At 43.3% G+C, this 71,626-nt stretch overlaps 3 protein-coding genes across 3 annotated transcripts; 2 read left to right on the top strand and 1 right to left on the bottom strand.

Annotated features, from left to right (window-relative positions):
- Positions 1–48,536: 48,536 nt before the first annotated feature.
- prdx6 (peroxiredoxin 6) lies at positions 48,537–54,947 on the bottom strand. Its single transcript, XM_030433356.1, has 5 exons — positions 54,728–54,947; positions 52,461–52,617; positions 50,885–51,028; positions 50,490–50,636; positions 48,537–48,886 (listed from the first exon to the last, which is right to left on the bottom strand). Exons 1-5 carry the CDS (start codon positions 54,817–54,819, stop codon positions 48,761–48,763), a joined length of 666 nt encoding a protein of 221 aa, XP_030289216.1. The 5' UTR covers positions 54,820–54,947; the 3' UTR covers positions 48,537–48,760.
- A 969-nt stretch (positions 54,948–55,916) lies between these two features.
- plpp6 (phospholipid phosphatase 6) lies at positions 55,917–64,898 on the top strand. Its single transcript, XM_030433355.1, has 2 exons — positions 55,917–56,858; positions 60,444–64,898. The coding sequence occupies exons 1-2, from the start codon at positions 56,366–56,368 to the stop codon at positions 60,809–60,811; spliced, it is 861 nt and encodes a 286-aa protein (XP_030289215.1). The 5' UTR covers positions 55,917–56,365; the 3' UTR covers positions 60,812–64,898.
- A 128-nt stretch (positions 64,899–65,026) lies between these two features.
- Positions 65,027–71,160, top strand: LOC115590948 (dimethylaniline monooxygenase [N-oxide-forming] 5-like). Its single transcript, XM_030432445.1, has 11 exons — positions 65,027–65,237; positions 67,706–67,844; positions 67,958–68,146; positions 68,243–68,408; positions 68,552–68,694; positions 68,797–68,996; positions 69,195–69,330; positions 69,430–69,649; positions 69,737–69,809; positions 70,291–70,543; positions 70,648–71,160. Exons 2-11 carry the CDS (start codon positions 67,713–67,715, stop codon positions 70,795–70,797), a joined length of 1,662 nt encoding a protein of 553 aa, XP_030288305.1. The 5' UTR covers positions 65,027–65,237; positions 67,706–67,712; the 3' UTR covers positions 70,798–71,160.
- Positions 71,161–71,626: the final 466 nt, after the last annotated feature.

Genomic DNA, 71,626 nt, shown 5'->3' with positions numbered 1-71,626 from the left:
AAATACATTAATAGTCAAATGTTTTGTATCCCATTAAACAATTGTCCTTGGATTTTCAAACTGGACAGGATATTTGAGCCAAATGATTTGACATTTGAGGAGAAAACTCATGAGTATCAGTCAGTAGGTATGATCAGTAGGTAGGACATGAGGATAACGGAGGACACAAAACTATCTAAGAAAGATTCCTGTTACTGGCTTCATGGCCGTGTGTCAAAGGATCACGCTGCATAGCTGCTAAATTTACATGATGTGAGTCGGCTGCTGGCCTGCGTGCCCGTCTTTTTTAATCATCGGGCAACAGGAGAAAGGACGGAAATAAGCCTGAAAACATAATATTCTGTAAACATCTGAGAAAATGAGTCAACCCTTGTCGTTTAGGCAGCGGCAGCTCACACTGTCGCGGTGACAGACAACAAGCGCTCACAAAGTGCAGTGTGAGCTCGTATTTGGTGAAGCCGCGGTGTGAATTATGTCATTTAATTTGAAACACGAGAGGCTCAACGAGAGATGTGAGAAGAGAAAAGAAGTGCAGACGCGAACCGTAAACAACAGAAATTGGACACATCATCGAGGGCAGCTGATTGTGGCCCCCCCCCCCCAGTCCCCCATGGGCCCCGCCCACTCCCTGCAGAGAGCCCCCCAGACATTCACTGAAGGACTAAACAGGAATCCCCCATAGCCGCGCTGCAGACTGACTGACTCTGCATGGTCTGTATCACACACGCAAACGCAAACACACACACACACACGCTCAACACTCAAATACACACATGCATTCACACGCAGGTTTACAGACAGTACAGAAATAGCACGCGTCTGGGGTATTACCACACACACTCTATGTCATCCACTTATATCACACTGCTGCAGCACTGTATAGCTTTACCACGTGCAGTCATTTATAAAGAAAGATGAGCGCTTGTTGCTTCTCTCTGACTTTTCCCTCTGATATATTTACCGCCATCATCTTCATTTCAACCTATTCCACCTCGACTCATTGCGCTCATCTGCAACCTTCTCTCCTTTTCTTTGATTTCCTTTACACCTCTCTTCCTTAGTTTTTAATTTCTCTTTCACTCTCTCTCACACACACAAACACACACACACACACACATTTACATACAAATCAAAACGGTAATCTGTGTTTCCTGAAAGCACTTCTCTGACTGTTTAGTATAGTATACATTCTCCCAGCCCTCCCACATTTCACGTCGATGGCGGGTGATGCACAGATGTGCCAGAAAGTGCAGATGAGAGGAAAGGTCAGGAGTTCCTCAGCCTCGAATTTCTGACACTGCACCACCTCCCACAGCATCGCCAGTGGGCTTTAAGGTTCCCCCTCGGTGTTCAGTGAGGCGACACAGCAGCAAGGAGGGGCTTTCTTACACCCGTTCCCCTCAACATTTGCATGGCACTCACTTGTAGGGTTTTCCCTCAAACACAGAACACTACATGCATTGACACAAATGAAATGCATGGCCTCTCAGAGACAGAGATGGGAGTGATACACCTTGACTGTCAAAGATGATGAAGTCCGTGGTGTCTTCACGGACGCTGAGCAGGGGGAGGTGGTACAGGTCATGTGGGAAAACACCTTTGTGAATTTCCTGGTTTAGGATCGACACTTCAGCAGAATGAGGATGACAAGAAGGTACCCTAGTTCCCTAAGAATCCCCCTGATAATTCATAACTCTGATGCATCCAAGTGGCCCCTGCTGCCATCAAGATCCCACCCGGCACTCTTTTCTATCACGTTTTAACAAGTCATGTAGAGATGTTATACTGAATTCTGAAAACATTTCAGATTTTGGCTTTAATTTACAGTAAATTGACTAAAGATCGTGTTTGGACCAGAATATCTAATCTGAATATCTGCTTCTAGTTCTGCAGCCTTCAGTATTGTGTAAAGTCATCTCATGCCTCCACAGCAAACTGAGACGTCGTCACGTCGTCACTTGAGGATGATTCAGTGGTTTCGATCAGTACGCGGTTACTCAAGCACTAAAGATGTAAGCACAGTATTATGGCTGCAGCAGTGAAACTGCTGTGTTGAGGAGATACTGAATGGCGCTAACGAAACACATGGGGGTTTCATCAGAGACACAGAAAAGATAAAGAAAACGGGTAGATTTAAAGCTTTGATATGACATTTTGGAAACACGCTATTTTGCTTTCTTGCTGAGGGTTAAATGAGGAGTTCAGTTCCACTCACATGTTTGTATGATAAGTATGTAGCCTGAGCAAGTAGCTTGTTACATAAACACTGGAAACAAGGAGAAACAGCTAGCCTGGCTCTCTCCAAAGGTCACAGAATCAGCCTCCCAGCACCTCTAAAGCTCAATAATTAATACATTGTCGTTTGTTCAAGTGTGAAAAGGAAAGTTTGCTCTTTTACGCAGGGTTATGTGCCAAATTATTTCTTGGCTGGTAGCGCGACTTGACTTATGAAACAGCTGATTGTCGTTTTCTACACTTCAGTTTTGGTGTAAATTTGGTTAAAGGTCCAGTGTGTAGGCTAGGGCAAACGCACCGCAGCTTAAGGAAACACATGCAAACAGACAAAACACGTGCAAAAATATGAAAACGTACGGGTGTGTCATTTAGGAAACGTGCATGCAACACATCCAAATACAGGATCGTCCTTAATTGGCCCAAAACACACAAACCCCGCAAAGCGCGGCATATTAAGTCGCGCAAGAGAAGTTCTCCAGGCCTCTAGGGGGAGCTGTATTTGCAAGTTTTTTTCCTAAGGGTGTTTTGGGCCACTACAGCGTATTCACGTATTCGATTGTGTTGTGTGTATTTGCAGTGCATTTCCCAAATGCTGCGTCTGGATTTTCAAATAGATGAAGATGTTTTCTTTATTTGCTCATGTTTGGGAAGTAATACGTTTTCAATGTCATGGTTTTATTGGCGTATATTCGCTTGAAGCTAAGAGGTGGTGTTTTCATATCCTTAGACTGAGCCTTTTATAGCTATAGAGGGAGTGGGGCCTCTTCCAAGTCAAACCTAACACTGACTCTAGAGAGGACCTTTCTCGCTTTTCATGTTTTTAGCGAGTATCATAGAGGAGGGTGAGGCAAGGGGTGTAACCATACTGCAAGCTGCTACTAAATTCTACATATTGGATCTTTAAACCAACGACAAGGCAAGTATTCTTACCATTGTACAGAGCCAGGCTAGCTGTTTCCCCTTTTTTTCAGCCTTTGTGCTGAGCTAAGCTAACTCTCTCCATCCTCATTCACCTTACAGATCTAAGAGTGGTCACGTCGTTCTCGACTAACCTCGGCGAGAACTTGAACGCTCACGCGTCACAAAAAGTTCCAGGACCAGAGTATAACTTCGATGACATGAGTGGTGTGTCCCTTTTATTTTCAGCCCAGACTGATGTTCAGTTCAGCACAAGGCTGTGGGCAGTTTTTTGCTATGTCATGATGGCCGCCCTGGACACACGATCCTCCTCACAGCATGCACCCTGCTGGTTTCTGTATCAGGTCACGCTCGCCGCCAAGAATGCCGTCTATTTCCAGTTGACCTGCCGTGACAGCTAGTTATATACCCGGGTTATGCGATTAGGGCTGCCAGAGCTGAGGGAGAGGAGGATGAGGAAGATGAGTGTGGGGTTTCCTGGGAAGCTCCCAGTCAGACATCTGCTGCCATCACTCCATCACCCTCCCTCCCTCCCGCTCTGCCACCACGCCGTCTATCTGCTTATTCGCTCTCTTTCGGTCTCAGAGATGGCTCTTTGTGGGCGAGCAGCAGCGCTCCACTGAATAATTCAAAGAGACAGCAGGGACAGACAGTGGATTAAGTCCCAAAAGAGGAGGAGGAGAAGGGAGAGGGGTGAAGAGGGTGGACAGAGGGGGATTTTACCCCATTAGACACGAGGAGCTGAGGGGGAATTCATCGACCAGGCAGCGGGGTGGGCAGCAGTGTTAAATCAGCAGGGATGCTGTCAGAAGTGAAAAAAGAGAGGCGGGGGGGAGGAGAGGGAGCGAGCGAGCGGGCAGCGCATCACGTGACCATCGGGAGATCCCTGAGCAGAGCCGGTCACATGACTGACTGGAAACGCAGCCTGCTGCCTGAGAACGATTCCCAGAAGTTACGTCTGCGAGTGTGAAACCATCCTGTCCTTGTCCTTAATACAGATTACGGTATATCAGCTGAGAAGTGGGCAACAGGATAACATCACATTGTGCAGTTTTTGCATAAAAAAACAAAAACAAAAAAAAAACTGTTTTATACAGAGTAATGAAGTGAAAAATAAATACATTCATCCAACCATGACAGTAGAAACAAAGAGCAAGGTGCCTTTCAGATGTCTGTCTGTGTTTAAGTGTCAGCAGCTGGGATTAAAAGAGGATTTTGCTGAAACAAAACAGTGTGTTTAAACATCAGAGGTGCAGGGAGCGTTGAGTTTGTGTGACTGATCACAGTCTAAACCAGGGTAATTCTCTTTCTGCTCCTGCTGCTGCTGCTGGACTTTTGGGCCAGCTGTCACACGCCCACTCGGTCACACACAAATGCACACACCAAAACATCCGCAACGTCACTTACGGTTCAGCATGTTCATCATTCAGAAAGTCAGGGGGATTTGATCATTTTTGACTGTTAGTAAACCTTGTTTGTAATTTCTTACTGATTTAAAAATTAAATTAGGTAAGAGTCGGAGCTTGTCAAGTTAGTCTCAAAAGTTAGTGTAGAAATGTCTGGCTTTTGATTCTGATGGTTTGAGAGTTCAGGCTCTTTTCATTCCAATATTTTAATTTAAAAAAAGGAAAAAACTCAAATATTCATAAAATAGAACATAAATAAGATTCATAGTGGGATTAGAATATCTTTATCGGACAAAACTATCTGTATGTACTGTAAATGTAAAGGTAAAGGAAAGACAGGGCTTTTACAGGCGATTGCAAGTAGCATCAAAAGACCAGAGGTTTAAAATCATTTATTCTTCTTCTAATTCCACTGAAAGGTTTTATCAGGTGCTTTCAACCAAACCTCCTGGTCTTCCTCAGCAGGTGGCGTTTGCTCATCTGTCATCATGTGACCAAAGTATCGATATTCAGTAACGAGACTGACGCTGTTGTTGAAGTGCTACTTGTTAAAGCTACAATCTCACAGGATCTGGTGTAATTACCAGGCTTGTACAGACTTTTTCAAAATACCTCGATGAATAAAATCACAGTTCTGAAACCTTTTCATTGTAACACTTCTTCACATTAATGATGAGTAATGTGTTAGTAATAGGGGACGCAGGTTGTACGGATGTAAACTTTACTCATGCTTCGTGGGACTTTTCGTGCTCATACCAAGCCGACACAGTTCATGGCCAAGGCTGGTCGAGCAGCATTCAAAGCCCTGTGCATTCTGGGAGTGTGACTAAATAAACACATTGCAACCATAACTGCACAGTTCATTGATGGACTTTATGGCCCTTGTCTGAGCGCAGCGCCTTCAGGCTTTGTAGCGGGAATGAAAAATGCACTCGGCATGAAGAGACGTTAAATACTTTCCAGGCGCACACGTCGGTTTGTGTTCCCTGGAGGACGTCCGCACGTTGGTTTATACGTCCCTGGTGGGAATCTGGTGTTTGCTTTAGTTCCGGGTGGGTTGCGCTCTGGGTTTGTGGGTCGTGCTTTCGGGCCAGGAGCTGCAGAGACGGGGGCCGGGCAGGACTTCTGTGTTTACAAAAGGAAGCCATGAAGCCGTTGTTGCTCTCATCTCTGAAATGTATTTTGAGCATTATGAAAGAAAAAAAAAATATCCCCTGCTTCTAGGTAAATGTAGGTGATAAATAGTAAATAGTAAAGCTTACTGAAATACACGTAACCAGTGTTGGTTTCAGAGCACCCACTCTTGTTTCAGAGCATCAATAATAAAGAGTCACTCCACAGACAGACAAAGCTAAACACTGGCCTGCTGTGAACAAATGTGGGCCAACATCACTGCAATGAGCATAATAAAAACCAGAGCAGCTCTGTCGTGGCTGCGCCATCAATCAGACAGACATCTGGCTGCGATTCATTTTATTAAACTGCAGCGTATTTCAGTTTTCTTCTTGCCTCCCTCTGTCTCCTTCTCCATCTTCCTTCATCTCTACCCCTCTTTCTTTCCCCTCTAACATAATTGAAGGGAGCTTCTCCTCTCCTATGTAACCCAATGCTCGGCCCACAGCACTAAAGTGTCGTTCGGGCCGCAGCTTAAGTACTCGGCGTGCTCTGCGCTGCGCTCTCACTCTTACAGATCAGCAGAAACCCAGATTAGGCGAATGAATTATTCAGCTTATTGCCTTAAATGCAGTTTGTGGTAAAAGATGGTCATAAATCCTATTAGACTTCTGACCCTGTTTGTTCGCTGTTATGACCTGAGGCTCCTGCTCTGACCAACATGATGCTTGAGAGCCGGTCATTCGCCTCTGCTTTTCATTTCTTATCTCCCTCTCCCACTTTCCCTTTTGAGGTTGATCTTTCAGTCCAAATCAGGTTGACCACGCTTCATTATATCTTTGAGGACTCGAGGAGGAGCGAGCACATCTGGAGCTGAACAGCGGGGTTTATACAAACACGGGCGTGCGTGTCTTATATCCATAATATTGACAGTCACGTATATAAAAAATGGTGGAAAACAGAATGGAGTTTGGCAGAGCAGCTTCTCTCGAAGCCAAGACAAATAAGAAGATCTTCTCCCTCTAAACGAAATATAGAATAATGGATGTCAACATACTGGAGTGAATTTTAAGGTGAGGCTGGTGTTAGCTATCATCATCAATAACTGATCGTTAATAATTGATGCAGGTGATGTTTAGTGTGGCTGATAATATGATAATGGGTTGATGCTGCCCAAGTGGATCAGCATGTTAAGACGGTAATGCTTTTCCTGAGTGTGTGTGTGTTGTTTTCACTCTGTCTGTCTGTCGGTCCTGCTCGTGCTGCTGCGTCTGTCGGGGGTGAGATTAACCTGATGATCTCATACTGTGGGTGATGCAGTCTTACGGCAGGTGAGTCACCGGGCGATGCTGTGAGCCTCTTACGGGAACAAAGACGTGCTCAGATCATCTCCCCTGCAGCTTTCATCTACTGCTCTACTTACTGCTGCATCATCATCACCCCATCCTCCCTCCCCCCCTCCCTCCCTCCACCTCATCGCGCAGCCTCGTCTCACTTTCCTCCCTCACTCTCACTACGTTCCTCTCGGTCTCTTGTCTCTTTTTCAGTTCCCAATCTCGCAGAAGTTGTTTCTGTTCTCCATCCACACCATGGTCCCCTTCTGCATCTTTCTAGCCTTTGTCGACAGAGGCTGCCGTGTCGCAATCTGAGTCATATATTGAGAAAATAAGTGGCACTTAGATAAGAGCATTTAATGAACACACACACACAAAAAAAATGACTTTGTGACTCACTGACACGCGAGCAAGATGTCCTTTGATCAAAGAAAAGGTTGCGATCATGTGATTTTCGTGATTCAGTTGAAGTTTTTACTGATAAAAGATCAAATTTGAATGCGTTAACAGAATATCGGCTTTTTGGGAAATACGCCTACTCGTTTTTTTTTTGGCTGAGTTTTAGATGATAAGATCAATATCACTGAGCTATGAAGCTGGTACCAGCAGGCAGTTAGCTTAACTTAACATAAAGACACATAACAGGTGGGAAAAAAACAACAAAACTTAAATGTAACTTTTTGCTTTTACACTTAATTAGACAGACAAGATATCATGCGCTAGCTTTAGAGTTGCTCATAGCCATATTTTGTGACCTTTTTATGCTAAGCTAAGGAAACAAATCGCCACCTCCAGCTTTGTATTTACCTTTCAGACACGAGCATTAAATCAACATTCCTTCATTTGATTGAAACAGCTGAATAGAGACAGAAGACAGAGGGAGATTTGAACCCTGGGCGTCTGTACTCGAGGCACGTGCTCAACCAATTGAGCAACTAGGGGCGCCTCACGAACATAACATTTTTTGCTTTCTAGTGTGTTTTATTGTTTGGACATGGACAAGCAATAGCTCTCAGTAATGTGTTGGTGTTAGAAATGCCTAGTGGGAGTGGGAGGCAACCACACCCACATAAGACGGGCGGCCGTGGATCTTTGTCGAAGAGAATCTTTGGTTTGGTTTCTTGGTTTCAATAGCTGGCTCCTCTGTCATCCATCCATGTTTGTCTTTGTCCTCTGTTCCTCCAGCGTCTCTGTGTCATCCTGCCGTCTATTTGAATTCCCCCTGCTGCTCGTGTTTTATGCCCTCCATCGCACCGCAGTAAACACAAGAGTCACAGAGGCCGGAGCTGGTTTGTTGTTTTAATTAGGTAAATGCACTCGAGTCTGCTGGACCAGACAGAAAAGAAACCACTCTCTGGACTCCAGCGCTGTCATAAGGATTTCTTAAAATGAATGAGTCCAACTAAATGTTATTAAAAATCGTGCCATGCAGAGGGTTGTGCACACCTCTACCCACTGCTGTTTTTGTTTTCGGGGTTTCCTAGGTTTGCAGTCGGGTTCTGACAAGGTGAATGCGCTCCACAGTTTCCAGAGAGCAGACTCGACACGCCGAAAGGGGAATTCGCAGCGGGAGACCTTAAAACCTCAGCCTTTACCTGGTCCTAACAGTCTGCAACCCGACTCTCCCACACCCACCCAGAAAGGTGAGGCCCGGCTGGGCTCGGCGGTTGGAGGAGTGGCACCGCCCCGTCTTTTCCAGGGAGGATCCTTTCCGACACGACAACAAAAACAAGCGCTCAGACGGAGGGGTATTATCTGCTATTATTATTGGAGATAATTATGTTGGATAATTATATCTATTTAGCTGTGTCGTGTCTTTTCAGCAACTCCAGTGTCAATATTGTTTTATTCAAAGTCCTGAGAGCTCCGGACCGCATAAGAAAACACTGAGGGTTGGGTAAAGAGGGCGCGTGAGGAGTATGGATTTGATCTTTTTCTGTGATAAAGCTCTAAAAGTAATAATTAGAAACACAACTATTGTATATGTGCAATAAATGTAAGGTTCTTGAGGAACATAAAAGAAGTCTAGTCTAGTTTAAAGCAAGGAGGTTAAAAAAAAACAATAATTAGTATCAATTAATTGTCAGAGAAAATACATCAGTAAAGCCATGACTGACTTAAGTTCTACGCCAGTCTTTGGGCTTTAATCCACCGCAGCATCAAAGAAAATCACATCTGTGTTTTTTCTTATTACCGCCGACACACTGTTACCCAACGTGCCCCGTTTCCTTGTCGTACATGAGCGTTTCTGACTTTTGAGGGACTGTTCTTCTCACAGAGGGCTTTTGTGTGCTGCAGGTGTTGAGGTATATGAGGCCGTGCTAAGGAGTGTTTTATTCCTATCGGCCCCCTGAGGCCCCCGAGGCCTGGTCCAAGAGAAAGACCAGAAGCTGCTTCGACTTCCTCCGCTGTTGTTTTGTATGGAACACAACTTCAAACCCTGTACGTCAGAGCGCACAGCCAACCGCAGCGACAGCACACACACACACACACACACACATACACATACAGTATGTATCTCTCTTTTTTTATCACACAAACTAGACCGCGAAGAAAAAGGCTGGATTTTCTAGAAAGGCTTGAATATGTATTGTTATGGAGGGAGAGGACTTCCCATGAAAGTTTGTTAATGTCTAATATGGTTTGAATGTGTAATTAAAGTGTTTGTGATAATCTAGTCGGTTTCTTGAGTTAGTGCATGTATACGTTTATTAGTGCCTGTGTGTCGGGTGGGGATACTGTCTCCCATTATGTTGGCAGTGTCTCATACTTCTACTTTATACCAACAATCCTTTTGTTGGTAGAATATAGAGGTGAGAGAAATACCAAAATGTTTTTGCTTTTAGTAAATCTTTAGAAACATATACAGTGTATGCTATGCAGATGTATCGAGTTAGTGTATTCATGATGCAGACAGGGCCTTTCAAAAGCATTTTATTACTATGATGTGTTATTGGATAAAGATAATTTAATGTATTATGCCGTTGGAAAGTCGGGTGACGTTTTGTCGTCAACAAAACATTTCTGGAGCTAATAGCAAAACAGTGTTGTAGCATTCTGCTTATCAACTGAAGCTGCTGGGGATCCTTCTTCAAATGTAAAGGAAAGAAAAAAGCTCCATCCTTAATGTCTGAAGTAATCCAAGGACCCCAAAGCTCTAAGAAAACATAGATTAGATAAAAATAGATATTTTTTTTGGGGGGGGGGGAATTACAGCCTTTTTATAGACCAATCTTCACTTCATGCTAAGCTAAAAGTATTAGCATGCATCCTGTTGGAATTGGGTGCGCAAGCTCAGCCACACATCAGGGGTGTAAAAAATCGATTTTGGATTTCAAGGCTTCTGTAGACTTAGATTAAACCAGACGAGCTACATGGAGCCATTGAATTTTTTTTTTGTGTGTAGTTTTTAAAAGTTCAGTTGTATAGGAGAATAATACAACGCTGTTTAGTTTAATCTATAAAAATGTATCATGTTTTATCTGCAAAGTAACAAGTAACTGAACAGGGTAGTGTAGTAAATAGTAAAGTTTGGAAAAACCATATTAAAATGTGTAAGTAACTAAAGTACATGTATTCAAGTACAGCTGTAAGAAGTTGTATCAGTTCCTCACATATGTACATTGTAGTGAGGTCACTGATTTATCTTATAAACCATTTAATCCTTCAGTTAATTTTGAAGTCCAACTTGAGAACAGAACTCTTGGAAGACAAAATCCCCAAAGAACACTTTGTGCTATATTTAATCCATCAGAAACGAGTCCCACCTCCAGTGTGTAATATTAGACTTTAGCACCAAATGGAGTCCAGTCAACAGGTAAAGAAGCCGAGCCGAGTGCTCCCAGAATGGATTGTGTTAGCGTCTCCAAAGCCCCTGGAGCCACAACACTGACCTTTCCTGTTATGGAAATGTAGCGCTGGCTGTTCTAGGCCCACAGCCACATGCTGCTTGTTTGAATGGCCACGCAGGCCCCCTTCTGCTGCACGCCTCTTTCCTGAAGACTGCTTTGACTGTTTGTGCTGCGTGGCGAGCACACATTTGCGGAGCATTGTTCAACAGAGCGGGCACAGCTTGTTCTCTCTTAATGTTATTCTCTGTCTTTATTTTGGCAACCTTTTGCTCCACTGTGCGGTAGAATTCTGCGGAAATTGACTCTGAACTCCTCATAATACCCAATAAATTATGTGTGCTTCTATCTGTGTGTGTTGGATGCAAACCAGTTGATTCAGGATCCCAAACCCAGGAACATAAGAGGGTGCAGGGAGTTTAGTTTTCGTGCAGCTCGCCGTCACAGAGCCTCCCTCTCTCCTGTCCGTCACTGTGATTACAGCTTAAACTGGGGCCAAATGAAGTGACATGTTTTGCTTTGCAATGAAAACAGAGCTGTGTTAATACTCGCATGTGCAGTTGTGCGAGCGTCGGAGCGGGGGGCTTGTGCAGTGCACTGGGTCAGCAGTGATGCAGCGCCGAGCTCTGTCCGCCGTCATCTGGACTTTCGATGTGTGATGTGATTAGAGAGCAATTTGCTCCTTGACAATCTGACCCAAGAAAAACACCCGCTTTATTAAAACAAAACAAATTACTCCATTTAGCCCCAAAGACACGGAGCTGAAGGGTTTAGCGGGCCTGGATACCAGAACCCTCCTGTATTTTTGTTTGACCAACAATCTGGACTGGAAGGCTTAACGGAACAGAGCTGAACATGGCTGTTTGGATTATCAGACGTATTGTAATTGCAGAGCAAGTAATCCACTTTAGATATACTTTGTGTGTTTCGGAGCTTAGTGCGGTATCTACATGTTCTACTATGTGGCCTCTTAATCCCAGATTTTAATTTAGAAAATTTTAAAGGTCCCATTTGTAAGAAAAGTAGATTCTTTTTAGGCTCATCAAAAACTGACGCTCTGGGATGGCAGGACGGGTCGGCTGCCGTCCCAAAGCGTCGCGTTGGGACTGAGACTCAATAATCTACTTTTCTTTCAAATGGCATCTTTAAAGGTACACTATGTAGCTTTGGGGAAGAGGAAAATCCTAAATGACTAAATGTAGGGAATAAACAAACTGACCTTGAAGAAGATCACAAGTTCATACTGTTTTACTGTGTTTATATTTGGCGGACCCTGCCACCTTTCTAGCTTCAAACAGTTTTCTGGGGAACTTAGTTTGAATTTCTTCTGAAGAACTCCTTAGAGCCCCTTTAAAGTAAAACACAGAACTCAAATATCAGAGGCAGCCTGGGCTCTGAGTTTGCTCGTCTGCTCCTGTAGATATAAGCTCTCTGGATAGTATATTATTGTGGCCGTATATTTCACATCGTTTAGAAGTGAAACAGGGAATTACACTGTGCTGGGTTTCATGAAAAAAAAAAACAGGCTACCCTGTAAAATAAACACATTTGGATTGATGTGGCTGAAGCGTCAGAGGAACTGAAAGATCTACAGCCGTTCTGCCGACATGTTCTGTATAACTGGGAGGTTTTAAAGACGACAGTTGTGGCAGGAGAGCTTTTGTCCACAAGAAAGCCCCCCGAAAGCAGGGAGTGGGGATTATGCAGAGTGACGTAAACAAAGATCAGTCCCCTCGGTGCTGGTAAAAATAGATTGAACAAACAACTTGCCAACAGGAATTTGCATTAAATTTGACTTGAAATATCTGAGAAAATGCCATGTGGCTTAGCTCTGCTTAGGCCTGTGACGTGTCCCCATTGTGAGGCCGCTTGTCCCCCTCAGAGAACGATAATCGCCTTGCCAGCGTTTTGTGGGATGTTAGCCTAGCATAGAGTTCCTTAGCATTAGACCAGTCAGCCGTAAGCCCAGATTGTTTATGAATTATCAGAGAAACTAAGCACGGCATTATAATCGCTAAGCTGTCGGGATGTGCCCTTTCAGTTTTGGCATTTTGTACAGTTTTGGATGTTGCTGATGTTACAATGAGGCCTTTTCATGCGATTGTTATGCCAGTAAATCTCAGTTGAATGTGTGTTCTTCTCAGAAATCTGCGTGCCATTTCCCTCGTGGGCTTCGACAGGAATCTGTGTGAGAACCGGTCATCTTTCAGGGGTTGCATGTCTGTGGTCTCTGCAGTAGAAACCAGAAGAGGCAGCAGCAGCGTTATCTCCCCTCCCCACACTATATCTCTCTATCAGACAGGGTTAGCCCCTTCTGTCTATCTTCATCTGCTCATAAATACAGTGGGCTCTCAAAAAGGAAGGAACAGCAGCGCCTGCAGCGCTACATGCACCATTTTCCGGTTCCTCAGCGTTTGAGTTTTTTCACTTCCATATGTAAAAATCAGCCACATTCGTCTTGGTTTTGTATGCTTCACTGGACATTTGCTTTCTGCCTGGCTCCTCTCGCTGTAAAAAAAAAGTTTCTCCTCCATTCACTCTCTCTTCCTCAAAGCTGCCGTTGCTTTATTCAGCCTCAGACGTCCCCGCCGCCCCGGCCTGTCTCTGTCTGAATGTGCTGGGATTTCTCTATTTTCTTTTTTTTGTTTTCTGTGTGCGCAGACTGTTTGCCCTGCGTAGGATGCAACGGGAGAGCGGCCAAAAGCAGCAGCCCCGACACATGAAAAACAAAAGTGTTCTGCTCTCCGGCCAATATTGTTCCAGCACTATCGCACTTTTGTATGAGATTGGTTTGTTGTTGTTTTTTTTTTTCAGCTGGACAAGAATCACCACAAGTCACTCTCGCCATATCTGAAGTATTGTGTTCGAAAAAAATAACCACTGCAACCATGTTCAGCAACGATAATAGAGAAAAACTGCAAATGAAGTATTTAATCTTAACACAGTCTTTGCAAAACAAGCAATTCCCAATGAAGTAAGTGTAATTTGGCATTTTGAAGACGAAGCAATTCTCGTCTGGACAATAAAATTGTAGCTTCAATCTAATGCTGAAAAGGGAAAAAACAGTCCATGAGAATAATCAAATTTTGTGACGGGTAAACACAATGATCTGATCTGATCGGCAATAAACTGAGTGTTGAATGTGTTTAAACCGAACTTCATTTTGTCTCTTTTTTGTCAGCGGTGTTGGTGTATTACTATAAGGACTGTCAGTTTGCTGGACACACGAAATCTAAGCCATGCGAGGGGCTCTGGCTGAGACCGCACTGGTAGCCACTAAATGCTAACATCAGCATGTTAACATATTCACAGTGAATGTTAGCATGCTGGTGTTTACCATCTTGGATTTGCTTGTAAGCATGCCAACAATTGAAAATGAGCTGTACACACACAACACAGCTGAGGCTAATAGAAATGTAATTAGCTCAGCAGCTGTTTGCTCATGCCAGAGTTTAAAGTTCGACCCAATACAACAGCTCACATGGTTTTCCTGTGACATGTTGTACACGCTTGCTAATGTTAGCATTCGCTTTCGTGTAACAGAATGGGGTATGGCAGAAAAACAGAAAAACATCATCATATATCTTGGAAACATTTATTTAAGACTAGTTAGAAAAACAGAGTGGATGTAGGCTAGACAAGCGCTAATGTTGGCTAAGAACTGGTTGTTTTACCTTATAATGTGTCCTGATGTCAGTCCAGACTTTTCAGTATCCATCAACTTTTCAGTTGCAAATTAATTAGGAATTATTATTTTTAATTATCAATGCTGTGAATTGCTAATTATTTGTCGGTTTATATAAGTTTTTTCGACTTTAAACCAAGAACACTGCAGCGTAACGCAATCCCTGCATTTCAGAAGAAAATGGCTGCCATTTGAATATGGTCTATGGTGACAACAAAGGAAAAGAAAACGTCAGGGGATCACCAGAATCATTAAGATTCATCCTCTGATATTTTTTGAACGGCCGACGAACAACCAGTCAGAGAGCCCTGACTGCTAGCATCGCTAAAAGGAGGAAGATTAAATTCCCTTCCACAACGGTAGCATGTCTGTAAAAGCAAGATAAACTTCTGTCTCCCTGCTTTTAAATTACAGACTCCACCAAATATAGCACACATCTGCTGCCAACAGTCACATCTTAATGTCTGTTTAGAGTCTCAGCCGTATATATCAATGTTTGACACAATTTGTTTGGGTTGAATTTAGCAGGCGCTCGGGATTATTTGAAAAACGACCCGTGGCGTTCTGCGGAGACAGCAGGACAAGTGGACTGGCTATACAAGGGGTTCCAAGCAGATGATAGTCAGAACCCCTCCTTCCCAGGCTCTGTTTTCCAGCATTTATTCGCTCCACGGTGACAACTCCAGGCCAACGGTAAGCAGGGATTTGTCTTTCGAAGAGTTGGCCTACTTCTGCCAAGAACACAAAAGTCTAAATCTGTTCTTTCAGCGCTTCTCTGTGCGCTTCTCACCATCTCAGACAGACAAGATTCCAGCACTGGTGCCAGCCCCAATAACGAGTGTGTGTGTGTGTGTGTGTGTGTGTGTGTTTAACGGCCGTGTGCACGTGCATGTGTGTGTGAGCGTCTGTGTCAGCATGTGTGTATTTTGGACAAGACGTGGAGTGTGTTAGAGAGTTTGGAGGAGTGGTGCGGTTGGTTGAAAAGAGAGATGAAGCAGATGCCATTTCTCAGTTGGGGCAACGTTAAGCCTGGGTTGTGCCAGCAGGCAGCAGCCGGTAGCACGGGACTAGTGTGTGTGTACGTGTATACGTGTGTGTTTATATGTGTGTGTGAAGTGTGAGTGTAATTGCAAAGGGAGGGGGGGGGGGGGGGGGTTGGGCGAGGTTGTTTCAGTACTGCATTAGCTGTGCCCTTATAAAGACGGGAGCAGGATATACTGTTCTCATACTGAAATGCCATATTAAACAAACACCAAGCAGTGGGTGGTGAGACCGAGTATAAGTGTGTGTGTGTGTGTGTGTGCGTGCGTGTGTGTGTGTGCGTGTGGAGGAAGATGGTGTCTTTCTCTGTGTGAGGCCTTTATGGGCTTTAGGAGCTGGAATACCGCAGTCTTCTTGATGTAAAAATAGACTGTATAGACTTACGCTCTCTATACGCAAGCAGGCAAGAGATTCAAGCCCAATTACCTTCCATGTGTACAACAGAGGACAGTCCATCTTCGTGCTACATGGGACAACACAAACAGCTGAAGAGGAACAATGGAGGCATCAGCATCACTCTGTCAAGCAAATCTTGTCATTTTGATAAAGAATATGGGCAATTATTGGACTTTTTCTCGTCATGCAATGACAGACCGCAATCTGATTCCATACTACACATGCTGCAAGTAGTTTTACCACAAAACAGCAGGACACAGTAACGAGTTTGTTAGCTCGCTACCACTTGAGGTGTTTCATCCTCCTGGTTCCATGAGCCACTGTAAAAAAAAAAAAATCATGAAGAAGAAAAAGATCAATATCTTGTTTTAACATGTAATGATAAATGAGTTGTGCTTGAGAGTGCTGAAACCGGAAATCAGTTATCATTTTTGCACTTCTGGTTCCATCCTCTTGAAGTCTATGGGGTTTTTGTTTTGAATGGGCATCGATCAATTTTCATTTGTATAGTGCCAGGTCACAACACAAGCCATCTCATGACACTTTCCAAATTGAGCAGATCTAGGTCGATAATCTTTCATTCATATAAAGGTCTAACTTTTCCCCCAGTGAGCAAGCGCTTGGCAACAGTGGCGGGAGAAAACTGCCTTTGAACAAGCAGAAACCTCGGAGCAGAACCGGACTCAGAGGCGGGCAGCCATCTGCAGAGGTTAAATGAAATAAGGTCTGTGGTTACCACAAGCCCAAGATACTTTCATGTTTCATTCTATGACATGCGATACGCTAGTAAGTACCCCACGTTTTAATTATAAAGCATTAATATAAAGACTTTAGTTACAAACTATTCTAACGATTCTATCAATTTACAGCAAAGGGTGTGTGCTATAGCATAGTAAGACGTGTATGTCATGCGACCGCAGTGTAGTTTGTTTATAGACTGACATTTATTTTTTTTACTTCTGGCGATCGCATTTACACTTCAAAAATCATGTGTCAAGTGTTGTTAATCATTTTATCTTGATTATCTCCCAGAAGCTTTTAGCCGAAGGGAACCAGGGCGATGCTAACGTCTGGATTAGCCTCCAAAAATACATCATGCATGTGGAAGCGAATCTAAATCAGCGCTAGAGTGACGGACCCTATAGCGAGATAATTACTGACGTGTAAAGTGGAAATGCAATGTGAATGATAAATATCCCATGATTATAACTTCAAAGATTGTGCAGGTAATGTTGAAGGCTGCAGTGACAGTGAGAGGTAAGAAACGTCACGTATGTTCAGCAGCGATGATGATTATTTTATTTTTTGTTTGTTTACCTGGTGATCCGTATCCTCTTCCAGTGGGAAACAAACATAAAGTTCAGGTGAAAAGGTGATAAACATTTAAAACAAACTATATTTGTTGAAAGTCTGTAAAAAACAAAACTGAACAGTGAGCCTCAGATGTAATATAGTAGCGCTCAGTCTGAAACGTTGTGGGCGGTTTGATGTGTTTCAGCCTCTGCATCAGTGTAAGATCACGCTGACCTTTACGAGGGGAGGGCTGCCGCGCTCCTCCTCCTTTCTCCTCGTCCCGTCTCGTCTCGTCTCCTCTCCCTTAAGGTCAAGGATCAGCATGTGTGTGGCTCAGTCCATCAGCTCTGAGCAGCTGGCACAGGTTGACCCGGCTGGTATGGTCAGCTCACACCAGCAGCAACACACTCGTGCACATGCATGAACAAACTGACATACAGTTAGCCAAAGGTGCACGCTCAGCAGCAGCAGTTTAAAACAGAAAACACACACGAGACACACACAAGCCTTAATGTTTGTTATGTCTGGGTGCGCCGTATTGTGCAAATCAGGCCCCATGCCGAGCGTCTGATACACTTCCACTGTGTGTGTGTGTGTGAACCTTAAATGGTTCACGGCTCCTTTTTGTAGATGAAGAACACATGAACACCAAGTGACTGTGTGGGAACTGGGAAGACTTTCTTCAAATAAGCAGGAGACATACGCCTGTAAAACATCAGGACAGAGTGTGAACTGTCAGCATCAGACTCCCATTCTGTTCCACACCGCTGGAAACTGACTGAAACTTTAGTTTTTGTCGAATATTTAAGACCTCATTGATCACTGTTGTGAGAGCTGCTGGCCTTTAAGACAGGAATTAAAAACTGATTTTTGGAAGCACGTCACATTTTAACACCTTGGACTGGATTATGGCAGCAAACCTCATCGTCAAACACTTTGGCCTCAAACCTCTATTGTTCTTGTCTATTGTTCAGATGGAGTCAGACTTAACAACTTTTTAATGCTGTTTAATTAGTTGTTTATGTTAATTAGATTATTAACATGTTATGTATAGCTTGTCGGTGTTATGCCAGACTTTTTCTTGGCCCGAAGCAGTCAGTTTCTTTTGGTTGCCTGACGACTTAACGGTGACGACAAGACCCTCGTTAAACCGCAACGTGTCTTTTTTTTTGTTTTTTTCAGGTTAAAAAAATGATACATGATGTGTTAATTGGTGTGCTTCAGATGTGCAGGTAGGTTGATATTGTTCTCCTGGGATAGAGCAAGGCTAGCTAATGAGTTACACTCTCAAATGGACATGGAGAAGTGCAGATGGTCCTTCTTTCTGAAGTCCGTTTGCAGGACGCGTTCAACACCAATGCAGTAAATTGCTGCAGCCCAGTTGCCAGGTTATATCATTTTAAGCCAAGCTACAGTCTTGTCCTAACCATAACCAAGTGTTCTTTTGTGTGTAAAGCTAAGCAGAGCAAAAGGGATAAGAGAAAGTATAATTTAAGCTTAAGATCTTGTCATTCACATGGATTCATACCTTTCCTTTGTTGACATGTGTTGTTGTCATCTCCTGTGCACCGTGGGCTCACCACACCGGGAGGCAAGCAGAGGCAGGTCATCAAAGTCGTGCTTGTAGCCAAATGAAGAACAAAAAAACATTTCTCTCCCAGTTGCACAGTGTTGTGAGCTTGTTGCTCGTAATGAGGCTGCGGTTGAGTCCACGTGAGAGTGTTGAGTGAGATAATAACTTTATTTGAGGCCCGAAGGTCTTCACTTCTTTTCACAAAGCTCCGGCTGAGCATCCACTTGTTTTCTGCGGCTGGAACCACCTTCAGTTCATTCTCACAATGCAAGAGAGTGTGCGAAAAAGTGATTGGCCGCTGTGCATGCATCTGTGCGTCTGTGAGTGCGGGGCTCTCTCTGCAGATGTAGGGCTGGCCGGGTGCCAGCAGCAGGGATCTCTGGGAGCAGACCCAGGCATGATGTCATTACCAGCCAGACCAAGGAGCCGCAGTAATCTGTGACACTGTGTCTTTCGAAAGGGAGAGCCGTGCTCCCACCGTGTGTGTGTGTGTTGTGTTAACATTGTTTTTGAAGGGTTTATGTGTGTGTGCGTGTGTGTGTGTGTGTGTGTGTGTGTGTGGTATAGGACATGGTTATTGTCAGTTTGCTGCCTGGTGTCTGTCAGTCACACTCCTCCTTCATACTCCTCTCCCTCTGGTTATCAAAAGACGACCCTCGGCGGACCTTTTTCTTCGGCGTGTCTGAGCATTTGTGTTTTTTCTCCATTCTATTTTAGTTTCATGACTTTATAGGGGCTGATAGACGTCTGGCAGGATGACATTTCTTGCTCACCGCTCGGGTTTACTGCTGATGTGATTTGGATGTCGGAGGAGAGGCAGTGACAGTCTGCCGGTCTCATCCAATTGGCCTTTTTATAGGATGGAAACGACAAAAACGCGCCATGACAATTTTCCCTTTTCTCATTCACTTCAGACTGCCGTTCCTCTGAGACGTATTGGGGCCCGTCTGATGCTTTCCATGTTATATTTGTTTATGCTTGGCTAGTGAAGGAGGGGAGGAGGGGGGAGGCAGAGAGAGGAATCATTGAAGTGCGAGCCAGTGTTTATGTTTGTGTCTGGGTTTCCATCTCTACCCACAACAGCAAGCAGCTTCAGCTTCTTCACCACACCCCTCTCTCTCTCTCTCTCCATCTTTTCCTCTCCCTCGCTACCTGTCTTGCCCCGGCCCACACTTAAGTACAATTCAAGTCAGCCCCAACTTTCCCTTCACCCGGCCGTCTCTCTATACACCTGCCAACCGTTACTCTCCCGCCTGTGTTTGTGCTCCAGTCTGGCTCTCGGCGTGGTCCGTCTGGACGCTGAGGAGAAGGAAAACCCGTCAGGTAGAGCGCAGCTGGGTGGAGCTCGGAGGTCCGGGGAAGAAAGAGAGCCTGTGGTAGAGGAAGGGCTTCAGGATTTTCCATCGGAACGCCACAACCCAGACGTCTGAGCAAGCTTTATCAGGAAGGAGTCCGCTCCAAATGGACATGCTGTGCAACAACACGCGGAATATTAAAGGTGCACTCTGTAGTTTTGAGGGATAAAAAGAAAGATCTTCATTGACAGATATTTTCATGCCTAAACAAACTGAATAAACTCATTCAATTCGCCGCCGAATAAACAAACTGACCTTAAAGGACAAACACGATTTCAAACTGTTCTACTCTGTTTATATTTGGCGGACCCCGCCACCTTTCTAGCTTCCTGTAATTTTCAGGTAGACCAGTCACCATCACCACCCTTAGACACTTTCAAATAATGAGTGTTTGTCGATGTGTGTTGATACAAACTTGATATGTAAAGGTGCACTGTGTAGTTTTGGGGAAGACATTTTAATCAGAACAGAAAGATCTTCGTTGGCTGATTTTTTTTAATGCTTAAACAAACTAAATAAACACTCTCTCCTTGTTTTCATGGCTGAATAAATTGATTGAACAAACTGACCTTAAGGGGCAACACAATTTCATACTGTTTAACTTTGTTTATATTTGGCGGACCCTGCCACCTTTCTCGCTTCAAACAGTGTTCTGGGGACCTTATTTTCCTCTGAGAACAGCTTGTTTCCGAGTTTGTTCTATTACTATTACTTTCACTATTACCTTTGATTCACATTGTAAATATTACAATTCTGACTTTGAATTTATTCTCCAAAACTACATAGTGCCCCTTTAAACTGGAGGAGGTTGCAGATGTGGAAATGTAAACAGCCTGGTGGACTCATGCTAACTCTCCTTTCTTTTTTCTTTCTTTCTCTCCGTCTGTCTGGTCCATAATCGAATCTGCACTTGAGGTTTCACATGTCGGCATTGAGCTCTGTTTTCAGAAGGTAGGTTTCAGATAACCATCCAGTCTCTTTCTACCCAAACACATTAGCACTCACACTGCTGCTCCAATCCGCCCTCTCACCTTGGAATATGAGGTTCACCCCCAACCTGCCTTTAAGTAATTTCACCTCATTTTAGAGGTTCTGAAGTTCCCCGAGGCCATAACACTGAGACATACGACACCAATAACCTGCCTGTCACCACTCACGCTGGGAGAAAAAGCAAACTTCCCCACCAGCCAACCTCTGCAGAGTGAAGAGAAAATGTGATATGTTGGAAAATATCATGCAATATATAAAGATTCCACAAAAATATGGTAGGACTCGTATTTAGCATGCATATCTTCTGCAATATGTGCAATATCAAGATGAATGAAATATCCGTTTGAAGCGGACGTACAGCTATGTGTTTTCCGGATGTGCGGGTTTTTCGTTCTGAGTTTACACAAACAATCGCAGTGTCATTTACAAATCTGCTCAAGATAATGTCGTGAGTTACTGCCTACGCATTCAGTAAGGGAAGAGCTCTGTGTTCCCAGAAGACAGCAAGCAAAACAGTCAAAAAGGCGGGAGGGGCCCGCCAAGCTCGTTAGGTCGGTGGCGTTTTACTGGAAGTTAAAGGGGCAGATTTGTGTTTTCAGTATGACTCCTGCTAATAAAACTGCCAAGCCCACCTTAACAGGTATTGTTTACACGGTGTTTGTTTTTATTTGATTAATTGTGAAATGGATTAGCGAGAAATATGTTTACAGATATCGGTTGCAGAGTTAGTGCATTTTTAAAGGGGCACTATGTAGTTTTAGAGAGGACATTCAAGCTCAGGATTTGAATATTTATAATATTAATGAGGTAATAATACAAAATCCGTAGGTGAATAAACAAGCTGTTCTTAATGGAGCACAAGGTCCCCAACAACACTGTTTGAACCTAGAAATGTGGCAGGGTCCGCCACATATAAGGAAAGAAAAACTGTATGAAACTGTGCCGTCAGTTTGTTTATTCAATCATGAAACGAAGAGAGTTTGATTATTTTGTTTGGGGGCATTAAAAGAATCAGTCAGTGAAGATCTTTCTCTTCTGATTAAAATGTCTTCCCCAAAACTACACAGTGCACTTTTAAATATCATATATGTATCAACACACATCGACATTATCATTTTAAAGCGTCTTGGGGCAGTTATGGCGACTGGTTTACCCGATATTACAGGAACTGCTGTATTCAAAAAATGAAAAATTCCACTAACCCTTTTCTTGCTGGGAATTTTGCTGTAGTTTTACCTCTGAGAAAGTGTAAACATGTGGAGAAACCTTTGACCTTTGGGCTAGCACTTTCTGTCTACCTCTGCACCAGCTGTGGAGCTCTCGATCTCTGTTCCGCTGAAGCTCACCTTGTGCACTCATCTGTATCCACTCGAACTCACCACACCTCTTCAGTTCAGACTGAGAGGGATTCCCGGCCTGTTCACGGTTAGTTTACCCCCCCATTTCTGCTTCGCTGTCACCTCCCACCTCCCCTGTGGTGTCTCCTGCCTACACTGTGGTGAGCCTGTCACTGGTGGTGAGTCAGCTCAGCCTCATGGAGGAGACATGCTGTGGTTAACTGATCTTTATTGTCTACCTGATGAGAATCCATGAGAAGAGACCCCCATGATGCCGCACCGGTAACCACGCAGGGACACACTAATCAATGCAAAATGTGTGTGTGTGTGTGTGTGTGTGCACTCCCATTTATGCAGAAATGAAACTCAGGGAAATGACTGATTCATTTTGTTTTCAGTCAGTAAAAAATTGCATTTCCAATAAGAAGTGCTGATAATATTGACCTCACCAAAATTTCTGACATCTGGGAACTTGCAAACGTGGCGTTATAGGGCAAGAATGTTTGCAGTTGTACAGACTGTAAACAAGTCAACAGCTTAGTCAGAGCCCAGCGGCTTCAAACTGCGTACAAACAACACACGCAATACAAACTGCATGCAGCACAAGAGAGCACATCTAACCAACTAGGTTAGAAAAAGATGCTTCTAAATGCAGTCGCACTGTGAAGGTTACACTAAATTAACAAACATGACGTAGTTAAGTTATGTCGGTAATGTAATGTCATCTTTTTCTAAACCTAACCAAGAAGTTATGTTGCTTAAGCAAAGTGTAGCTATGTGAAGTTTTCACCTGTGTCCATGTGTTTGTTGGTTTGTCAGCAGGATTACTCAAAAACAACTGAAGGGATTTCCACAGAACCTGGATGGAAGATGGGTCTCAGCCCAGAATGGAGCCTATTAACTTTTGGTGAGGGTCCAGATAAAAGTTCAGGAAGATTTAGGAATATTATTTTCACTTTCTTTAACATTGTGAGACTGGGCATTTTTCAATATTTTCATTAGTTTCTCATGGAATAATGCATCTTTATGGAAAAAAAAATCTCATATTCAGGTGGCTGGTATATGAGGGAGTACAATTTGATGCAGGTCCTTGTAAAAATCTGGATCTTGTGGTTTTAAATGTGTTTTATTTGACTTTAGCGTTAAAGCTGACGGTTTGCAGTTTTATTACCTAAACCTTATCTTTTTGTTACCACAACAACGAAAGTCACCTGAACAGACATGAATGAGAAAGACTGGCACATCACCTGCACACACAACTGGACTTTGGCGTATGCACTGCACGCTATTGAAAATGTAAAGTCATGTTTTTTGTGCTCAGATTGATGTGACCAAGTTGTGATCTATTATCTGCAGGTAAAAAAACAAAGGTGGAAAATATAGCTAAGTTCGGTCAAAGTAGGACCCACAGATTGTTCTGTGAACTGTTGAAGTGTTTATAATGAACAGATATTTGTATAAAAGGAACCTGTTGGATGGTGCTATGAGCTAAATGCTAACACCCCCATGCTAACATGCTCACAATGACACTAAAAACATGCTGATGTCAATATAATGGTATAATGTTGACCACGGTCTCCATCTTAGCATCATAGCAATTAGCACTAAACAGAAAGTAAAGCGGAGGCTGATTGGAGTGTGGATAGTTTTGTAGGCATTGGGTCATAAAAAGAGAAAAACAAGTATTGTGCAAATGTAAAATGTGACTTCATGATGGTTCTGTATGGAAAGTTATCTAGTCACAGTTCATTCTGAGGAGAAGATGAGTATCTGTTCCAGTTTCATGGCAATCCACCCAAGAGTTGTTGAGATATTTCCGTCTAGATCAAACTCCGATCGTGTGACAGCTTGTGTTTGTTACCCTTTCTACCCTTTGCTGTCAGACCTCAGCAATTAAAGTTGATAAAGGATCTGTTATATGGTGAGAGTGTTTCCTCTTTTCATCAGATCGGAACATTGATTTGGCCTAATTTTATACTTCGCTAAGGTCCACTGTTCTTCGACAGCTGAGAGCTCGCTGCGGGAGAGATTTGATCGAAACCCCTTCTAACGTTTTCATGAGACCACAGGTCGTATTTGAATGTCATGACGTGCAGCATTAACTTCTCTCTTAAGGTCATGAGCCATGTGGGAGAGGGGATCCCTTAGCTGAGACACAAACCAGCAGAGCGTCACGGGTGCACAGCGGAGTGCTAACATGGACCCCACGCAGCGTGTGGGCGGCCTGTTGCTCGTCACCGTCTCAGCTGTGGGGGGCTTATGAAACTGCAAGGGGGGGAAGGAGAGCCCTCATTTCAAAGAGACTGTGAGTTTGTCTGTGTGTGTGTTTTAGTGCGCAGCGGCAGACGACTCCAGGGTTGAGGTTGCAGGTACACGGCACACCGGGGCGGGTTACAGGTTGGTGGTCTGTATTACGCCCACGCATCCTCTCCCCGCAGGCATTATCTCCGTCTCTGTAATGTCACACACTCTTGATCTCCCCCCACTGCCTCTGACACACTCTTTACGCTCATTTAAATATGCTATTCATCCATCAAACATGATCTTTTATGTAAAGAATGATTACGCTATGAATATGATCCAATCACTGGCTTCCCACTGGCATACAAAGCCAACCGTGCCACCCCAGATGCACTGTCGAACCCGAGATATTCCGGTTAATTAAAACAAAAGGGGGATCTCACTCTTACGCGACCATATAGCCCGGGCTGGAAGTTACAGCTTCCTATGAATGACCATGACTTCAGGCTAGCACAATAGGATACGGCCCCACTTAGTGAGGTGGTGACATGGTGCCGTACATTAGCCAGCGAAGGATCTGTGAGCCTTAGCATGGAGCTGTGAAGGTGCTGTTGTTCTCGGCGAGCGGGTGTCCTGGCGGATAATTAGGTCAGCACAGCCCTCCTGGGAGTAGAGGGCAGAGGGGACACTGTAGAAAGCCCTCAGCCCCCATCACAGCCAGATGAAAAGAAAACACTCCCTGTACAGGTTCCACATGTCGGGGGCGAAGGGTGAAAATGTGTTTTAGATTTATCCTCCTTCCCTCTCCTCTCTGGTCCTGTTTGATTCCGAGCTGGAAGGGAGTAACCTCCTAAGAGCTCTTATAACACCTCTCTGTCCCGCAGTTTTAGCTCTGTTCCTGCACCATGTGTGTGTGTGGTGTGATGTGGTCCAGCATATCTGTTTCTTCCTTCCTTTGGGTTTTAGCTAATCCACTTCTCTAGGCTTCCTTCCCAGAACAGCGAGACCTTTCTAATGAAAACAGGGCAGAGCAGCACCTTGGAAATCCCTTCCACTTCTCTCATTAAAGATGAGGATGAAGACGAGGTTGATTTTCCTGATTCAATTTAAGCCCGTGAAACTGGAGCTCAGCCCCGCCGCTCCGAGAGAGGGATGAAAGGGGGACAGCTGGGGAGAGATGGGGGGACACTGAAATGAGCAGAGGTGAATCTGCTAGATCACTTTTTCTGCAGGTCTGACTGTGGTGGGTCCGTACGTGGCGAGCATTTCTGCAAGTATACAGCTAATTTCAGTAAGATCCCTCTGCAGTTCCGTGGGTGGGCACATTAAAAAGTTTGATGGCCACATGGAGTTGACCAGCTTGGGAGTGTTACGTTGCACCCTCTGAGATTTAAGCAGTTATTCTGTGACGCCACATGCTAATCGCTCACTGGGGTCAGTTCGGGAAGTGATGTACGGAGCGCTGATAGCGACAGATTATCTGTTGCTGTGTGGTTTCGGTAGTTTGGTCATTTGCGAGACGGTTCATACTGCGATCCCCCTTTTGCATTCTCTACAACATGCAACACCTTCTGTTCATCACACCAATGAATAAAAACTCCCTCCTAAACCACTTTAACAGGAAGGAAAAAGTTCAAGAAACCTCAAAGCAACAGATGAAGGGACAAACATTTCATACAGTAGGTGTTTACAGTAGGTGTTTACAGTAGGTGTTGCGATAATGCGAAATTCAATATAACTGTGATATTAAAAAATGAAATAGTGGTAATAGTGGTATGTTAATTATCCAGCAAAGATGTTTTGTGCATATTTTGTGGTTGCCTATTCACAATTACGTGAGTGTAACTGTTCTTTCTAAACTTCCCTTTTTTTAAAAGTTATGGTTACAGACTCTCTCAGCCTCCCTACACTTGTATTTCAATGGTAATTTATTTGCCAAAAAAAAACCAACAGTCAGCAAAGGTGAAGATAGATTTTAACATTTCTCTAGATATCACAATAATATTAGTATCGTGAATTTGTTTGGCCATGATAATCAATAAATACATTGAATAAATTAATAAATCCTCACAGCCCTCCTTTAGAGAATGGACCAATGTTGTAAAATTAGGACAATGTGGATGACAAAAATGTGTCACCAATTGAACCTGAGCTACATGCTGCTGCTGGCAGGCTGTAATTTGTCCTGAGGTCTCGTTAAAAATATCCCGGGAGTTTTACACGCAAATATTAATCAACTGTCTTGCCCAGCTGGAAGGCGACCACCTCGAGTCAACTCGTACACATGTACTGTGAATGTGCTTTGACACATATTGTAGAAACGCTGATATAGTGCGTATGACATGTACACATTTGATACACAGATACTGAAAGGAAACAAACACAGAGGGACAGACATTGTTTCTAAAATATGAATGACCGTGAGGAGAATTCACAATCATTTCAACTTTGGGCTGTCACAAAGATATTGCATGAGATTGACTTGTATCTTGAGAGACAGACACTGTGTGAATGTCTGTGGTCGCATCCTGCACATGCATCCGTCCGCCAGTGCGCATGTGCAAACATGTGCATGTGGTTGTGTACAACATAATGACCCACCAGCAGAATTGCACGTCAGGCAAATGACAGACCTGCAGAGATAAAGACTGTTCTTACGCTCATGTAATTCAAACAATAATCTGCTGTGGACTCGCTGATCCTGCCAAACTGGGCAGCATCTTCTCTGTAATCACACTCCTCACGTTTGGACTGAAGACAAGAGCAACAACTCCTGTCTTCCACCAGGCCTTTTATATCCTCCATTAATAACACATGAAGCCCTTTATAACAGGCATTCTCAGTCTTTGAATAGCCGACAAATCTGAGTCAAACTTGAGTCAAACAGGCCCAAACTGAGACCAGGCTGTATTTTCCATATAAATTGACAGAGTCATCTCCACAAGTACAAAGTGTGTAACTTTCGAGTCTTCCTCTGACACACGAGTGTGAGTGTCAGCCTCTGTGGTCAGCAGTGTATTTGTCTCTGTCAGCAGCCTTTCAGCGCCAGTGAAGATCAGAAACCGTGGAATAACAATCCAGGAAACCAAACGTGCTCAAAAACTGACCCAAGTCTACAGATTTTAGCTGGCAGGGGAAGTGAATGAAAACGGTTGTTTTAGTGAGCTATTTTTGTCCTGCAAATGAAAGAGGCAGAGAAACTGAATCATGGGAAAATTGTGCAGAGGTGGAGTAAAGAAAAAAAAAAAAAAGACAATTTCTCCTGAAAGAATTTGTAATTTCTTCAACCCAGGTGTTAAAGTTCTCGTGAAAAATCCCTGTCGGTAGCTTCTGCTTACTGGAAGTGTGTGTGGGTCTCACCGCCTCACGCACCAAAACCAATGTAGGCGCCCATTCAATTATTCAGTGTGTAAGCTGCAGCATAAATAAGTTAATCAGTAATCGAACTGAATGTAAAAGTACAACTGCACATTAAAGCCTACCTTTACCATTACATTACCTCAAAGTGGGAATCAAAGTGCTTGTGTAAATGCACTGAAGCAGTCGCTGACCGTGGTTCCCCTCACAAGTGGGGACTGTTGTATTCAAAGTAGGCTGAGAGTGTGTTTTCACAACTCAAAGCTGAGACTGTTTCCTCTCATCTCACACTACCAGCTGTGTTTTTGTTGTCTTTCCCTCATTTTCTGTCTTTCTTTTCATTTCAGAAGAAGTGCTGACAGGGTATTTCAAACACTGCAAGAACTCCTCTTTCTCCAGACTCTCTGACTATTGTTCACTTGGAGTTGAACTGTCAAAGCCTTTATGTCCAATACAATGCATGCGTGGACCATATTTAAGACCTTACATACAGCTAAGAGTCGAGCCACACTCCATTCTTTGCTCTGCGCATTCGCAGCATGTAAAATAAACAATGTTGGGTGACTAAGTAAGTGAAATGCATTGTGCAGATGTGTCCACACTGGATCAAAACGTGCCGACAACGGGCACATATCTGCCTGACAAATCATCTAAACTCTAGACCTCTCCGTGCATCCCCTCCGGGATCTCTTGGGAGCCACTTCAGGCAGCCTGGCTCCACTGTTCTCCAATGAGGACTCAGGGGGGGGCTCCATTGGAGGTCATACCCAAACTGTGAGTCCCTCCTGGGGGCACAGGTACACTCATCGCCCTGGAATCACAGTGGAGGAGGAGCGTCACGTGTGGTCATAAACACGGCATGAGCACAGTTAATGAGTCACAGTAAATCCCTGATCTTGGCTGACATTCTGAGATGTTTGGTGGAAATTTAGGCAGCAAACTTATTGTGGAGAGTGGGAGGAAAAGGTCTCTCTGCTCGCTGCTTGACTCACTCATTATCTATGTGCACTCCCTCTGCCTTTTATTAATCTCTTCCAGCAATGTTACATTACATTTTCCTTTTTTTTGTTTTTTGTTGTTTGTAGTTACCTGATTTCAAATCTTACGGCACACCTGCAATTGAAATTTCACCTATTTTTAGCCATGTTAATGCCATGGTGCTTAGAGGTGGCTGTGTCAGGCTGTCAGTGGTTCAGTCCACCACTTTGATCCAGACAGATATATCTCAACAACTGTTTGATGGATTGCTGTGAAAGCTTATACAGATAGCCACGGTCCATCCAGGGGATGAATCCTAATGATGTTGGTGATCCCCTGATTTTTCCTCTTTTGCAACAAGCCAGCCCAGTTGTCAGAATAAATCTCTCTCTCTCATGACCTCTGTTGATTGCGTTCTCTATGCTTGACTGTAACTGTTACCTCACACCCAGTGGCTCTGGTACTGTCTCATTTCGGTGGATTTTGAGATGTAGCTTTGCCGGTAAACACACCGGCTTCTTCGTCCTCTCTTACAGTCCTCTGCTGCTCCTGTCAGGTCACGCATTCTTAGGAGCCAGTCATTATCAGAGTGCTTCTATGCTCCTTATGTAGAGCAGACAGCCTACCGCTGCACCGCCACCCGGCCTGTCCTCTCTGCCTCACGAGCCCAGAGACACAACAGCTGTGACAGCCAGTTGTGGTGTGTTTACTGGGGCAACTTCTGCTCAATGTCCGCTATACGATATATTTTTTAAATTGTTGCCTAACCTGACTCCACAGCGTACAGTACAACATGTATATTAGATGGTACCTGGTAAGATATCAATGGCTGGCACTTTCACTAACAATGTGAGCCAATCTATGTGGATGCTGCTCTGTTCATTCTCCTCTGTAGGCTTCTGTTGTCTTCTCACTGTCACAGATTAATTTGTGAATCGCCCTGTTAGAGACCCACAGGCCACTTAGAGCCTGTTGCCCTCTGACCTCCGGGAGGGGTTAAGTATGAGAATGAGAGGGTCACAGAGAAGCTAAGGGTTAATTGTAGTCCCTCTTAGAAGTAATCGCCAACATCACCCACGCCTACTGCCTCCCAGCACACACACTCACACATTTGACAGCTACAACAGCGCTCCGGCTCTCTGTCCTCTGCTTCGTATCCTGGCCCGCAGGCAAACAGTCCCTCTTTCTGTGTGGACAGATAGATGCTCAGCTTGTTTCCTGCCACATATTTAGCATACCACAGAGCGCAAGAGGGTCAGGCCTGGCCCGAGCCTCTCCCCCATGGGACTGGATGGAGACTGTACCCCTGGGTCACCCTAACACACAAGCAGACCATAGTCTCAGAGATTCAGACACCCTTGCGGGTGTGAGTCCAGCAGGGACCCAGTGCAGACTGCTACAGCTCAGCACGCACGAATGATGCCTGCTATTGGGAGGATATCTGCAGGAATAGGAATGTTAATTAGAGAGGAATTTTTCTTTTTCTTATCAGCCTTGACTCTTACTTTGTTGAACAGTTGCAGTCAGCTTTTCATTGGAAGGACAGTGTGGGAGCGTGAGTGCATGTGTGTGAGGAGTGACGTGTGTGTGTGTGTGTGTGTGTGTGTGTGTGTGTGTGTGTGTGTCATTCCTGGGAGGCAGAATGGATGCGATTAGAGGACTGGATCGAGCGCAGCGGGGTAAGAGGGCGAGATGGAGAGACAGAGGAAAGCCGGGTTGGAATGGGAGGGTAATTGGCTGAGATGAAAAATGAGAGTCCTTGACCTTTTGTTACCTTCAGGGATGGCTGATAGCATGAGAGCCCATCCAATCACCCCATCCATGTGCCACTCCCTCACCCATAAAGATCTTTAACTACAGGGAGGGAGGAAGGTAAAGACAGGCAGTGGAGCTCAGGGGGGAGTCACTTGGTTGCGCTAGGGCGTGGTGATCTTTTATTATGGGTGTGTGTATGTGTGTGTGTGTGTGTGTGTCAGGGTCTCAGCTGTCTCAGCCTCCATTAGTCTCTAATAGGGCTGTCACTCTGGGCTTTTAACTCTGCTTGTTAGCATGGCAGACAACCAACAAACCCGCTGCCCCAATCACACAGATGTCCCCATTAGCATTGCTCTCCACCCACCCGTTCATCCAGGTCTCTGCGCTTCATGTCCAAACACACAGACATGCAGGATGAGACGAGCGCTACCTCAACCGCAACACCTGTGGGAGAAGATTCCCGACAGCGCTGCTTTCTTCGGGGCAGGTCAACAACTACACGCAGCCTCAGTAATCCAACGTGCAGCACAGTTTTAGCGGGAATTCCCCAAGCGTCCCCTGTACGACCTGCTGTGTCTGTGTGCAGCGTGGTGACAGGTGTGTCCGTTAATTAAAGCTCAGAGCTAATAACAGGGCGGCAGAGCTGAAGCCCGGCTGAAAAGAAAAGGGGCCCCGGGGATGGAGAAGTGCCGGCACGAGTGTACTCGCAGACTGAAATCCTCATTGTGGACAAATGAGTAACTCATTAAAGGAAAGGGAGCGCTTGATGCTGTTTTTTCCATCTTAAATTCAATTTCATTTTGTTTTCAACTAACTAAAACAAAACAAAATTAAGTTAAATCTCTTATGGAAGAGGCATATATTGACATTCTGAAAAATATAATGTAATATATTCAGATTCATTATAATAAATGACAGATGTCCAGATATGTCTGCAGTGATGGAGTGTCACACAGTATTTTTTACTCACTACATTCAGTTGATGAAGCTTTTCTGATGACATGAAGCTTCATAGAGAATGAGTGCATTTCTAAATTAACATATTGTCAACAAAAGTAAATAAAACGCTGATCCAGATAATCAGAAAAAGGCTAAATATTGGATCTGATAACTGGCCATGCAGCTGATTGGTCAACTCTTAGTATACAGCATTTACATACATGTAAATATATATATAACTCACTTTGACTTGTACTTGGCATGCCAAAGTACAGTTAATATCAGATACTTTTGAGTGACCTTCATCTTTACAAGTAACATTTTAACATGAATCTGGAACACTGCCGTATGTATTGTTGTTCCCGGTCAAGGTATTCCTCAAATCTGACCGAGAGAGTGAAGGAGAACAAAGACTGGAGCTACCAGATGTGAGCTGAATAAACAAAACAACATTTATAAAATACTTAAACTGGCATCACCAGCTCAATGTGGCCTCAATAACCTCAAGAAATTCCAGATCTCCAAAGAAAGATTCTGAGCTTTTGTGGTTTCCAGGAATGTAGCAGCTTAGATAAACCCTATGCCATAGCACTTTGGGCTCTGCAACACACCAGGAGACAATGGCAACAGATTGAGTTAATTTATTGACCGTTGAATGCAGGGGGAAAAAAGCCCTAAGTGGTTAAGCAGATACTGCGGACTAGTCAGGAAATGGGGACAAAGACCTGGAATACATTGGGAAGGGAATTAAAGAAGAAAAAAAGGCAGAAACAAGGAAGGATTGAACCCGAGAGAGCAGGCAGCTGTGAGGAGGTGCAGTTTGTCCTTGTTAAACTTGCGGCCATATGGCCGGCATCTGAGCTGGTTCTGGAGGTGATTTTTATGGCTGCTTTTATGACTTGGCAAGCTCGCACTGCTCCAATGAGAGAGTGCCTTCCTACCTGCCAGTGCACGGCCATTCAGCTGATGGAGAGGAATAAACATGAATAATGTCCTGAACTTTATTCTACATTTGGAATATTAAAAAGAACCAAGACCCCGCGCCTTGAAAAGAGATTAGTTCGGGATTTTAGGTGGGGGCTGCTCGCCTGTCCTTCGCCTTTTGTCTCTTCCCCTTGCTACATTTCTTCGTCCCCTGCTCTCTCCATCATCCATTCCTCCAGGCCTTTCTGGACTATTAAAGGTTCATGGTGAACTGTGTCCATTTGGAATGAAAACAAACACTGTTGATTTCAGCCATGTCTTTCCTCACCCTGACGGATAACAGCGTGACACGACAATAACCGCGCACTCAAGACCCTCACAGCGGTCACAAGCCTCCGCCGAGTGGGAACAAATCACACTTTAGTTTTCACGAGCGCTCAAGGTAAGTGTTTCGGTATCCAGTGGTTTTCCATCACATGTACACCATTACTTAGCCATTATAATAAGATGAACGATAGCATTTTTTAAGATAAGCACATGCTTGAGAATGTGCACACACACAAACACACACACACACACATAATATCAGTATTTCCACACTGTTTTTTCTTCCTTAAATAGTAGAATAAGCACGGCTCCTTCACAGTAAAAAAAGCCCCCTATGGGAACCTGTCTCCATTCATGCTCACACACATACATTATATCCGCCATGCAGCTAATTTCTTTTCATCTTTTCCCACAAAGTTCATTAGGTTTTGCTGCCGTTGTTGTTGGAGTTGCCAAGCCTCTCAAACCAAATTGCATTTCTCAGGCATTTCTCTCAGCGTTTGAACTGGAAATATGAAGAGGATCAGGTTTCCACTGAGGGGAATTGATGAGTGTATGTGCGTCTGTGTGTGCGTGTGTGTGTGTGTGTGTGTGTGTGTGTGTGGCTAAATGGAGGTTTCTCGTCCTTCATGAGACTCTTTTGTGGACCGACAGATGCTTCACACACACAGGGTGAGGCACGGAGTGGCCAGGCTGAGATTTTCTACTCGCACAGCAGTTTTTTTGCGCTGTTGTCATTAAAAAACAAAGGAATTATGACGTTAATATTATAACAATAACTCTAAAACGTAAAGGCCAGGAGAAGTGTTTAGGCAGAAAGAAAACAACTGAACATTAAAGCTAAGATAACTTAGTAGCACAAAGCACACAGGCAGCAATAGCCTCCTTTAGCAACGTTTATCTGGACTGAGGTACGTTCGTGACGGCTATTTTACTTGTGTTTATATCATTGTGGCATTTTGGCATTTCGCTAAATAAGGTAATGAGAGCTTGAGGGCATTGAATGTAGCGAACAAGCCACTAACACATCTCCCTGCTGGCCAGCGAGAGCTACACGGCACTATGTGCTAGCGTCAGTGTGGCTCTGAAGGAAATGGGTTCACTAACTTTGGGAAAATGAAGAAGAGCTGTATGATTAAATCACTGTATCCCAATTTGAGTCGGTGGAGGGTCAAACTGAAAGTTAGCCGGCTCCTCTGGCTGAAGCCTCTAGTGTGCACACTCTAGGCTGCACATTATGGGAGCTTCAGGTCATTTTATACTCACAACGTTGGACTTCTTTGGCTTTTGTGCAACACCAGGCGGCTTTTAAAGGAGTGAACGGAGCCCTGCCCCCAACACTGTATCCAGATTCTCCTTATAAATCCCTGCCACCGTTTTTGTTCAGTTCAGCCTCTGTCTGAAGTCAGAACTCACCAGAAACTCCAAAACTTTCTGTTATTTTCCCGCCGGTGCCTCTGATATTCCCTCTCATTTATGAAGTGGATTAAGATGCCTGGGACGTGTGATTTTGAGTGTTTTTATGTTCATTTTCAATTTGTGCACTAAAACACCTGAGTGGACTACAAACTACAAAAAAAACTGCTGGACTATTAAAAGAAGACGTCTTATGTTTGACTGATGTGGAAAATTTTGATGGTGTAGGTCTATTGTTAGAAGCAAAGTGCGCCAAACTGCAAAGCAGACTTCTTAAAAAAAGAATCATGACATTACGTCAGTTGTCACAGAAGACACATAAAATCAGATCTGTATGGAGCAGATATGGGAAGACTGTACCATCCTAAATGCCAGATTTCCATCACATTTTCCACATGATTTCCACCATTTTAGGTTTGACTGGTGCTGTTTTATGTCATCTCACTGTGCCCTTATCCTCTGCAATGGTTTAATGGCACATGACTGGAGAAATGGCACCACCAGCTATCTATTCTGGCTACTTTCACACTGAACTGCGGAAGAAACCTGAAATATTTCTTTGGGGAAATCAATCAAGAGCGCTAGAAGCGCACAATTTACAGGAAAACTCAGGACTTAAAGTCTTTAAACTGTCCTACGGGTCTCTACGTCCACCAATCGACCGGCCCCATACACGTGCTTGAGTTCAAAGCGAAACGCGCACTGACGCACATTCTGGCCGCGGAGGTGATTGAGAAAAGTGCTCGTTTATCCGTGTGCCAGGTAACCACATCTGTGGGGCCTGTGTTCATGTTTACATCATGATAATAGAGTCTCAGCTCACCACACTCCCTCGCTCCAACTCTCCCTCTCTCTTTATCTCTCTTTCATCATGAGGCTGTGTTGTGGAGGCCTCGTGGATCGCGGCCAGCTTAAACAGCTCCCCCTCTCTTCCCACCCTCCCCCCTCCCACTCGCTGTCACATCAAACCTGACCTTCAGAAACTGACTGCAGGCTCGCTCCGAGTGTGTGTTGTGGCTTTGGCAAAATGGCAAAGAGGGGATACGTGGGAGGGAGACGGAGAAAGAAAGGCACGACTTCAACTGAGAGAAGAGATGGTTAAAAATACTTGAGTCGACAGCGTCCATGCAGATGGAGGCAGGCAGGGGAAAAAGCGCGGCGGAGCGTCGAGGAAGGAGAGCAGCTGAAGAGAAGGGTGGTACAAAGCCGAAATCTGAACTCCTGCCAAACTATTGTAAGAGTAGCTTCTCCGCCTGCAGCTGTCCTGGTAATCTTTCCCTCTGCTCGATCCCCCTCCACATCTGTCCTCGGTCCTCCACCGATGCCGATCTGATCTCCAAAGCTTTCTCAGGCCTAAAAAAATCTGGCCACACACTAGCATGAGGGACCAACATGGGGGCGCCTCTATTCCGAAACCTATGATGGATTGATATGTCGTGAAATCTTAAAGTGTGCATTCCAAAGAAAGAGAGAAGCAAGGTGGAAATAACTCCGAGTTGATTCTCGCAGGGTGAAATGGAGGAGAAAGGAGGGGAAGTTAAATGGAAAATGGCCGCGTGCCAGGTGGCAAAGTGCCCTTTCAGCTGTCTGCTTGTTTTATACACACTCCTCCATCACAAACATCTCATCGCCAAGGACAGGCTTCAGTGAACGCGTGTTTGTGTACCTGCAATAACTTGTTCCTCTGACCATAAAATGCAAAAGGCTTCTTTTTTTTTTTTCACAGAGGGACATTAAGAAGCAACTAGTTTGCTCAGCAGACGGGACAGGGGACACGGAGACATGTAATTTAGAGCCCAACTTCCTGTCAGAGGCTCATAAAGAGAGATGATAACACCCTCATGGAGATGTGCCTGTCACAAACCTCTCGACAAGCCCGACGTGTGTGCATGCTCATCCGTCAGACTCTTCTCCTCCCCGTCTGCGTTCAAAGACATGTATTGTCCGCTCTTATCTGTGCATCTGTGCTGAAGAAGGAGAGGAGGAGCCGCAAGGTTGTTGTTCAACCTCCTGTTGCCTCCCTGCTTTTAAGCTGTGATTTATATTCACCTTTCAACTCTGACAAGGACCGACAGGCCGCATATTACTGCATGATGAATGCCGCTGTTGATAGGGAAGCCGGGGTCATCTCAGGCTTTTAAGACAAATCCACTTTTCTCCAGGGCGGCTTTGAAGTACAGGTGACAAATTAAAGGAAAAGGAAATGACTGGAGAAACACAATGAGCGCAGTTGCTTCCATACAGGGCTCGTTCAGTCAGTGACTAGCTTGATTGGCATGAAAATTATGTGAATCACTCGCAAAGAACTTCAGAGTCATCAGATCCCATCCACACTGAACAACCCATGGAAGATTTAAGAATGATTTCAACATCAACTTACCAAATAAGGGTCCGTGTTCACGTAACGTTTATATCTAGCAGAAAAGCACCGCCAGTTCGCTTGGGAGCGCTGGGTACAGATTGTAAAGCCCACTGAGGCGATGTGATTGTGATTTTTGGCACTCACCAGTAGCATAAAGTATCATCCATTTTCTTAGTTACCAGGTTGACGGATGACAAGTACTGGTGTATCAAATATATGGTTGTTAACCTGGAACAATTGTAAAAAGACCCTGTTTCTAAGTAGAAGAAAAAAAAACATGTGGCCCCTAATCCGTCTTCAGATCAGTGATGCTCTCCAATTTAGCCTTTTCGTGGCTTATTGAAACAGGACAGTTTAGAGAGATGACAGGAAGTGGGATGAGAGAGAGGCGGGATGACGTGCAGCTACAGGTCGGATTCGAACGCTGGGCCACTGTGGTGGGGAGACAGTCTCAGTACATGGGGGTGCATGCCCTGCCAACTAAGCTGCCAAAAGTCCAGAAAAGCTGCAAACACAACACTGATATGTTTTACCTGATGTTTGATAGTTGTAGCTTATCAACACGGGAAGTAATGTTTCTGACCAAACTTCACCTTTCAGTCTTAGATTCAGCTCTACTTTGCTCTCCAGTGAGGGAAATATCTCTTCACCGCACTATGCATCGTATGTGAGTCGCTATCTTTTTCTGTCTGCTGTTGATGTTTAAAAAATGTGTGCGTTGTAGGTTTTTAGAGAAAAATACGGCTGCGCACTAAGAATGACATTAAAGGCTAACGTGAGCGGCGAGACTGAACCAAAACAATAAAAGGCCAGATAACAGTGAGCTCAATGACACCAAAAGGGGAACTGCAGAATTGGGTTAAGAATCCTCTGTTGGTTCATCACTAGTAGTAGTCAAAGTCGTTCGAGGGATTGTTAATATACAATACTTGATAACAGTTACTTAACTTAAAGATGGCACTCTGGTATGTGATAATTCATCAAAAATTAAGCAAGTAGAATAACAGAAGTCGGAAAGTACAATAAAAAAGCCATTCAATCGCATTAATGAGGGTACTTGTAATTAGATTGCAACTTTCCTTCCATGTTAAGCGCTTCAAGCTGCCAAACAAGAGTCCTTCAACTGTGTGGTAGTACTGGTATATATAACACTATTCAGTGTGGTACAGTATACGTATTGTTTCTGCTGTATTTAGAGCTCCCAGCAGAGTAGTAACCACAGTCAATGCAATAAAACAAAGACCTCTGTTTAAAAAAGGGGCTCTGTTTGCTGTTAAAATGCTGGAGCAGTGATCTGTAGCTTCAGCCCAGTGTGTTCTGCAAAAGGGTATCAAGTAGATTCTAGTTGCTATTTTGGAAAGTAGAAAGAAAAAAAAAAAAAGGGCTCAAAATTCCCCAGCATCCACTCTACCCCACTGTGCCTGATTGTCAGCGCCCTGACATGAGAAAACCTGGTTGAGCGCGGGCCAGCTGGAGCGGCCCTGAGCTCCTCTGAGAACCACACTTACAAAGGCTCACTGTGCCGGAGTGGCACCGAGAGCTGCACCCTGGCAGCCGCTCTGAGACTGCACCAACGCTGGGCAACACTTGAAAAGACCTGAGATTTTTCTGTCCGCCGTTCACCTCCATCCACCTCGTTCCGTTTCCCACTGGCGTCGCCCTGTCTTCGCTTTGTTGTCTGTCTCTGTCTCTGTCTCTGTCCCCATTTGTTTGTAAAAAAGCATGTTCATAGGTGAATGACTCCACCTGGCTTTCTCTTTCTGTTTGTTATCTCTCTCTCTTTCTCTTTCCATTTGCCTCTCCCTCCCTCAGTATCTGTGCAATCAACTTGTGATTTCCAAAACAGCTTGCCCTTTTTCACGCAGAAATCCAATGGCAGCGACAGAAAAAGTGTCTTACGGACTTTTCTGCACCTGTTTGTTACACGTTTTTTGCATGAAATCCCCTGACAACATGACTGTGATGTCATCATCGCGAGACGGCTGGACTGAGATCAGGTGCACCGAGGTGGAAGCATGGCACTAATCCCACTATAAGAGGCCTAAATGGCACCCACTAACAAGCAGCAGGGAGGAGGGATAAAGTATTGGGCGCAGGCGATAAGAGGGCAGACGGAGAGAGTCAGGCGGCGGGGAAATCCCTGCTGAGGTCACACTCCTATTCTGAGGCCTGAGCCCCCTCAGAGCTGTGTCCAACTGAAAAAAATAAAATAAAAATCCCCACCAAAAAAGCTGTCAGAGCGCCAACACCCTCACCTGATGCACCCTACCTCCACTATCCCACTCTATACAACTGCAGCCCACGTCTCTCTATCACACCACAGGAGCAGAAATCAGAGGAAGCAACGCTGCATTCTTTTTTGCCAATTGGTACCAAGTCACATTTCCTATTTGGTGAAAAAAAAAACGTGTGACCCCGTGGGATATCTGTGACATTTAGCTGGATTTGCGATACTCTTTTTCAGTGTAGTAAATCAGGCGTAAAGACACAGAGCCAAAGAATGTCTTGGACTGAGCCTCGGGTCTAATCACTTTATCCCTGCTTGAGACCGCGTCATTACTGTCCCAAACACGCTTTTGCTAATACTGTATCGCAACATGAATTAATGCACCGGAGTCCTTTTGAGAGAGCTATAAATATCCAGGGTTACTCAAACAGGTCCCTTTTTTTTGGACCATTCTCGTACCTACTGCCACTGAATCACTTAATCCAAGAACAAACAGCAAATATTTGACTTTCAGTTTGTTTTTCAGTGTCACAGATAAGCTCAGATGCCACACGTCAGGTGACTCCCAACCACAAAGCATTGGTATCAGAATTATTGTTCATAAGCCCCTCTGTTGTTATATGGTTAGATGTTATAGCACTTTTTAAGCATTTAGGGAAATACACAGTCTTTTGGTGAAAGTCCGGTGAGTAGATCCATACCGCTCTCCCTGCAGCTTGGTTCGCTTAGCTTAGTATAAACACTGGAAACAGCAGGAAACTAGCTTTAGCTCTGTCTTACAACAAGAACAATTCGCAAGAACAGACTCTGAAACTCAGAGTTCACACATGACCTTAACGACTCTGTAAGAACTCTCCCACACAGGGTTTAAAAGCCTGCGACTCCCCTCCGGTTAGGTAGAACTGAAGAAGCCTCTTGGATTGGAGGTGAAATGTCTTAAAGAAACTGAAACACGTCTAGGCGCCTACGATACAGCACATAAAATTACCATGGCCTGGATGACCTTTATCAACAATCAACATAACAGCCCCACCTGTCCCGCATGAAGAAGAATCCTACAGACATATAGAGATTTTTTAAATGAGCACCCTAAATATTAAACAGTTAGTGAGTAACATGGATGTATTAATTTAATACCTGACACGACTTTCAATAATATAATAATAATAATTCACAATCCAATCAGAAGCTCTTTTTATATCAAATGTCCGCTGAATGTTTAGTGAAAAGCTGACCAGCAGTGGCAGTGAAGACCTTTATCAGGTCATGTTCGGCTGCACCCTCAGGTGAGATACACCCACGCCCACACAGAAAAAGGGCAGTTCCTGATCCTTGATCCCCTAAAATTTCGAGTCTGACTGGAGGTGGTGAGCAGCCACCTCTGCACCATGTTCAGCATGTTATTGACGGATTGGATCCCAGCATCATGGCCAGTGGGTCAGTCCGAGGTGTGAAGCCACTGACCCGACATCTAACCCGTTGTCTCCTTGTCTTGTGGCTCTGAGCAGACAAATGTGACCATTTGTTGAAACCCAAACACGTAAATCTAAGTTGCACCGACTTATTCTCACCCCCCCATTTCCTCCTCCTCCAATCATTTGCCCCCACCTATGTATAAATAAACATGTGTACAGGCGGTGGACTCACCTTTCCTCCCCACCGCTCTCTACTTAAATAAACATGCGGGTGGAAGCGAGGGGTTAATAGGGCCAAGTTTAGGGGAAAGGAGGAGAAGGGAGGGAGCGAGTGAGGCATTGGAAGGAGGGGTGAAGGTGAGGGAGGCCCAGGGGAGCTCATTATACTCAGACAGAGGAGACATTAACTTACACACACACCTCCAAACTTTCTTTAACGCACACACAGAGACTTATTACTCTCCATGTGTAACATATGCTGCCTTAAAGCCCCATTAACACACAGAGTTTTATAAGTGTACTTATTGAAAGCAGTTACCCAGAAAACTCACTGGTTCCTGGTGGGGTGAAGCCCGCGAGCTACGTTAGAACATGAGAGAGAGGTATATGTGTGTTCTCCAGGATATTAAAGCGCACGCAGCAAGACTCGGTATCTGATGTCTGTCTTTTAAAGGTTTGTCTGACATTTAAGAGCGTCCTCACATCTTAAAGCGCTCGGATGCTCTTCTTTATTAAGAAACCTTTTTAAAATCTTTTTTTTTTTTTTGGTTTTGTTTTGTTTGTGCTTTCTTAATAACATCACGGTGTTCTTTCTGCCTTCCCCTGCCTCTCTCGCCTCCGTTAGCTTGGCAGTGTTTATTTACAAGTGCTTGTTTTATGATCATCGCTTTAATTGATAGTTAACCATGGCTCTGCTCTCCCACTGTTGGATGAACATAAACAAGTACTAAAGCAAAACATGTGTTACTCTCTCGGCTCTGTGAGTGAGTGAGTGAGTGAGTGAGTGTGTGTGTGTGAGAGTGTGTGTGTGTGTGTGTGTGCACATGACCCGGGCTGTGAGAGCCAGGAAAGCCAGACTGGTTTCATTATGCTCCAAAGTAGCCCATTATGGTTAGGGAAAATCATCCAAACCCTAAACAGTCGCTATAGCAACGCCATGTCACCTCTCTTTTTTTTTCGACTCTCTTCCAGTTTCTCCTTGTTCCTCTCATCGGCCTCCTCCACCCGTTCCTCGCCCCCTCCTCCTCTACTCTCCCCACCACATCACACTCGACGCGCACAAAGGCGCGGAACGGCGCACGCACGCGCAAACGTGGCGCTCGCTCTCTCCGAGCCGCACGGCCACCTCCCCCCCTCCACGCCCTCTCACGCCGTCTGCCCCCTGCTCGAAGAAAAATAAACCAGTGGAAAAAGAACACAGAGGGTAGAAAACAGCACCAGGGGGTTTTTTGGAACGGCGCGGCCTCTTTCGTTTTCCTCTCTGCCATATTTTATTCAGCTTTTCTTGTTTCGATAAAAATTTTTGGCCGGTCCACTTCCTTTTCTGCAAGGTCCAAGTCAGGTTTCTGTTCGAGAGGTAACAGCAAGACAAGTAACTGAATCTGATCCTGTCTGTGGTCAGTTTCAACATGACTGTTATTACTATTAATATAACCTTAATACTAGAAATAGCTTTCCCTACATTAGAACAGAGGTCACTTGTAGTCTTCTTCTCTTCTCCTTTTCAAACCAGTGTCGCAAACTCATGATATCAGGTAAAACCGCGCTCCAACCCTGCGTAGCTTCTTTCCAACGATTCAAATCTTGCATGTAAAACGATGCACAGGACAGCTACAGAAGAATCCATCTGTTTTATTGAATAGTGTGTAAACATCATGTGGCTTCAATGAGGAGCTGGAACAAGCACAGAATCTGTGATACCATCAGACAGTGTGAGAGAAGAGATGACTTGTACAACCTTAAAGTGTGTCTAACTTTAAATCTACTCTGCGCCAAACCCAAGGAATCCAGAAATATCATTTTTGAAATAGTTGCATGAATCGGGATTATATCTGGAGCTAATCTGAAGATTTTTTTTTCATATGTTTTATGACAACAGTATACGTAGATACATTTAATGTTACATGCACACAAAATAAAACATCCAAATATGCCTCAGGCCATATATTGAAGTATGTGTGGTGTTTGTATATAACGACATTTCTGGCATGCAGCATGTAAATATGGTCTACGAATACAACACACAATACACACATATGGAAAGCCAAGCGTAACGACATCGACTAAACTGCAGATCTTTAGGACCAATGTTAGAACTTGCTTGCTCTCCGAGGGAAGCGTAGCACACTACAAAGACCAAGTTAGAAAGAAAGTCTGAGTTTTGATCAACAAATGTTGAATGAAGAAGAATCCTGAGAATTTGGTGGCTGGAAACCATCAGAAATGAGGACGGGGGCCAGGAACAAGAACAGCTGTTTATCAGTAGAAGGTAGAAGAAGAAAGCCGAAGGACGGTATCACCAAACAGACATGGAATCATATGTAAAGTAGAGAGGCGGTGGCAGATATGAGACCCGAGAGTTACAACTGGGGAAGACTTGAAACAGAGACCCAGAATCACGTCGGATGGGAATGAGCAATGGATGGGCCTACACTCCATCTCGAAGTAAAACGGCAATGAGGATGATGATGATGAATTCTTTGGCCAGGTGCAATGACGTCTTGGAGTCATAAATACACAATATATTGTGTACTAATTAGTTTGTTTTAGAGGCGTTAGTGGATGGACTTTTATAACTTTCAGACGAAGACAAAAGTTAGTTGTGTTCCCACTTACAGTCCTTATGCCACGTTGAGATAACGGCTGCTGGCTGGCGCTGTAGCTAATCATCTGCACGCTGTATATATCTGTATATATCATACAGACACGAGAGTGGTGTCAATCTCTTCATCTGACTCCAGCAAGAAAGAGACCAAACAGAAGTGTCTATATTTCAGCGTTACTTATGATAGAAATGGGAGATGCTGTAAGTAGTATTTAAGTATACATACCCCTTAAGAACACTGAGACTTTGGCTAGTGGAACCTAAAACACACACGGGCACACACACGCTGCAGACGTTATTAATGACTTAAAGTGGTCTAGTAGTGCTGCGCTCGGTGGCAGGTCTGGTGGTCTGTGATCCTTATTGGCTTGTGTTTGATGTCTCCTCTTAATGGCAAAGTCCCCGGCGTTATGATCGCGCGCGCGCACACGCGCACACACACACACACACACACACACACACACACACACACACACACACACACACACACACACACACACACACACACACACACACACACACACACACACACACTTTATTATGAGAGTAGCCATTTGCCTTGTCGCTGTGACAAAGCTCCTGGCGCTCCACTGAGGTTGTTTTAAAGCCCAGACACCCTTAGCCATTACTCAGGTGATATGCCAGCGGCTGGTGATCAATGTGTCTCAAATAGAGAGAGCGGGGGGAGCAAAAAGCGAGAAAAAAGACAGCGATATTGATAGAGAGAGATAAAGATAAGCACGGAGAGTGATTGCACTTTTACCTTCTCATTCATCACCCTGTTCGTGGAGCACTAACTGGCCCTAACCTGCTCCGCAGTAATAGCCTGTCTGGATGCTGTATTTACGAGGTGCCATCAAAACAATGGCATTTATCTAGGCACTCGGATCATACACTTTCATCACTTTTATCATTATGTCTTTGCCTATGTGTGCAGGTGTGTGTGTGTATGTGTGTGTGTGTGTGAGAGTCTGTTGAAAGGCCCATTGACCCATGCTTTAGCAGGAGTGAGGAAAGCTCGAGGGTGAGCATAATCGACTGCCAGGGCGGTTAACGCTCCTTAAAGTTCAGCCAGATCCTGAGGTCAGCTTGCATGTTTCTGTGTCAGTCTCACCTTCAGTTCCTTCGTCGGTCTTTCAGTACGTATATCTTAGCCACACGTTGCAGGTTGCTACTTAGAAATGCTACAGGTTTTGCAGGAGTTTCACACTGCGACTGTTTTGGATCACAAGCAGTATTAAACGGCACCGTGAAGGAGAACGAACTTGACTGTGTTGTTTTTTGTCTGTGCATGGGAAAGGGGAAGCTGAAGAAGCAAAAACTCTGATAAGCGGGGTTGAGTGAGATGGGGGAGGTGTAATGTGGTTGAGTGTGTGTGTGTGTGTGTGTGTGTGTGTGTGGGAGACGTGAAGAGCGTAGAGGGCGAGAGTGCCAGTCGATGTAGGAGGGAGAGAAAAGAGAGGGCGCGTCTGGAAAGCATCAACCCCATAGCTCGACATATGTGCAAGTACGTGTGTGTTTTGTTGCTCCTCTGGTCTCTGGCTTGTTAACCTGCAGGTCACGGGCAGCTTCAATGCCTGGCACACAGCACGGGAATAATGACCTCTTCCATAGCAAAGCACATGCTCACGAATAAACACGCATACACAGAAATGTACATAGTGAGCGTGTTCATGGCTTTTTTTATGTTGCTACCTCTCTACGTCAACGCTCTACAACACCTTTGATAGAAGAGTATGAAAGTTTGACCAATACGCTTTTTCGTTTGATTGACGAAAAGATTGACACCACTCATATATGTGTCTGCTCCACGACAACAAACAGCTGGTTAGCTTAGCTTAGCTTAGCTGGACAAAAGTAAAGCAAATATACCGTGGATCCAAACACGCCATATTGCGCTGCACGGTCTGGCTCTGCATGGTACAGCTCAGTATTGAAGTCTCACACATTCAACCACCCACTTAATTGCGTACAGCTAGGCACATGCCACTGTAGCCTGAGATACCTGCACGTCTTTGTGATGCGGACTGCAGCGACTGTGATTGTTTCTCCTGGTAGAATCCCATTTTCCGACTGGTCCCGTGCCTAGTGGTGGTGGTGGTGCTACCAGGGAATGCAACCTGTAGTTTCCCCAGTAAACACACTTGCCTCTTCGGCTGTTGCAGCGCCACCTGAACAGCTGGATGCTGCCCTTCTTGGGTTATGCTTTTCGCTGCTGGAGAGCAGAGTTACCCAAGTCCCAAGGGCAGGCTGCCTCTCCACGAGTAGCCTGGTTGTAAATGCCAGCTTGCGGAAACCACGCGCAGTTTGTACAGAAGGTGCACCACCATCAATGCAGACCCACCAACACACGCGTAAAAAGTGCTTACTACGGCATGTATAGGTAACAGCGTTGGCTCTGCATAGAGCCTACATGCAACCACACATCAGCCTTAAGATGCACGGCATGGGGGCAGTCAAGATGTCTTGGCTTCACTTTTGGGATGCTGTCACGTTGTCCATCTTTTTACGTCAGTAGGAGAAACTGCTGCCTGTTGGCTTTCTCCAAAATTTTGTTTAATGCACACATGAGTAAGTAGCAGGATTAGTGTAAGATTAATGTTAGCGATAATGTTTGTGTAGGAGCTACTAGCATAGAGCTTGTTTAGTTGGTAGGGATCCTCTTGTGGTTACCACTCATCAGGAAAATTGGACGAAAACTCTGTACGGAAAACATCTTCTCTGAGATAAGACAAGTTAGGTGGGAGGCCTTTCTTTTCAGACCAGTGTGTGTGTGTGTGTGTGTGTGTGTGTGTGTGTGTGTGTGTTTTCAAGAAGGAGAAAGAGGGGGAGACCAGCAGCTGGTGTGTTGTATTTTGCCCTGTGAGACCTGGCCCGGGCTGGTGTTGTGTTACATGCACTAGTGTTGCCGAGGTGAGGTGGGGTGAGTCGGCTCGATAGCCAAGAAGTGAGGGGTGACAGATGAACACGAGGGGGGAGGTGGGGTTGGCACTGGGCAATTAAGCCAGTGTCTGACACCCAGAGCGCTTCTCATGCTCTGGCGCAGGCTATTGTAATCTGGAATTCGAGAAATGCATTTGATCGGTTCGGTGTTTCTGTGTGGGTGTTATTTTGGACGACTCCTGGGGACAAAACAGCCACCAGAGAAGGGAAAGGAGAGAAGAGGCAGAGGAGGCTGAGGGCAAGGGTTACCTGATGAATACAAGGACTTTCATCGCACATTTGAGAAGCATCCAACCGTTTTGAAGAAGAAATGTAGACCCCTACTGAAGAATAAAGAAGAAAAGAATATAAAAACACAGGATCGCTCTGTTTCTTGAACTTTTACGGGGTGATACTGTTAAGTGAACAACTGCTAAAAAAAAAAGCGAAGAAAAGAAGAATAACATTCCAGTTCACATTGTGTGGATGACAGGAGTGAAAAGGAGGAGGTGCCCGGAGACATTTTATCTGGCTCTGCACACTCTCTGCCTCCCTCCTCACTCAAAGGGAATCCCATTTTTTTCTTTTCTTTGACCCCAGTATTCCTCCGCCTCGGCGTGAATGCGAGGCCAGAGAACGTGTGCATGTGTGCGTGAGATCGGTGTTCGACTTCAGACTACTTACAGTAATTAATACGCACCTCAGTCGTGCAGGGCTTGAGGTTTGAATAACTCAAAGAGGAAAACCTACACCTCGATGCTGGCTTCAGTGTCTCGGCTACAGTTGAGGCCGACCTGCTGAGATGAGTTCAGAGCGGCGTCTTCTCAGTCTGCCATGCAGTGCTGTGATGCTTTATGGTGTTATGTACATGCATTCTGTGTATTTTAATTGAGGTAATTATTATGTTTTTAATCAACTGAACTGAAATTGAATAAAGATGAATAGGTTATTCTCCCAAATCTATGCCTGACATTATCAAATCTCTGTTACCGCCCGTACAATTAATCATACATTCCCTGCTTAAGGAGATTATTCTCGTCAGCACATTACCTGTTTATAAATAACTGATTAAAAGCCGTTTTCTTATGTCTGATTTTCTTCTATGTTGTTTTATTTTCTTTTATTCATACTCACAGTGCATTTTATGAAGCAACCTGTAACTTTGTCTAGATACCTGCTATACAAATAAAGTTAATATTATGAATTCATATAATTACTCATTCTGAAGAAAAATGGCCTTGAGAGTGAAATGCTATGACATATTACATGATACTGGTGCATCAATGCGTGACTTTGTTTTATATACAGTAAAGGAACCTAAAAAAGAAGGAAGAGTCATTACATCACTTCTATCTTGCTTTGGTGCCAGACTGTGGGTGACAGCTGTATTGAAGTCAGTGGGAGAGAACGTCAGTCCTAAACCTACTCTCTGATGCGCAGGCTTTTATGTTCTGGAGGCATTTGTTCATCAGAAGTCACACAAACTTAGATATGTTGCGTTTTAGTGTGTTTTTCCATGTATCTCCATTGAATTCAATACAGCTGTCAAAACTTGGCAGTGATCGACAAATCATCAATGGAAGAGGAACTCAGAAACACACTGCAACACATATTCGTGCACACTTTTTAAATTGATTTTCACTTTTCATGTTACATTGGATCATTTTATCTTTTTAGGCCTCAAACTGTTCTGTTCTCTAACTTCTAGTATTGCCTGATGTTTCAGATGTTGCGAAGTCACGTGATCTTGTGAATCCAGCTGCCTGTTAAGGTAAATTTTAACTGTTTTAACATTTTCTTGCAGCTGGTAAGCCTCATCTGGGATAATGGCATTTAAAAGGCCTTGACATGAAGCAGAGAACAAACAGACCTATCAATTTAGAAGACTAATCAATGGTACATTAAGACATTTAGACAGAGAGGGCATTAGCCTGTTCTGCTGAGTTGGTGAAATGTTTAAAAATGCAGAGTAAAGGTTTTGTAAGTCCCTGTGTTGACAAAACAACATAGAGCTAAAGTTTATCTCAAAGTAATGCTGTGAATTGTCTTTTAAAATGAATGAAAATGTAAATAAACAAGTCATTTCAGTCCATGTGGTGCCACTCCCATCTCTGCAACTGTTAGGAGCAGACTGGTGCTGTCAGAGGACCATTGGGTCGATGACCGTGCACATACTGCCACCTATTGATATACAAAAAGAACTGCAGCACAAGGTGAAAAGTGATCTTTTTCCAATTTAGGATGTAGAAGGACACCTAGTGGTACAGGAGATTAGAGCAAAAGAAGCTGTGAACAGTCTGAACAGATAAAAAGAATCAGAGGACGTGTGTGAAAAGTGCGTTTTTATTGAAGGAAGGTAAAAAGGCACTGTACAATTACTCCTTAAATGCTACCGGTTGATTGATGAGCACATTGCATGACTAAAAAATAGTCACTAAAGCAGATGGGTGCATGTAGGCTTTTGGTCAGTTATATATGCGAGTTATCATCCAAACCGTTCCAGGTCAAAGATCAGTAAACTACAGGAGGATGTAGTCTCTATTGTGTTTTCAGGGCTGGGTGTAGCGCAGGTATTTCTTCCCAGAAGGTACCTCTTTAGTGGTCACACCGTTGGGGAAGAGATTAGCAGCCTCGGCCTCAGAGAGTGAGGGAATGACCATGACCTTGTCACCGGGCTGGTAGAAAGAGACACAGAAACAGAGAAGTGTTGGTCTAGTTTTTGATTGAGGTATTAGAAGAAGCCTTCACTGTGATGATAATCATGCAGCATCCAAAAGTCACTTCTGTGTCTTTTGTGGCTTTTGGTCACCTTCTTCTGTGTTCCCATCACAAATGAGATTTTTTACCAACGTCTAGTTGTTGTTTCCATGCAGGTTCAAGGGGCTTGTTGTTAATCACTTTGCACAAATGTTAGCTCTAAATGGATGTGATGTAAAAGAAGATATATGTAAAATGTAAGATTGTTTTTTGTTATAGTTTCTGAAAGTACCAATTATACACATTAAAGTGTGTTTATAGGTCTTGGTGAGAACTACTGCATATGTGAAAAAAAGTATTAAAACAGAGGGAAGCTGCATGTAATCTGATAAACTGCATCCAATGGTGTCACCTGAGTTGCCTTGTGGGTAATGTAGGCCCCAGGTTTTGAAATGCAGTCCACTGGTCTGGCATCGCACTCCTGTTCTACTTATGAAAATCGACCCCTTTTTTTTTACTCAACACATTCTTCATCCTTTTCAAAGCCTGGGGCCTACATTACCCACAATGCAACTTGGCCACTGAGTGACATCACTGGAGGCAGTTTATTAAATTATGCAGTTACCTCTGGAGCCACAAAAGGCTTTTCACATATGCAGTAGAACTCCCCAACACCTGTAAACACACTTTAATGTGTTAAAATTGAGTTCCCCTTTGAATTAATGTCACTGGTGTCATCTTGTGTTCTTCAGTTCCTCAAAAGACAAAAATGTTTTCTAAGTATTTTTAGAAAGAGCGTTGCCCATTTCTCTAGGGGAGAAGTGAGAGTCCTGAACTGTTATGTTGAAACTTAAGACCGACAGTGATTTCTACACCGTCTATCCAAAATGCGACCAAATTATTGAAAAGCACAAGTGTTAACTCTGTTTTCAATCACTTTCACTTCCTCCAACAGTGCAAAAATGTACTGGAAAAAGGAAGAGAAAGAAAGAGAGGCAGAGAGAAGGAGATAAGAAATGCAGGAGAAACTGCAGAAACTTAAGGGAGTAGTTTGAGATTTTGGGAAATACGCTTCTACATTTTGTTGCCAAGAGTAAGGTAAAAAAAATTGAAACCAACATCATATCTGTATGCTTAACATGAAGCTGGAGCAGAGAGGGAGACAAATAGCTTAGCCTAGCATTGAAAGAAGTAGTTCTGCACATAACCCTCCAGAGACGATTGAAACAATCTAAACATAATTAGTGAGCTGTATAGGTGCTCACAGAGGGGTTTTGGACTTGGTAGCTTCCTATTTAGTGGACAGATATGTTGGCAGTATTCATTCTTATACAAGTCTCAGCAAGAAGGAAATAAATGTGCATCAATAGAAATAAATGCCATCAGTGATAAAGCTGCCTCCATTAGATTAGAGATGATGTTAATGAATTCTATTGATCAGATAGATATATATAGGACATGACAGTGTAGCACATGTATTTTCACCCTACAGCAGCCAAATGATACTAAAAGTCAAATGCTACATGCGACTACAACCCCGCACGCTACTGACTGACATGCGCACTCTGTCACACTGCGTACCTTCCAGTCGACAGGTGTGGCGACCTTCTTCTGCGCGGTGAGCTGCAGGGAGTCGATAACTCGGAGCAACTCATCGAAGTTCCTTCCCGTGGTGGCGGGGTAGAGGATGGACAGCTTCAGCTTCTTGTCGGGGCCAACCACAAAGACCTGAGGCGGGTTAGGACAACACAAAATCCACATTAAGGAGATATTATTGTGCTTTTTTTGTGTAGTATGAGAAAACTGATTTGTTTGAAAAATGTAACCATCTGTTTGGCACAAAGCTAGAATTTTGCTCTGATTTGATTGGCTCCCAACCAAGCAATTAATGACAATAACAATGCAAGACAAACACGGCTGGACAGAATTTTCTACCACAATCTTGGCTCATGAGCTATGGAGGACCGGTTTCTTACACAGCGAGCAGTGAGGGGCATTCCGTCCTTGTCTCTCTCATCAGGGTCCAGCATGCCCAGCTTGACGGACAGCTCCCTCTTGTCATCAGCGATGATGGGGAAGGGCAGATCCTTGTCAGCTGCACTACTGACTGACATCACATCCTGCACAGAGGAAAGGGACACATTCAGTCTGGACACCTTTGTTAATGTGTATGCATGTCATAATCATTCTCTCCGTCCCGGCAGACATCTCGATAGTTGCAGGTTTGATGACTGACCAGAGACATTTAATCTTTAACTCTTGCGAAGGCCAAAACCAGGTTGGTTCAATAACATGCTATAGTCCTTTTGAGGGCCATGAACTATCGGTGGGGGGAGCCAAGAGAGAAAACACCAGGATCTAATGGATGACAGTTTAAATGCTTTTGGCAGGCAGGTGGTGTTTCTGCTGTAAAAATCCAAACCTCACAGTTCATCTAACTGACACTCACCTAGTGGACATTTTCTCTTCACCCAATCACGAGCCTGTCTGAGGAGGCGTGTTGTAATGTGGCAACCCAGTTAAAAGCCAATCACAGTGAATCCACGTCTGCTCAGAGTTTAACCCATGACACTACTGACTCCTCCTTTAGTTTACTCATGAAATACAAAGTTTGTGTGATAATATTTGATTACAAGTAAATTCCGTATGCATCACAAATGTTGATTCTTTAAAAGCTGCTCCAACATTTGTGATATTTAAAAATGACTTGAAAAGTGCCTTGAGACTTTGAGTTACCTATTGATTTAATCCCCCTAATTTTAACAGATTTTACTTTATTAATTTGCTTTTGTTTATTTGTTGCCATTAGTTTTTTATTTCCTCATTCAAGTGTGCCGTTTGGAAATACTATGAGGTATGTTTAACAATGATAATGCCTTTTTGTTATTTAAAAAGAATGAAGAAAGTAAAAACAAAATGATTAAAAAAAATAAAAATAAAAATATACCAATGAGGCAAACATCTTGACCAATAAAGTTTAATTACAGTTAAAAATGTATTAAAATCATATTTTATTTTAAGATGTATTTCAAGTTATATCTGATCAAATGTATTATTTTAAAAATGGCATTTAATTATATCTAAATAAAAAAATAAACTGTAGAAAATATGAGAAAAATTTATTCAATTTTTAAAAAATTATCTAAATTAGAATGGACACATAGCAGTGAATTGTCAAACAAATGTGGATCTGAAAGATGCATTTCTGGTTTCAAGAGTCATTCTCAGTCAGACAGCTGAGATATTTCAAGTTCACAATGCTACAAACAGCAGATTCCCTGGATCCAAGTAGTGGAGAGGCCCGCAGACTCCCATCTGATGAGGTTTTGGTTTTGACAGCAAGTGCATAGAGCAACGAACCTGTCCACAGGTGGAGCTGGACATTGACACTGCTGTCGTGTCTGTAGATAGTAAAGCAACTCAAAGTTCTAAAACATTAATGTTAATTACCCTGGACAAATGTCACTCCACCCACAAAGTCATCCTTTCACCTCATTTACACTGTGTGTGTGCGTGTGTGTGTGTGTGTGGCCGTGTGCGCTCATCTCTAACCTTGCTCCAGGCTTTGTGATCCTCAACACTGTCAATAGACAAAGCGATCATCTTCACTCCTCGTTTCTTGAACTCATCGGTGAGCTTTGCGGCACAGGCGAGCTCGGTGGTGCAGACGGGGGTGAAGTCCCTTGGGTGGGAGAACAGGATTCCCCATCTACAGAAGAAAACACAGACACACACAGCACCTTTTTAAGACGAACCTTCCATGTTCCTGAGTATTTAAAGCACGTTGCAAAATTAATTTGAGGAGCTTTGATGTCAACAATTCTTCTGTTTCAAGCACTTCTGCATTTGTGTCTGCTGTGGTTGTGCGTCTTTATCTTGATGCATCCCCGTCTTCTGAAAGACAGGAGCCAGTACTTGGTGGAGAACTAAAAACTTGAACTGTTCAGATGCATGGTTGCAAGTTCCCTTAATTGGCCTACTTCCTGCACAAAGTGTCGGTCTGGCTGCCATGCAGTGATTATGGAAAAACGCCAACCCAATAATTAGAGATCATACATAGTTAAAATGCATTTTACCACCCAAATTCAAAACTGCATAAACATTGTTTTATGCTTTCATTTTTCAATCAAAATTAATCGTTTTTTGCTAGAAACATCTGGCGGGCTGGATCGAACCTGATGGCAGTCCAAGAGGCAAAAAGACTGAAATGTGTAGGAGTACAAGCAACGGGGGTTGAGACAGCAGAAGAGGAAGAAATGCTGATAAAAAAAGCGAACAGACCGAGAACATTAAGTCCCAGTAGAGGAAATTCCAGCCACAGATTGAAGTAACAGGTGTCTGTGCATCTGGCTCAAGCTCAAGTCTTAAATTCCGGCTTGAATCCAGCTGTGTTGAGGACAGGGGTGAAGGGAAGAGTGTGGGTGGATGAGTTTTCCCACAAAAGCATAACTTGGCAAAAGTGTTAACCCTTGAAATTGTTGACTGACTACTTCAAAAAGGGAATCACATCACATGTGAGGATTTATTCTTCACCATGTTATAGCATACTATCACATGAGGTACTAGAGGCAATAACAAAGCTTTGTTACCCTCAGGCATTGTGATCAGCTGATTATAGAGTGACCAGAAGCTCAGATTAGACTGTGAAAGTCCCAAATTGTTCAAGCAGAACAAACCCTGGACATTGACGCAGTTTGGAAGAGGAATGTTTTCATTTCCTTCATTGACAGGAAGTTAAAACAAATTTTTGCAAACCCTTTATGCTGAGTTCACACGTTGGCTGTTCTATTCTCTTTACAAGAACGATTCAAAAGGGGGGCTGTGAAAACCTTTTTTTTTTGTTAGTCTGCTTGGATTAGCTCGCAACTTTTACACTCGGCTTCCACTCACACAAAAAACCTCAGTCAAGCATTGTTGAAAAAACAGAGTGGACCTCATAATAAAGGTCACAATAGTAACACATGGTGACCTCCCACAGAACTGAACATTATTTCCCACTAAAGAAAGAACAAATGTGTTATGCAGCAACTCCAACTGGGTAGTTTCCCTGATTTGGAAAGCAGGTTTTGTCTGTATGAAAACTAGGAACAGTCACACCCTCTATTCATTGTGCCAGACGGCAACAATAAGAAAATAAAGGGAAATTATGATGATTATAGATATGGATTATTAGATAACAAGCTTTTGAAAAAATGTTATTCTCATATTGTTGAGAGGAGGTAATCATGCATGTGTGCTGCTGTTATACAACAGACTGCAGGGTCTCACGGGGTCCACATGAGAGCAGGTGCCAAGAGGAGATACAAGCGCTGAAGCTCAGTTCCAAGTTCACACAGACACACACACAATGCAGGCTTTGTCCTGCGCCCACCTCACTAATGACCTTGTTAGAAAATAATAAAAGCAGAACATAAATGATATAGACTCAAAGCTATGCTGTAACTGCTCCCTTTTCACGTGTGTATTATTACTACATGTATGGCATATTAACAACATTTTATCCAATCCAGCCGAGTCATGCTTGTGTAACTCTGTCGTGTCAGCTCAGCAGGTGTCGCATGACAGTCACACACTGAGATCAAGAGCTGATACACTTCTGGACTGGTGTGCATATCTGAGTACAAATCAAGCTGCTTATCTTAATTCAGAGTTAATCCTTAATCAGATCAGGGAGATTCCCCCCTCCGTCTGATAACAAGGCAGCACGCAACCTCGATGGAGCCCCTGACTACCAGACAGGAGCACAATACACGTTTCAAAACTCAGAGTAAACACACGCGTCACTACGTGATGCCTGCGCGAGGAGCCTGCACACTTACGAGCTTCCCAGGAAGTCGTGGAACTTGATCCTGCCGACGGTGGTGTCAGCCTCGAAGTTGGGGAACTCGTCTCCCAGCAGAATTCCAGGCATGGTGGGCTCCTCTCTGCAGCTCAGACACGAGAGAAAGAAGGGAGGCAGGAAGGGGGGACCTCTTCCGTGACAGGCCTGTAGTTATCAGCACCTCATGAATGGACCCGGATGGGGGCGGGGTTAGCTGCCGTTACGTTGGTCATCGACCAATCAGAGACGAGTCGTGATTTTTTTCATCTTTAACTTTATTAAACGAAACAGAAAATGAAAATAAGTAAATAACATAAAATATTAAATACTAAATTATTGTATTTACAAAATAATCGAATTAGATATAATACAAATTATAAATAATATTGTCCATCGTGTTTCATAAAATAACTGATGTGTTTGGGGTTTTAGGTTTTAGTTTAGCTGGACAGTCTGAACAAGGATATTTTTGGTCAAAATATAGAAAATCTGACTTTGTGAATGTGATGTTTTGCCCAAGAGATACAATAATTGTCTGTGCTGTCAAACATAAGACCATGCTTTCTGCGATAAGGAACCTAAAGCATTTTAACTCTCACAGATTTAATGAAGACATTTGAAGATGAGTCCTAAAGACCAAAATCGTATATGAATTTCTCTTATAAGGGGATTTTTTTTTTTTTTTAATTCCTATTAAAAAAAATATTTGAATGTGCTGGAAAAGATGGATGAAATTTTGGACACTGACTCTGAACAGCAATAAAAGGATAAACATGATAACAATATTCATTTTTTTGACAACAATGAAAAGATAAAAAACAACAATTGAGTGATCCTTACAACAAGTATTGCCCATTGTTGTGATAAGTACTCAGAGGTAATACTTAAGTAAAAGTAAAGATATCAGTCACACATACAAAAGGCATGTGAGTTAAAGTTTTAAAGTATTCATATTCAGTGTAGCCTACTGTAATTTTCTTCCAATATATGCATACGTATTCAAAGTACAAGAAAAAGTCAATTAGACGTATACATGCCTGTATACTATGGGTTGAGTGATTATGGGCGATTATCAGATCCAATTTTATATCCAATATTTTTTTAAACTAATTAAATAAATAATTTTTACTATTTTGGCTCCGATGCTGCCGGTAATCTGTAAAATGACCTGTAAGCATAATCAGGTAGATCAAGTGGGGCTCAGTGAGAGAAAGAATGGGTGTTGGCTGGAAATAAGAAAGACGTGAAATAACTACAGCATCATCCCCGAAAACAATTTACGCAACACAAGAGATAAACCAGATAAAACATAGGCAGTAGAGGAGGAAACGACTAAATATCTATCTTGTATCTAAGTTTACGACCAATGCGATGTTCTGTTATCTCATCTGGTCCTAATAAACGCAGATAATAACAGTCACGTGTATGTTCCTGGAAAAAACATCGTTTCCCAGGGTGCTTTGCGAAGAGAACAACAAAGATGGCGATACGGCTCGGAGCTACTGGACGTGAGAAGAATCGTGAAACGTACAATAGATAAACTAAAGAAGCGACAGACCGCACAGCACTGCAGATAAATCACCACTGCGGCTCATCTACATCACTGATATCAGCCGCCGGAAGATAAACAGACACCATGCCTTCTCCTAAAGCTAAAAACCCCGGTCGCAGCGGAGGAAGCCCGGTGTTCGGCAGCTCCAACGGCCGCTACGACTTCATGTCACTGACGAAGCCGTTGAACCGGTCTCCCCCGCCGCACCTGCTCCAGCGGCAGGGCTCCGACCCCACCACCGCCCGCCTCCGAGCCTCGGAGAGCCCCACTCGGCGCCGGGGCTCCAGCTCGTCCACGGGCTCGGCGAGCGGTCAGGGGCTGTCAGAGGAGGACGGTATACGGCTCAACCCGTCCTTCGTCCGCGTAGCGCTCAGCTCCCTGCTCGCCATCGACCTGTGGCTGTCCAAGCGGCTGGGGGTGTGCGCCTGCGAGGACTCGTCCTGGGGCAGCGTGCGCCCCTTGATGAAGCTGATAGAGATATCGGGACATGGCATCCCCTGGCTGGCCGGTACCGCCTACTGTCTGTACAAGAGTGACAGTGCTGCAGGACAGGAAGTCATGCTCAACCTTCTCATGGGTAAAACACTCTGCTATTTGTCTTCTCCCTGAAATCTTCACTCAGACCCCTGCAGACATGTCTGTGGGTACCACTGGGCTGGATGAGGTGCAGTATTTGTGTCACGGCCCCCTCCTTTCTTCCCTCCTCCTCCTCGGTTCTCATCTGGCATGCGCAGCTCCTCTGTGTCAGATCTCACAGGTGGTCCCACCTCTCATGACTATTTATGTTATGATGTCTCTGACCTATTTTACTTTTATTTCCATCAGTGCTGGCAGGTTCTCACCTGTAGATCTGTTGTTCATTCTGGCCGTAATCCTTCTCTGCCTCCACTCCTCAGCTCTAATTTTAACATATGTTGTCTCCTACATCTCTTTCCATACTTCTATCTGTAAGATCACACGTCAGCTTGGCAAACAGGTGAAAGCGTGTGGCTCGGTGAAATGTTGCCTCTTGTTATGCTGTGCGAAATGTTGAATGAAGCACCGCCTGTGTTGTGCTTTGTGGATGGAGTCCAGTCTGCTCCACGTCAACCTGAGTCTGTCTGACTGACGCTTGGTGAAGCTACATGAAGGAAATATAGATGATGATGACAGGATAAGCTTGGGTTCAATGTTTTTTTTAAAAGCAAGATGTAGTGCAGTGTCATACAAGCGTTCTCCCGCACACCATGCTTCATTCACCGGATCTTGTCCTCATTAGGACTATCCGACACTGAAGAAGAGTAGTGAGACAGGTTCACATTTGATGGACTTGAAGTGAAGCTCACACAGGTCTGCAGTTATAACAAAAAGGCTTTTAGACTTTGGTTTGATTTACGAGCAGTAATGCAGATGTAGTTTGGATTGCATTAGTTAATTGGACATGCCAATAGGCTTTTAACTTTTTTTTTATCACTGAAACCCATCAGAGCACCAGTGCCTCCAGTTTGTACATCAAAAGTTGCCTCATGATAAGCGGAAGAGAATCTGTGCATCTGGTTGTTTGCTTTGCCAAGTCATACGAGCCCATATCGGCAGCTGTGTATGTTTTTGTTTGTCTGACTCGTTCCTGTGTGTGGGTGAATGAATTTTTTTCTCCCTTGTGCTGTAGGATAACTGGAGAGACAGGTGGCAGGTCATTAATAATTAGGCAGGTGGAGGCAGGGCTGTCACTACAGGTGCATGTTTCTCAGGGTAGAGAGGCTACAAAGAACACATTCCGGATCTGTCTGTGCTTCGCTGACAGTTTGACTGCTTGGCAGCATTAGCCAGCACTGTAACTCTAAGTTAATTAAGTGGTCATTGATGAAAGTTCCTATTCAAATCCTCTCAGATGTGAGGGTTTGTTGTTGTTCTCTGTTGTATGTCATTCTTAATGAAACATATTTGTGTGGGGTCGTTGTTTTGAAAAAAAACATTCAGTTTAAAAATGCAGCCTATGGATCCTTCAAACTTTCATTATTATTCTTATTTCTGACCTTCTGGTTTGAAGTGATTAGTAGTGGGAAACTTTACATATTGTCATTCATCAGAATGTCGTGTCAGGACCTGAAATATTGACACAGCAATATGTGGTCTGTATTATCAAATCGTGAAGGATTGACTTCAGTGCCTTTCTTATGACTGCTGATAAGATAGAACAGCTGCACTATAAAAGGCATTAAAGGGTGTGCTAATGCACTATATAATAGTGACTCCTTGAGAGATCTCATCACATCGTTTCAAGGAGGTACAGCTGCAGTAGGGATGGTTGCTCTAAGGGTACTTGGAAGGTTAATAGTATTGGATAAAGACTTAAGTTTGCCACCAATCCTGAGTCAGTGTTCATCTCATACTTACCAGTTAAACCTCCTGAATGTCTGATGTCAGTAAGTGACAGCCTCTGGTCCTCTGCAGAGACGGTTTTGATCTGCAAGATAGGCCAGAAAACCAATACTAAGCGGTATTTTATGGTGTGGTTGTGCATGTAAACCAGGTCATGATGAGAAAGTCTGGAAAAAAGGAAGTCACTGTTTCTTCAGCCATCTGACATGAATGAAATACTCAATTCTAAAACACTGCAGGCTGCACTTTCATCTCACAGCCAGTTTCGTACTCTAGATTCAGCTGCAGTTTTTTGACTATTGAGTAGTTGCGATCAATCATGAACAAAATTTACCGTTGCATATTCATTTTGCTCCAATCCTTTCACTGAACTCCCAGCAGTGATGGCTCAGCGCCACCAGACTGGGGCATAAATCTTTCAGCACTGCAGCTCTGGAAGGAACTGTTTATAAGAAATATTGAATAAGGGCAATGCAGTGAAACAACATAAATGTCTTGTAATACAGCGTGTTTAAATAAAAGCTGCAAACATACAGTAAGCTGAAGTTTTCCTCCAGATATGATGAGCGGCACTAACTCTAAACATTATTGTTACCTGTGAGTTTCCTACTGTGTCGCTTCAAAATATCTGCTCCGAAAAAGGTCTGTTATATCAGAGCCTGGAAACTGACACACCTAAATGGAGTTAAGCTACTATTAGTGTTAATAATTAAACCTGTGTTTGACAGAAGTGAGAAAGGGGTCTATTCAGGGTCATTGATGACTTAAGATTCTGCTCAACTAACTGAACTAACAGTGACCACATTTCCTTTCAACAAATCCTTGTTTCTGCCCCAATTCTGAAAAAGACAACATAACCACTAAGTTGTTTGCGTGGCTAATGAAAATGAATATTCCACTAATGTTCCTGTTTACAAACAGCTATACATTTGTTGCCATATTTGATATTTGTGCATATCCATAAAGCAGTTGATGATTCATGATGAATGAAGATGTGTGTCTCCTTTTGACCAGTTATATGGGCTTTTGGGCTTTTCTTCTTTGCATGCATCTTTACTTCAACTCCAGCTGTTGGCTAGACAATGAACAGAGCCGACCATACGCAGACAAGACGCTTGAAAGGCATTTTCCAAATGGGCTGTATGCATCCAAATAATCAAAGTCCAAAGATACTCCTAAAGCCTGAATATTGTCAGCATGTGCCAGATGTCTTTATTAGAAAATGTTGCTTACAGAATGAGGCCCTATTTGGTATATGCTGTTTGCTTGCCCTTTCATAAAATTTTGAATATTTTCATATTTAGTAAACTAGTAAGCATGTAAACACAGTCATTTAAACTGACCAATGAGCATTTGCCCAGAGCGATACGTGAGTAAAGGCGTGCATTGGTGTCTGCTTTAGTTACTTTAGTCTTGATACATCCACCAGATGGTACCAAAGCAAAGATTTTTTCACAGTCGGCTGGATGTGTACTCCTCTCTGACCCATTTTGGTCAGGATAATCCACTCTGTATGTTAAGGCAGGCTAATCATGCTTTTAAAGACCACAGAAAGCATCAGGCTGTGTAAATGTACTGCACCAGAGGACAGGCAGGATCATTTACCATTTACTCCTGTGGTTGTGAGGCACTTTCCTTTACCACAAATTACTTATCATATAGTTGTTCAATTTAATGTGCGTGTATCATCCCAAGGGTCAATTGTCTCATGTCCTTTTGCCATTGGCTTCTACATTAACGTGTTTACATTACAAATAGTATAACTCATCTTCCTCTACATCTCCCCCTTCATCCCCTGCAGGCCTGCTGTTGGACCTGGTCCTGGTTACCATTGTTAAGGCAGTGGTGCGCCGCCGACGGCCTGCGCACAACCGTATGGACATGTTTGCAACCTTTTCCGTGGACCGCTACTCCTTCCCTTCAGGCCACGCCACCCGCGCCGCCATGTGTGGGCGGTTCCTGCTGGCTCACCTCGTGCTGGCTGCCCCGCTGAGGGTCCTCGTCCTGCTGTGGGCCGGTCTGGTGGGGCTGAGCCGAGTGCTACTGGGCAGACACAACGTGACTGACGTGATGTTCGGGTTCTGGATGGGCTACTGCCAGTATAACCTGTTGGAGATGCTGTGGCTCTCACCTCAAACCCTGCAAGGCCTGCTGGGACAGTTAGTTTAACATGACAGACTGAAGGGAGAGGAGACACGGTGGTTTGAGTCTTGACTGTAAGAGCGTCTGCACACCTTTTGTCTTCTAGAGTGATATATAAGAGAAAATGCCTTCTGACTAGAGAAGAGAGCTCAAACACAGTTTTGTTCTGCTGTTATCTGACATTCAAAAGCCCACTATCAGCCCTCGCTTTCGGGTTACAGTGACCCTACCAAAAAAGTGCAGGAGTTTTAATGAGAACATAATGTTCCAGATTATCTCCTGAAGCCATTCACTCCCTGCACTGTCCTGAATCATATGAAGTCAACTCCCTTTTAAGTCTTAACAGGTGTTTTCAACCTAAATTATTAACACTACTACTCACAACTTTTGCTGGGAGTAGGGAGTATATTTCAAATAATGAACTTTGCTATTCTTGGGGATCTGACTTTGATTCAAATGCGACTGTAACCGTACTGTAAAGATTTACTACTAACAAACCCTGATGAAATTCTTTGTTTGGGCTGTTTTTTAACTGAAACATGAAAAGGGATATTTAACTGATTGGTAGGTCTAAGGAAAGAAATGTTGTTTCCGACACAATTTATCCAAAGTCAGAGGAAGTGCGCATAATCCTCTTCTCCAGGCACTGACACATTCAAATAGTGTAATGAGGCCTAAGACTGTCATACTGTACAATACTTCAATCACATTTGTAAGGAAGGAGGAAGATAAGTTGTATATTTAACTGGCTTGAGTCTTGAGTGGTGGATACTATATCTTAACATTTTGAAATAACGGACCATACATTCATGATAATCTGCTAAACTGCAGAACACTAACTGTTTGGTTCCACTGATGGTAAAGGAGTCACAGACTTTTAAAACACAGTACATTGACAGATCGTTACAGTCACTCTCACTTCCTGTTAGAAGTTAAACAAACACTTTATTCAAAAGGGCAAACAGAGGAATCATAGTCCCAGACAGCAGCACCTCTATAATCTGACCAAACTGTTTTTGTTTACATAATAGAATATTATCAGCAGGGGTTTTATTGACCGGTTCATGGCCCATTATCTGGCAACAGAATCAGATCAGCGACAGTTAATAGTTTATTACCTATTGAATGATTCACACAACTGTTCACACACATTTTCTTTTCCATCTCTTTTGTGGTCTCTCAAAACTGAGCCCTTCCAGGCAAGACATGGGAAATTTAAAACTAATTTCGATCAATTTTTCAATTAATATCTTGCTCTGATTTAATAGAACTCGCACTATTCCCACTTTTGGAGAGTTTCCGGGCAGCTTGCCACTAATCTACAAATTATCTATGAAGTATGGAACAAGGCGTGGCTGAGCTCTACTGCAGCTCAGAGGATGGACGCATGTTTAAACACCTGAAATGTATTCAGGTACACGACAACTTCATACTTGCTCACTGGCTGTGCCTGATGATAAGTTACCGTCATACCCCATACACTAAATCTCAACATTTGGATTAACATTGACTCCATTTTGGAAACAATATCAAGTGCACCCGATTAAAAAATACAATCATTGTTTTCTAGAATCTGCAGTCGTGCTCCTAAAAATTACAGCTTGCTAAAATTCTTCACTGTGAAAATATTCCTAAAGACATCGGCATTGTACTGTTTTAAACATTTTTGTCCAACTATGTTTGCAAGGTCTAAAATAATACTCCAACCCAGATGAGAGTTATGACGCTGTGTAAAGTGTATATAAAACCAGAATGCAATTATTTGTTTTCCGACTTCATTAAGTGTTCTTGAGCCCATATAGTAATATCCTTTACACAATCATGTGTCTCATGAACCTTGCCACCTCCGTAGGTGCACCTTTCAGCAATCACCTGTTACCAATCAACTGCGTACCTGTGAAATGTTTCGGACAGGTGGTTTGTAACATTCCATGACTTTCCCAGTCTTTTGTTGCTGGCATCAAATTCAGAATCAGCATATATTTCCAAAAATCAATGAAGTTGACGAGGTAAAACGTTGAGGATGAGCAAATAATCACATTCTGTTTTACACAGCGTCACAACTTTTTTGCAGTCTGGGTTCCAGTCTCACAAAGTTGTGCTAGGTTTATTCATTAATAAACATTTCAAAAATATTGCACCAGAATAAGTTACTACGGACGTCATTTCCCATTATCACCATGGCAACATGCTTTTTTTTAATGGCACCAAGTCGGGGTGAGTGCGGGCGTGTGTTTGTGTTGTAAAGGCCTAGTGCTCTGCCATGGTTCATGGATCCCTGATCAGAGTTTAAAGGCAAAAACTAACTACCTGCCACACACTCTCATGTCTCAACTTGGAGAGTGCTTTGTGAAAATGTATGATAATATAAAGAAAGTCCTAGTCTAACAACTCTGTGATCAAGTGGCACTTTTTTCTATATCAAATTATGGTAGGAAAGCATTCTCGTGACTTAAACCCTTGGTTGTGTTTTCATGGTGTTTTAAATTCACACTAATTCTAAGTTAAAGATTCACAAAGGCAATAATCTGTAAAAGGATCAACCGCAAAGTGTCCACTTGGTGACAATCTTAACGTTAAGTCAGAAGCGTGTTTGTTTGGTAAGAACATATGTCTCGGGTCAATTTAGGTGAACGTGCTATTTCTCAGAGGCAGCATGGTTGATTGTTAATCTGTTTCTACGCACTGGCCCACTGATTCGGGTTGTGCTAAGCTGAGATCCCACATTAATATTGAACTTTAAATGACGCCAGTGGTCTAGATTTGTACGTAAATCAATCGAGGACACAGCATGTGAAAAGTTCTGGTTACCTGATTTATGCCCTTACACGTGTTGGCTGTCACACGCCTGTGCCAAATCTGAAGAGCAAATGTCACTTTTTGGAGGTGGGTGATGTGTCATTAGGCAATAATTTTGCTTATTTTCAACAAAACATGAAATCAGAGGATCATTAGCCTGCATTCACGTCATTAGCCTTTTTTCAGTTCAAGCTAAGTAGAAGCTGACAGGCATTTTCCTATCTTAAATTCTGCAAAACAGAAAAATGTTAAATTGAAAGGTAAAGGAAGTGTTGTGCATGTGTTTTTGTATGGAACCCAGTCATTAACTAGACTCTCACAGGCACACGTACACACACGTTGGCACTGCCAGATAAAAACAGAACTTGTTGATCTACAGGGGCATCTGAAAAAAAAAAAATCTGTATCTTTTGGTATGTTTTAATTTGTCAGTTAATTAGGATTATAATCAGATATGTGGACATATGATTTCTGTGTAAATGTGTGTTGTATCAGCTCAGTTGAACCATTTTTTTTTTTTTTTTTTTTTTGACAGAAAGAATGTTTAGGTTTTGTGTCTTTGTGATTTTTACTGACTATGAGCCACTGGACTTGGCTCGTGCCACTTGGTCCAAAGCAGATATAAGATATCTGGTATGAACTGGTATCATATAACAGACTGGTCCCTGGTACACTGTGCACCTTTGTAGACTCTTTCATGCTGTGTGCTCTCTCTTTGCAATAATTGCCCAATGATCATTCCGGTGTGAGCGATAAGACGACCCATGAGCGAGGTGGTAGCTTCCATCATCTTTAATTCCATTACCCTTCTGTCGCAAATCTAAATATGCTGGACTGTGAATTCTGTGACCAAATGATTTTTATGATTAGATTTTTGTGTTTTACTTGTTGCGATTGAGATCATGCAGAAGCCTAAGATACAGACGTTTATCACAATGATTACGAAACAGATTTTGCACATTCCACATGGTCACCTGTTTACTTCCAGGTTGAGAAACACCGCCATAAAGAAAGATGCTTTTTTTTAATTTTTTTTATTTTCCAGTTCTCAGAGATTGTCAGCAAATGTCACGTGTTCTTGCACATTGTCAAACATGAAGCCAGCTCCAACATATGTCACTGCACTGAGTTTTTTGCCTGCTGAATAATATAAATTATATTGTGTGTTTCCTGTATAGACCTTATTCTCAATGTATATACATATGCCTGTATGGTCATGTGATAACACTGTGTCATGTTCAGTGGATTTGAATGTGTTGTTCCATCTGAATGATTTGATTGTAATGATTTTTAATTAAATGGGGTTCAAATCTGACACGTGTCATGTCGTGACTGACGGACGCGTCTTGATAGATAAGGTGACGCATACAATCATTTGTTACTCGATTACTCATCAGCGGCTGAGTTCAATCAAGCAGCTGCAGAGGGCTGACGATCAGCCCTCTGCAGCTGCTTGATCTAACTCAGAGGACACAAATTGAACTTTAGTCACAGTCAAATCTTAAACTTTAACTGCCTTTTTTGGAGGGGAGGGATAGAGGAAAAAAGAAAAAGAAGAATGCATCTCTTAGGTGACTGCCACAGTATAAAAGTCTGTCCTCTGGTGGTGCACGTCCCACAACTCAGGTGCCAAAACCCTCACACAAGGATCAAGGTAAGAAGAGTTGACACTGCTGGTGTTCTGGTGCATCTTTAAATTCAAGATTATATAAGCTCATATAAGATACAAGGACACCAAAATCTATATTGAAATACAAAATATTACATGGAATAAAATGTCATGTATTTAAAAAAGAAATGGCTGTGTAACATCAAGTCAAAAAGTAAATAGGTGCAGTATGTTGTTGTTCTTCAGTTGTTGTTGAGTTGTGCAGTGGCATTGGGGATACATGATTTTTATGATTTTCTTTCTTTTTTTTTAAACATCCCTGCACAGGCATTAGCTCAGAATGGGGAAAGAATGGATGGGGATGCATCATCATAGATTTTGTTGTGCCTATTTATTAATTTTGCATGATATTCTTGAGAACTGGCGGTGCAGCCTGTGATTTTGGTTTTATGCTTGACTCCTCTGTTAGAATCTAACAGACCAGAGACCAAACCAGGACACAATGTTGAAGGATAATACAAGCAGAGCTTGGTAGACACTGCACAGGATCTGTTTTTGCAACAGAAATAGCTCTTATATATGGCCTCTGGTTGGCTGTCTGGTCTACTTCACCGCCAAGGCATTTCAAACTGGGTTCTTGCTTGAATTCTTTATAATAAATCCGTAGTGGCTTTGACAGTGAGTGGGGCATGGTGGCCTTTAAAGATTGCTTTGATTAAACGACTCAGTTAAGCAACGTGTGTTTAAGGACTGAACGTTGATCAGAGGGCTACCAGAGACAAAACCATCTGTGTACTTCACTGTTGAGGTGGTGTTAACACACCTGCATGAGCATTAGGGATATGTCACACATGCTTTTACTGCGGACCCGTTTTATGTGCAAATGAATAAACTGAAAGGTGATTAAATAAAACAAGAATATTGAAGATGGTCTCCAGAGACATGTGAGATGGAATAGTTTAACTGTAGGATGGTTTCCAAATTTTCCACTGTTGCTATCACAACACTAATCACTGAATTTGCAAAATAGAAAATGAAAGTTCCAAGCAGTGTGTTTTTGTTTTTTTTTCTTTTTTTTCTTTGTTTGTTTTATAATTTTATTTATTAATTTCTGTGGGTCATCATAGTTAGGTACCAGGAAGTACATCAAAGTAACATCAGAGTTTCTTCAAAATTCCATCAAAATCAGAGTTACATTTTTTACATTCGATGCTTTCTTCCATAATAATAATTGGTTATACAGTCCCACCCTTACCACCCCACCTCCCCCGACCCAACCCACCCTTCCATCCACCCTACCTATCCCACCCCACACCCCTTAACCCACCCACCCGCACCCAATAGAGCTGAATACCCCAAGTATTCAAGAATTCTCTTGAGAAAAGGAGCCTCTGAAGCTTCTGTCTAAATGCTGGTATACATTCAAAACCTGACACACTTACGCACTCATACACCCGACAAAACAAAACACACACACACACAAAAAAAGGGGTGAGGGTACTACTTACACGCTCTAGAGGGCATTATAAATCTGACTCCATTGGCTTTCAAATTGTTTCTTTTTATTTTTGTCCTCTGACATTGATCTTTCAATACACAGGTAGTACTTCATCAAGGCCTTCCAATTTTCGATTGAGGGTGCTTCCTTATTCTTCCAGTTTTGCACTATTAGTTTTTTAAGGATAAGAGAAGAAAAAAGTAATTGCCAACTGGTCGGATATCTCATGCCCTCAATATCTTGAAAGATGCACCTTCTTGGAGAGAATACAATTGTTTTGTTGGTATATTTACATAGCCAACTCTCTATGCTCTCCCAAATCTTCTTAATACTTTTGCAGTGCCACAAGGCGTGCATGAGGGAATTGCTATATCGGTTGCACTTTAGACATTTATCTGAAGCTGTGTTATCAAACTTGCAAATTTTATCTCTAGTATAGTATACTCTTGCCATTACCCTAAACTGTATTAGGTGCAAATTTTCCTTAGTGGTTAATTTGTATGTTAGTGACAAGCATTCTTTCCATTTTTCTTTGACTTCAGCGCCTAGGTCTTCAGTCCACTTAATATATATTTCTCTAATAATGTATCACTGTTTTCCGAGTTTATGAGCAAATTATACATAAAACCAATCAGTCTCCTATTTTTAACGGTTTTGAAGATATTGGATATTTCAGGACTGGTGTTCTCTCCCAAGTCCAAGCAGGGTGTTATCAATGGGTCGTTCTAAAGTTTAAGTGCTCTCAAAGACGTGCATGATCACTTTTGCTGTAAAAGACCGATGACAGACATTATTATTATTATTATTATTATTATTATTATTATTATTATTATTATACAGTATGTAAAAGCCTCACTGAAGTATTTGAATGAGACTTACCTCTTGGCACAAACTCTCAGTATACATGTCCTGACCCTAATCATGTTTCCATTTCATGGGACTGAAAGTTATATACTTAAATCTGATAACAATGATGACATAAAAAAAAATGTTTCTGTCTTTTTTCTTCATACAGCTCCACCATGGTGCACAAGGTAGCAGTGATTGGGGCAGGTCCCTCTGGTCTGACCAGCATCAAGGCCTGTCTGGATGAGGGCATGGTGCCAACCTGTTTTGAAAGCAGCGACGACATGGGTGGACTGTGGAAGTTCAAGGCAGGTCATCACCACAGAAAGTGCTGACAACAATATAGTTTTTATGAACCGTGCTATTCTTGTCAGTCTGCTTATTGTCTCCTGTTTTCTGCCATTTGAAACATCTTTTGCAGGAAGTGTCAGAGCCCAACAGGGCCAGTATCTACCGTTCACTCACCATCAACATCTCCAAGGAGATGATGTGCTACAGCGACTACCCCATCCCTGCCGATTATCCCAACTACATGCATCACTCGAAAATCCTGAAGTATTTCAGGATGTATGCAGAGCACTTTAAAGTGCTGCAACACATTCGCTTCCAGGTAACTAAATCCATGTGAACTGTACGAAGCTAACGGTTCATTTACAGCAGTTTAAAACAATATCTACAAACCAATCTGCTGTATTATGTGTTTTAGACCTCAGTGAAGAGTGTCAAACAGAGACCAGACTTTTCTCGCACTGGTCAATGGGAAGTGGTGACTGAGAACAGAGATGGACAGGAGGAGAGGCATGTCTTTGATGCAGTAATCTGCTGCGCTGGTCACTACACCTACCCTAACCTGCCGCTCAAAGACTTCCCAGGTACAGACACGTTTGATGTGAATGTTGCCCAGGCTTGCGTTCAGTCGAGTCTGACTTTTAAATTCTAAGCTGGATAGTGACGTTACTGAATCACCTTATTTTAGTTACACAAAGTCTGAAGACATTGTTCTGCTGTGTTGCAGGAATTGAGACGTTTGAAGGGAAATACCTCCACAGCTGGGACTACAAGGGGCCTGAAGACATGCACGGGAAGACAGTGGTGGTCATCGGCATCGGTAACTCAGGAGGCGACATCGCTGTGGAGAGCAGCAGAGTGGCAGAGCAGGTCTGGAAGGCTTGTCTGATGGCTCTAGTCCTTTTTTAATATTGACATGGATTAAAGATAATTCATGCGTAGTAATGGCTTTCTCTTGATCTCCTTCTATAGGTGTATATGAGCACTCGTCGTGGTGCCTGGGTCATCCGTCAGGTATCTGACAACGGCCTGCCAGTGGACATGAAGTACAACACGCGCTTTGTCCACATCTTGTTCCAGCTGTTGCCAATGAGCATCCTCAACTGGATTGGTGAGAAGAAACTCAACGCCATGTACGACCACACCATGTATGCTCTCAAACCCAAACATAGGTAGGTTCCAACCTCCTTAAATTGTTGCTGCAATGTACAGGCAATGAAGTCAATCACATTTACAGCTTTACAATTTACATGATCAATTAAAGTGCACTTGATGTTGGAAGCCTGTGAATGTCTTGCTTTCATTGTTTTCAGCCCCTATCCATTTAACCTCTTTGTTGACTGCTCTGATTTCTTCTGCCGCCTCATTAGACTCTTCAGTCAGATCCCAGTGATCAACGACGATCTGCCTCACAGGATTTTGTCTGGGTCGGTAATTCTCAAACCAAATGTGAAGGAGATCCGTGGCTCCACCGTGGTGTTTGATGATGGCAGCATCGTGGAGAAGGTCAAAGGGCATTATTTCCAAGAACTCCCCTCAAGAATATTGGTTTATTTCAAACACAATGTACATTAATCGCCCACATTTATCTCTTCATTCTAACAGGTGGATACTATAGTGTTCGCCACAGGTTACAGCTATGATTTTCCATTCTTGCCGAGCAATGCTTTGTACAAGTCTGGACACCGTGTTGGTCTGTACAAGCACGTTTTTCCTCCCAACATGGAGCATCCAACTCTGGCTGTCGTAGGTTTCATCCATGCCCTTGGCGCCATCATGCCCCAGGCTGAGATGCAGGCCCGCTGGGTAACGCGTGTCTTCAAAGGTGAGGCTGCATGCCCAGTTTAATGCCATCTATTGGTCTTGACACTTCGCAATCATTTGTATTCACCTCTGTCTATTTGCTCCTCAGGACTGAAAAAATTGCCTTCAAACCAGGCAATGATAAAGGCTGTTGAGCAGGACACCAAGGACATGGAGAAAAGGTGAAATTCATTATTAATTTGCCTGACGTTGTTATTTGACAATGTTATTGTCCCATTTTTCTGTCACACCTATGGAATGGAGTGAATGGATGGTAACATTTGCGGTTGTTTTTTATTTTTAAAGCTGTGTTAACATTTTTTGGCCACCTGGGGGCATGTTTTCACAATTTAAAGGTGCGACGTCTAACGTCTACATTAGCAAACAATTGCCTGTCTCACATTTGAATTCATGATAGTGGTCACTTGATGAATGGAAGTCCAATATAATTTTACTTTGGCTTAAGTAAATTTAATGACCACTGACCTTTTTAAACCTGTTGAAGCAAATTATCACCTGCAATTAATTCATAGTAAGTAAACTCACTGGTCTGAGTACAGACAAATATATTTTGTATTCATATTAACCTTTTATTTCTATGAGTCACTGCATTAACTGTAGTGTGAGATTACTTCTTTCATGTCTGATTTATTCTCTCCACAGCTACATTACATCAAAGTTGACACCCCTGCAGGTGGACTTTGTTACCTACATGGATGAGTTAGCGGGAGAGATTGGGGTACGCCCAAGTCTCCTCTGGCTCTTCTTCACAGACTACCCATTGTTTAAGAGGGTTCTGTGGGGACCTGTCACGTCTTACCAGTACCGGTTGATGGGACCAGGGAAGTGGGAGGGAGCCCGCAGAGCGATCTTCACCCAGTTTGACCGCATGTACCAGCCCCTAAAAACCAGACAGGTCTGTCATCTACACTGAAATGCTAAATGTATATTCTTACGTTACAAACTGTCTGACAATTTGGCTAAACTTTAACATAAACTTTTCCCTCCTGTCTCCTCCAGCTGAAGGAGCAAGATGCCTCCATCACTGGCCGCCTGTTTAAGTTGAGCCTGACCATCATGGCTGGAGCAGCTTCCATATACTACATCCATGTGCGCAACCCAACCACCATCCCAACCCTCCTGTCTAAGCTCCGCCCACAAACAATCTAAACATGCTCCAACACACACAACAAAACGCATCTATTTCAATAAACTCCTCTTTGGATTGTGAGAATGGGAATGATTATAGGGGTCTCTAGCTGTCTGAGCTGCTGATTATTTGCTAGAGGTATTACCGTATCTACATATTTAGTTTAATTACATGCTTAATCTTGTAATATGGCAACTGTTTATCCGAAAATATATCCAAATGTAACCCAATTTACAAAATTTGTTTGAGGAAATACATTTTCCGGATTGTTTAGGTCAAGAACTGCTAAGCTTACTAGATGTATTTACACCATATCCAACCTAAAGTCACCATGAATGTGGAGGTTTTTCTTGTGTGAATAAACCAATATTTTAGGCGTCTCAGCTAAGTGTCATCTGGTGTCTAGTTTTGTTCAAACTATAACAATATAAAAGAATAGTAAGGATGAGCTCTGGCCCAGGTTTTTGATGCTCACAGGAGTATTGCAATAAATACACAAGTTCTTCTGTCAAACAAAGATGTGGAAAGGCAGAAATTAAGACATTTTGCACTTGCCAGTAGTTCTCTTGGGATCCTGCACGTGACGCCAATTTGTTAAAGGGATTCTTGAGAACTGGTCAACTTGTTTCAAGAGACTTGATGTATTCCATTGATCATCAAGTGTAATAGGCATTACACATGAGAACACTGTAGTGCCAGACCAATTCTGAAGGGCCACATTCTGAATGACCAGACCACAGAAAGGCACACAATGCAACGTAGTCCGGTATCTCAGTTTGAGGTAGTGACATTAAATTCCCCCAAAACTTGAAATCGCATTACTGCAACACAAATTACCAAGTCAGGGAG

This window comes from Sparus aurata, chromosome 11 (assembly GCF_900880675.1).
Source record: "Sparus aurata chromosome 11, fSpaAur1.1, whole genome shotgun sequence".
Taxonomy (NCBI): domain Eukaryota; kingdom Metazoa; phylum Chordata; class Actinopteri; order Spariformes; family Sparidae; genus Sparus; species Sparus aurata.
Note: the sequence above shows the minus strand (reverse complement) of the source record. Positions and strands in the feature narration are given on the sequence as shown.

What these genes read in the sequence shown, in the direction of transcription:
- LOC115590948 (XM_030432445.1), top strand. Translation starts at nt 67,713, where the DNA reads ATGGTGCACAAGGTAGCAGTGATTGGGGCAGGTCCCTCTGGTCTGACC. An exon ending in GCAGCAGAGTGGCAGAGCAG is followed by an intron (nt 68,695 to 68,796) that starts GTCTGGAAGGCT and finishes CTCCTTCTATAG; the next exon opens with GTGTATATGAGCACTCGTCG. An exon ending in ATGGCAGCATCGTGGAGAAG is followed by an intron (nt 69,331 to 69,429) that starts GTCAAAGGGCAT and finishes TCATTCTAACAG; the next exon opens with GTGGATACTATAGTGTTCGC.
- plpp6 (XM_030433355.1), top strand. Translation starts at nt 56,366, where the DNA reads ATGCCTTCTCCTAAAGCTAAAAACCCCGGTCGCAGCGGAGGAAGCCCG. An exon ending in CATGCTCAACCTTCTCATGG is followed by an intron (nt 56,859 to 60,443) that starts GTAAAACACTCT and finishes CATCCCCTGCAG; the next exon opens with GCCTGCTGTTGGACCTGGTC.
- prdx6 (XM_030433356.1), bottom strand. Translation starts at nt 54,819, where the DNA reads ATGCCTGGAATTCTGCTGGGAGACGAGTTCCCCAACTTCGAGGCTGAC. An exon ending in ATCACAAAGCCTGGAGCAAG is followed by an intron (nt 51,029 to 52,460) that starts GTTAGAGATGAG and finishes TCCTCTGTGCAG; the next exon opens with GATGTGATGTCAGTCAGTAG. An exon ending in CCACACCTGTCGACTGGAAG is followed by an intron (nt 48,887 to 50,489) that starts GTACGCAGTGTG and finishes TCTTTCTACCAG; the next exon opens with CCCGGTGACAAGGTCATGGT.